The sequence below is a fragment of the Syngnathus scovelli genome, chromosome 10, assembly GCF_024217435.2.
Source record: "Syngnathus scovelli strain Florida chromosome 10, RoL_Ssco_1.2, whole genome shotgun sequence".
Lineage (NCBI taxonomy): Eukaryota > Metazoa > Chordata > Actinopteri > Syngnathiformes > Syngnathidae > Syngnathus > Syngnathus scovelli.
This window is the reverse complement of record NC_090856.1, coordinates 10949908-11019399: the sequence shown is the minus strand read 5'-3', so window position 1 is coordinate 11019399 and position 69492 is coordinate 10949908. Positions and strand designations below refer to the sequence as shown.

Here is a 69492-nt window from a genome sequence, read left to right as displayed (position 1 = left end):
AACGCAAACACTGGCAAGCCTTTGTTGTTTTTCGTGCTTATTTAAATGTTGCTGTATTTTTGGGGAAAAACGAGTTGCGCTGAGGGATGTTGCACTGGCCCTTTTAATAAGGTCTTATTGGTGACATTGTGTAACAGGAAGGCCTCGTGTTCATATTACCACCGACAAACTTTGAAGGATTCTAATTAGAGCCATTCGGGGAGACTGCTGGTTAAAAATGACTGAAGCAGCGGTCCAGGAGGTAAGACGGTGAACTACTTGGCCAATTAAGTTTGCCGCAGGTCAAAGCTTTCAGCTCACTTGGTCATTTTGGATGTTTCGTTTTGAAAGCGGCCAGTGATGAGACTTTTTTGTTTTTTAGTTCAAAGCTGTTGCTGACTTCTTCCGTAAAAAATGTTGAGAAGATTGTTTGGAGAAAATCAGTGGTTTTAATAGGGGGGGGGCACACCATAAACTGTCAATATAAACTTGACAGTAGTACATTTAGTGGACAAAACAATGTCCTGGATATCGCTTCATACCTGTATGGTGAATTTTCAGCGAGTTGGTCCATGCAAGACCACACCGCCCCAGCGTTCTTGTTGACCTCAGTGACCCCGATGTCGCCCACGTGGCTGGGTTCCTTTCTCCTCAACAGGTCGTTCATCTGAAATGATGGAAGGCGCGCTCAGAAGTCAGGCGCGTGGCTTTTGATTGTAGCTTGCGCAAGGCTCACCTTTGCCCCGACGGCCTTGCCCAGATTGATGGCATTTTTCAGCCTCTGCTGGCCTCCGGACGATGGAGAGTCCGAGGCACCGATGGACAGGAGAGAGTTTGGGGATGCCGGGCTTCTTCTGGCGGAAGGCGGGCCTTGCCTGGTGGTCTGCGGACTCTGTTGCTGGGCAACGGAATTCTCAAACATGCTTTGGTCAACTGCAGAAAGAGAGAGGAGGAGGAGGAGTAAGGTAGCGGCAGCGGAGAGCACACGGCACATTGATTGGTGTCAAGCTTGGAGTCATCGCTTCCTCTCGACAACTACCACGTCCTCTTACTCAATTGGAGTGGCGAGGACGTTTGGCACTCTGCGTACTCAGTGAGTTGAAGAGACACCATGATTATCTGAAGCGCTGTTTTGAAAGATGCCCATTCAAGTTGGCACGCCCCAACAAACATTTGGACGATTTACGGTGCCTTCAAGATGGATGATTTCGCAAGATGCCGATGCAACGCGATTAATGAACAAAGACACGTGCAATAAATGAGGAGAAACTACATGCTCATAACCAACAAACACAATGAGGTGGGAATGAATTGACTGGAGCTTTCAAAGCTTACCTCACAGAGAGAAAGGTTTCTCGGAAAGCAGGTCAAAAAAACACAAAGCGACCACATTTGAGAGCTTTTCAACCTTCTGAGAAATCAAGCATGTCTGGGCAATTTTGCTTTTCATCACAGAAATGCCCGAACAGGTGAGGCGAGCGTAATGGCTTTGAGTGCAGTCTGGCATCGCACGCGCACGTCTGAGTGATACATTGTCTTGGCCCGATAAAAGGAGGCAAAACATATTGCCGTTTGCAAAGGGAAGGAGGCGGTCGCAGAATCTGGCAGAGTGGGCCTAACCTTGACGCCGGGCTGCATGCGCAAGCGTTTCACTTACCGTCCCCAGAGATGGACTAAAGTAGCACATTAGCCGGAGGGCCACGGCAGCAAATGTGCGTGAGGCCCGCAGTGCACGACGCCTCATGATACCCATACTTCAAGAAGATGAGCAAAGAAATACGGGAAGATAAATCATTGGTTGCATGCATGCACACTTACTCATAACAGGTTACAAAGAAATGCTTTGTAAACGGTTGTTGGAATGAAAAACTAATATTTGAACGATCACGCTGGTTTCCTTTCAATCTCCCGTTTCATTTTCTTTTCCCCAAAGCGTCCGCGGCTCAAAGATCCCAGCGAATTTGCACCCTCCCAATTAGTGCAGAGCAAACATCTCAAAGATGACACAAATCTTGCGCTGTGGAGAATAGTAGCGAAAGGCAACCATACGAGATAACGTTTCATTTTCCAACGCAAACAAGACACATTGGAAGCTAGTGAGAACCCGGTTTACAAATTTGCTTAAACGCAGCCACAAAGAAACACTTCGAAGATGGCCTGTTACGGGTCGAACGATGACAGAAGCAGAGGCGCTCCCACTTGAGTGGGCAGCTGCTGTGGGTGGTCAGGCTTCATCACTCAAAAATGCTCTCGAAATCTTAGGCAACACTTAAGCAAGCTACAACATGTAAGCAAGTCTCATCCCACGGTGATACTCCATTCTGTCCATTTGAGTCGCTCCGGACCAGCGTCTTAATTGCACGGCGGCCATTACGACTGTGCTTGACTCGTTCTTTGAGGAGCACAAAATGAATGAATGTTTAGTTTGTGTTTGTGTTTTGCTGATGACTTTGAGACGACACTGGCAAATGATGAACCAACACGGCGGGAGCTACATACAAGACCAAGACATAAAACATAATTTGTATTGCTAATCCTGCTGGCTTTCTTCCCAAAAGTCAATTTTAATGCCACTATTAAAGAAAAGCTTCATTTCACACAGTTTTATTATCAACAATAAGTGCGCAATTTAACACGGCACATGAGCTAGCAGAACTGCTGCAGACTAATAAATGGGGGGGGGGTGAGTAATGTCCCATTTCAGTGGGAGAATTTACTGCGGCAACTGCAGCATTTGCTCTCCATTGGTCGATTTGCCACCAACGACTGCGACGTGAAATACACACTTCAATTTACAGCTGAAGGAACTAACACAATATAGAGAACAATCCAAGGAAGGAAACAAAATGGATTTTCAATGAAAAGTAGGTACAAATTATTGACTGCTTGTGAAATAATCGTCAAGCGGGCCATTTGTGTCCCTTTTTATGGCACAGGTAATGCCTCTGATACATCTGGGCTTGAAATGAAGCGTGATTACTTTGGACGCTCACTAATGGTTCATTTTGTGCACGCATCTGCGACGACATTACGCAATTATGATGAAAAATTACACAATTATGCCGAAGGTTTGGAACTGTGACAGGATGAACAGCTTCATTATCTCCACTCAAAGTGGCTCCAATTGATGTTGAGGGTGCCTCAAACGGACCAACCCTGGCCAGACAACTTTGGCTCTTCCCCAAATATCGTTATAAACACGCATGCTAACGCTGGTTGAAAATCCAACATGTTCGGCAGTTTCACATGCTCTAATCAGCAAAAATTGTTTTATCTCCTGAATCAAAGAAGGAAGCGCAAGCTGTGCTCCAAAGCCTCTCCGGGGGGGCTTTCCAAAGCCCAAAGACCGCATTCAAACTTGGCTTACTTAAAGCCCAAATCTGAACACCAACAGAACCCGACCTTAGCTTTGAATCCTCTCAAGACATTAGTAGCGATTGATCTGTTTGATACAGAAATCTTTCAATCCTGACCCAATTAGTTAACCGATCCACCGACCTTCGGGGCGACATCCAGCGCTTGTTTCTTGTGTGAGAAAATGCACCTGACTGTAATTACCTCCAGAGAAAAACATTGTGATTTTACGTTCAAGCTATAATTAAGTCTCGTTGCAAATGCTTCAATAAATTCAAACTTTATTGCCTTGCAATCAACCCGACTGCAGTCCGAGAGCACGGACCTCGATAGCGCCATAACAAGCTACGCTAATTAAAGGCAGCATAACCTCTGATGCCTAATCTCAACTGGGTCCTGCTCTCTGAACCAAAGATAATATTACAGCAACTCTGCTTTCATGTCGGTCCCACAAGTTCATCAATCAGCACCAATGACACAGAAAAGCTCAGGCGAGCGCACCGCACTTCTTCACGCATCTTTTGCAATATTTATATTGCCTACTACCACGGGAGAAACAGTCCCGCGTGTTTGCTCACTAGTGGAGGTCAGGAAAAGTCGTCCCAAGAAAATGAAATGGGATCACAAGGACGGGGATGCAATTTGGCTCCAATTATTGGAGGCGGCCGATCAATAATTTATTCCGTCATTTTATAGTTGACTGTCTGTCAGATCCATCAGATTGCCGGGGAGTGGATGAGCATCTCCAAGGTAGTCAAGAATGCCACGGCCGTTCTTTCTTGGTCGAGTGCTCATTTAATCATTTGGAAGGCAAAGTGACGTTATGAGAGTGACGTTATGAGAGTTCAAATTAGTTCAAGCTCCCAAACAAACGCTTTGCTCTCCAAAAACAATCTGTAGGCTCAAAATTTAGAAATTTGTATGTTGACACCCTCAATAACAACGAGGAAACGATATTCAAGTGGACCTGCTCACAAGTGGTACCCAAATGTTTGAGTCTGTGACGCGTCTTCTCCAGGACGGAAGAAAAACTGTCACGCTGTTGCTTAGCGTGTTACGCGGCTATTTGGTCTCCCAGGTGCTGCTTGCTAAAAACATTCAGCAGCCGCAGGGTCTCCGCCTCTGTTCCCCAAGCAAAGAATTCCATCACCTCCTCCTCTTCCTCCTCTTCATCACTGTCATCGCTGTTGGACTCATACTCCGAGACGATGCCCGACTCTCGAAAACTAGCAAAGTCCAGGCGGCTCGGCTCTAACTCTGCCGTGTCTTCGGGCGTCTCTGTCACCTCGGGCTTGCTGCTTTTGAGCGGAAGGGGAGGCGAGGAGGAGGAGGGAGGTGGCAGAGGCCCTGGGAGAAAACATTCCAATTGGAGAACATCTTGGTCCCTACCTAGCGGGCTTCCCAGATTCCCATTGGAAGATGCAAATGCATTGGCGGCCCCGTCGGCGCTGCAAAGCTGGGGTAGGTTGAGGGCCGACACCTCCGGTTCAGGCGTTGTTGGGTCGCAGATTACCGGGGCCACCATGGACCGGAAAGTGATCTCCAACAAACTGTCCTGGGATCCCGCTGGCAAGTAAACAACAAAGATCAGATGAGAAAAAAAATATATTTTCATGGACGCATGAATTGATTTTTGAAACTGTAGGTGTGTCGCATTTGCTGAAAGATTCCTCAATATTCTGCCAGATTGATTTACTGGAGCCAGGTCCGGTGATCTTGCTCTCCAGTTCCTGCATCTGCTTGACCAGGAGCGAGATGTGCTGCAGCAGGTCTTTATTCTGCAGCAGGAGCTGGTGAACGCGAGCCTGTGCCTCCAGCCGAGCCGTGGCCTCTGCACTCAGCTGGTCTTTCAAGAGGTGGACCTTCGCGGCAAGAAAAAAAGATTTGGATTCTAGCGGGGTGGAGGCCGGCAACAACTGAACGGCCCATTGCTCTCAAGACCTGTCTGCTTTTCTCGCTGCACCAAGAAAATATAGCTGCAGCGGCTCCGCTTTCTCTCTTAGCTCAGGCGCTGTTTTTTTATTCCGACACGCTCTTGTGCAATGTTCTACTTTACCGCAGGAGTTGCAGATGGATTTTTAGCGAGGCACTTTGCGTTCTTGTTATACTTTGGTGTTACCTCATCCATCTGTTTGGTCACTGTGGCATACCCTGCGCTACTTATGTCGACGTCACGGACGATCCCAGCTGTTGCTCTAAATGAGCCACAGATGTTTGGTGCTCTTTTGAGGGACTGCGCTCAGAAGCCAGATTAATGCAGTTAACTAACAAAAATAAATGACAAATTAAAGCAAGAAATATTTACGGCCCATTGATGGATGGTATCACGATGTCCGCGAGCATCAATTCATTCTACCGTCTGCTGTCATTCTACATCCTTAATGAGTGGAAATGAACAATAAATTATTTACTGAGACTATGCAAGAAAAATTTCAGATTTTTGCATAGAGAGTCTCAGATAAAAACAACGGCAAGAATTTTTGGGGGAAGCTTTTTGCTCTTTATCCTGATTTAAAAACAAGCTTTTACAAGTGTCAGCAAAGACAGCAAGCTTAATAATGTTTCCATTTGGGAACTTTGCATTTTTGTTGAGTGATATAGTGATCGCGCCATCCCCAGTGCCCAAAAAGAAGAAAAAAAAAAAAAATCAATGAGGTGATTCGAAAACATCAATATAGGCCAGGCTGGGATTGTGAAAGCAATCACATCATTGCCCAAATGTATCAAAGGCACCTGCGCCACGGCCACTTGCGTCTGCTGCTGTTGCTGCTGAAGCTGCTGCTGGAGAAGTTGGATCTGATGGTGAACAGACAAGGGAGTGCCGGGCGAGAGCACACTGGATACCGGCAGCAGCAACCTGGGGCTGGACATCAGCAAGGAGTCTTCTTCGGAAATCTTTCAACAACAAATTCACGGATTAGCTAAAAACGAGAATTCTCAACCAGCTAAGTGGTCAGGTTATCAAAACAACTTGACTTGCCATGACAGAAGTGTTAGATCGTAGCTGGAGCTCACTTTGGTCGTGTGCACACTGGAATCATTACAAATAATTGATGTGGAGTTTGGAAATGAATTATTAAAACTTACAGCCTTGAGACATATATAACTGGCAGTTTAACACTGCGACCCACTCCGCTCTCATGATCTGCTTCTTGTGGAGAGGCTCGCAATAAATCAGTTAAGCCATAGAGTGGCTAGGAATCAAATTGTGCCTAATTTTAGTAAATGTAAATAAACAAGAACTACCGTGATTTGGTTTTTGGATATCCCCACTGAGGAGACGGCTTAATGATGCCAGATGAGTTTAAAATTCTATTTCAAGGCATCTGGCAAATGATCATTTCATGATGACAGAAATTTCTTATCAAAAGTGTGAGCATCAGAAACCGAGAAAATAGGTCACTGCAGTAGCACTGCAAGGAAGAAGAGAAAATAAAGACGAGCCACAGCAGAGTGCTCGTGCCAACAGCAAACACGACAATAAGCAAAATGGCATCGTTATTCCTTTTTAGGTCTGCTATACGTGAGATCGTCTCTTCATGAGAAAATGTTTTCCATTGAGCCGAGGTCCGATGAATGCTAAGGTATCTGCAGTGTTCATAAATAAGATATTTCCACTGAATAGATATTTCACGCTTGGTTTTACTTTTAATGCCTTCAAAAAAGAAAAGCGCGGTAAGGACGTAAGCTGCAGACAATAGTGAACTGTGACGTGCAGCAGCAGTTTTGCCGTTTCAGGCTAAGCATCCTGACTTGACTAGTGGAACTCCAAAGTAGGACGGATGCCCATTGTAATTGGATGACAGGGCATGCGCGGACAGTTCAACGGGAGGTCAAGTGAGTTTGATGTTCCATGCGAGGAGAAAACCAGGCCAAGTTTGTCACTTGCTCAGGCATCCCAACACTCAGTTGACCACATGAACATTGAGCATTTTTCAAACGGGCTTACTGTGAAATGTCAGGATAAACCTAAGGACCAAGTCCGCAAAAGAAATGTGCAATTCTCCGCTTCTTTTCGTACCTTGTCTGAGTGGTTGAGCTCGGATGTCTTGGCTGTGGCATCCAGATCGGTCACCCCTCGGTTCACATTGAGCTCCTCTGACACCGTCGGCTGGTTGGTCTCGTCGGCATCGATGTCCGTCTCTTCAGCGACCGAAGTCGTCTTCTCCGCCGCGCCTGGGCCGAGTAAAAGACACACACACACGGGTGGATGAGCACGCACTCCTGGACGCATACATGGAGGCATGAGCATGGATGCAGCCACACATGGAGGGACACAAGGCAAAAAATTAAAAAAATCATCCATTAGTATAACACTGATACGCAAACTATTTCCGCGTCTAAGAATGATGGGAAATGTAGTCCGACTATCCCAAAACTTCCGTCAGACCCAAAATGCGTTCCTCACACGATGTGTCTTTGTTTTGTGTTGCTCTTACCTAAGATGGAGGAGTCGTCTGCATTCTTTTCACCGTGGCCGTCGCCCTGGCTATCTTTGCTTAGCTGCGCGTTCTTCAGACTCAGTTTGTGACAGACCTCAAATGCCTGACCGACAGTGCGGACGATGCGCATGGCCTGACTCTGTTGACCGAGGACAGACAGCGATAATAATGGCCCTGGTCATTTTTTTCCAGAAAACGGAATTGAATACCAATGATGTCATAGTGCGGTTCAAAATTTGAAGACCAGTTTCTCACCCACCTTCTTCTTGGACTTGAAAACATTACAGCGGAAGACATTGGTGTGCCCATCTCGGGCAATGTAACTGAAGATCTTTAAATCCTGTGAGTCATGAGACACATAGAAAATTCTGAAAGACAAAAGACAAAAAAAAAAAAAAAAGACAATTCAATTACGCACCGCTTAAAGGAAACGAATTCCACGACCTTCATTTAGAGAAGCAGCCTCCCATTTTGCATATGAAGTCAATGATGGAGAAAAAAGCAAGTCGAGAAACATAATGGGCAAACACAAGATGACGAAGTTCACTTTGAGAAATGTCATCCCTTAATGGACTGTGTGGGAAGTGATTTGACCTGATCAGGGCCATCTTAGCGGATTAAGTAAGGTATCGAGTGGACCACTTCTGGGTCTTTAGAACCCTGGAGAGAACAGTTTTCATGCGCGCTATGATCGCATTCTAATTTGAAAATTTGATCCACAGAGGCAAATTAGAAATAGGACATCAATGAGTGTGTGTGTGTGTGTGTGTTTAGCTTGTTAAGCTGTTGTAACAGTTAACAGAAATTAAATGCTTGGATGCGTGGGAGAGTTCCTTGGCAACCCTCATCGGGCTTTCAGAATCTCAAGCTGAGGCTGTGTACTTCATAAATTAAGGACGGCAGGCAAAATGTGATCATGGAGAACATCAACTGCTTTGCTGAGGTCAACAAAAAAGCGGATTCCAAACATGTCACACCGCTTGCTCACGTCTGATATGGATGGCAGACAGCCAGGCAAGAAAAAAAATGAATCTCCTCAAGTTGGTGTCAATTTGTGCACCTGATTACAGTGCTCGCAAAAGTCAAGTGCTAGCAAAATGTGCTGGGATGGCGGAAAAGATATTTGAGTGTCTTACCTGTAAATGGGGTCCTGCATCACCATCATTTTATTTTCATCCCACATCCACTCCTTTTTCTGTATTAAAAAGAAACTAAGTATTAGGACGGCTGGAATCAAAGTTCACACTTTAGAAACGCAACATTTCAATTTCAATTCAAGTGCATCCAAGAAATAAAAAACAAAACAAAGAACAGCTGAGTTATGATAGTAGCAATTTTACTTTACGCAATCAGGATTTTGGAGCCGATCACGATCACAGATAAATAACTAATTCCATCACATTTATTTAATTATTGCAGGGGTCACCAACACGGTGCCCGCGGGCACCAGGTCGCCCGTGAGGACCGCATGAGTCGCCCGCAGGACTGTTCCAAAATTAGCTCAAATAGCGGCACTTGTCAGTGAGCTGCATCTATTTATTTTCCGAAAGTCCTGCTTCTCGAACAAATCAGAATTCGAACAAAAAATTCGAGATTTTTTTGCTTCGGTTGCCAAACAAAATTCGGAGGTCGAACCTCGCGAGATGAGCCGGGAGGACCCGAGAAAACACGACCGCGCGGCCCGGATGCCGACTGACTCCGTTATTGTATTTTCGTTACTTTGATGATTGTATTAACCCCTAATCATGCCTCCAAAGAAAGCAAGTGGGAGCAGTAAAGCCATCCTAAAACACAAAGACGCTCTTAAAGCAATGCGACAGTGAGCGCCCGGCGTGCTGCGGTTGCGCGATCTGACCAAATTAAGCTCCCTGCGCACTGAGGTCCACTTAAATTTTGGAAAGTACATCAGGACTTAAAAAAAATATTTTCTAAATTTTAGCGACGAGTCTGTCATAATAATGCGACCAGCGCGGTGCAGTTGCGCGGTCGGCGACGCGCTACTGTTGCGCGTTCGGCGGTGCGCTGCGGTTGCGCGATCGGACAAAATTAAGCTCCCTGCGCACTTAGGTCCACTTAAATTTTGGAAAGTACATCAGGACTTTAAAACAATTTTCTAAATTTCAGCGACGGCTCTGTCACAATAATGCGACCAGCGCGGTGCAGTTGCGCGGTGGGCGACGCGCTACGGTTGCGCGGTCGGCGGTGGGCTGCAGTTGAGCGATCGGACAAATATGCGCAAATGAAAAAATGCTTTAAAAAGGCGGGGTTTTTTTTGTCTTGAAACGGATTCATTTTTTTCCCATTATTTGTAATGGGAAAAAATAGATTCAGAATTCGACCGATTCGCTTCTCGAACCGCCTTCTGGAACGGATTGTGGTCAAAAAACAAGGTTTGACAGTATTTTTGCTATTCTTGTTAAAATCACACTTACATGTGAACTGGAAATGACAATGATAACACATAGTGGGAAGCCAAATTGAGCAAATTGGCTATTTCAGAAGTGTGTGTCAAACTGGCAGCCCTTTGCCTTAATCAGTACCCAGGAAGTAGCTCTCGGTTTAAGAAAGGTTGGTGACCCCTGAATTATTGTGTTTAATTCCTGCACAGTCGAGCGGCCCCACCCTTGAATAGCCAAAATTGGAGTATAATTGATAGCCAATGAAATGAGAAAAAAATAATAACACACGTGAGTCGGGTAGCATTTGTTGCCGATGCTCTCAAGTGAAATCATCCCAAATATTGACCTAGCGCGCATCTCCGAGAGGTGCGCCACACACGCGCGCCCACAAACCCGCGCCCACATACCCGCACACTCATTTCCCTTGTCAGTCCGCCCTCTTGGGAGTTTAATGTCACGCTAAAATGTCAACGGAGGAATTATTTATATTGATTCCTATCTCCTTGAAGCTTTGTTGACTCAATATTTCAATCATTGCTATCTTTAGTCCGTCATCGCACTTGGACTTGGAGATGAGATCTTGGAGATGAGCTCGGGACGCCGGCTGACATTTGAGCTGCCGGACGCCGACGGCTCTTCTGTATGACTCGGATATTGCGCCTTGAAAACAATGAAGCGCTTTCACCCGGCTCAACCTTCATGAGACCAATATTCCCGATCAATATGACTCTAACTGGGCAGAATTTGCAGGCATAGCGTGTCTGAGCAGATGACGTAAAAAAAAAAGAACTATTGCGGGTGAAGCCGGAGAGCAACGCTTAACGTGCTTAAGCGGCATACCGAAAATCATGAGAAGTGTCACTTACTTTTTTCTTTTTTCTCAAGGAGACCTTGACGCCTTCCACAGACACTATGATGCTGACCTTTTTCTTTTTGATATTTTTCACCTTGAACTCATACTGCAAAGAGAAGAGACATAGACATGACGATTGCTTCTTTACATCCTCTTGTGCCTTCGCAGAACACGAGAAAAGAATTCAAAACATTTTTTGATCCAACGTATATTGTTACACCGAGTGGCCTGTCTGCACTGCACCGTTCGGTTCTCTGCGCTCTATTCCACTTTAAAAAGCGGGAAGCACACCGCACTCGGCGCATCAGTCAGAACAAGCCACGTTAACAAAGAAAAATGGAAGACTCGTGCGAATTTGAGGGCAGCGAGAAAAGGCATCCTTGAAAAGGGAGCTTAACACCGAAGCGGTTATCAAATCTCTGGGCTGACTATCATCACGTCTCGCCATGTAGAATCGTTGTGGATTTATTGAGAGTGGCAGTCGTGATGCGCTTATTCTCCACGGCTAGCAACTACTTGTGTACAAAGGGCCTCAAAGCCTCCTTCTCGTTTATACATATACATATGTACATAAATACATACTACATAGTATATACGTATGTATACATATACTCGTGTACACGTATACAACCTACACACATATACATGTACACGCGTACACATGTGCACATACACACATACACACGTATACACAGATACACGTTTACATATGCACTTACACATATACAAGTATACATATAAATGTATACATTTATACATTTTTATATACACATATTTATATACACATACATATACACGTATACATATACACATACTACATATATATGTACCTATACACATACATATACAATATAAATTATAATTGGTATTATTATCAATGCTGGCTCGGTGACGCACTGGTTAGCACGTCCGCCTCACAGCTCGGAGGGTGCGGGTTCGATTCCACCTCCGGCCCTCCCTGTGTGGCGTTTGCATCTTCTCCCGGTGCCCGCGTGGGTTTTTTCCGGGCACTCCGGTTTCCTCACACGTCCCAAAAACATGCTTGGTAGGCCAATTGAGCACTCTAAATTGTCCCTAGGTATGAGTGCGAGTGCAAAAGGTTGTTCGTCTCTGTGTGCCCTACGATTGGCTGGCAACCAGTTCAGAGTGTCCCCCGCCTACTGCCTGATGACTGCTGGGATAGGCTCCAGCACGCCCACGACCCCCGTGGGGACAAGCGTGATAGAAAATGCAATGATGGATTATTATCAATGAATCTTGAATGTTTTTTTTTTTTTTGATAGAATAAATGTTGCCTAATTGTTGAGAATTGCAACGTTTCAAGTGTTGACAAGAAATCTCCATGGACACAGTCCTTTCTACTGTCGTTTAGTCATTCACAAGTGACTTGTATAATTGGCTGATTGGCCTGTCTCATCGAGCAAAGTTAAAAAACAAAAACAAAACAGCTGTTAGCAGAAGTTCTGCGCATTGTGCCAGCAACCACCAAAGCACTTTGATTGTAGGTCTTATAAACATTTTAGTATCAGGTTGTAATGTTAAGCACTTACGACACTCTTTAAATTTCTCAACCTATAAAACCACCAGGAGGTGTTCTTTAATTTACTCCAACTGAATTAACCGAGACAGGAAGGAGTAAGTGTTGCAATAAATAGGACTCAAGGAACAATCAAAATAATAGTGAGACATTACCAGTGAAGATGGACAGATATGGAATGAAAATGTGTGTCGACGAGCTTGGAGGGATAGCCAACAGAGGTTAGTCCGAGCCAACTTTTCACGCTATCTGACTTGCCCTATCTACTGAAATTGATTTTGCCAATATTACTGCCAGTAGTAGATCATTACCTCACATCGTCCCCATGCTTTAGCCACTACAGTGCAATTACGCTAACCAAGAGATATTAAATGTGATATTGGAGCCCTCCGGAGAATGTGCTGCGCTGAGGCATCGTGGAGCACGCCGCTCAAGTAATATTGGACTTTGGGACAAAGTAGGCCATTGCTGAACCTTAAAAACAAAGTCTTGAGTCTTTTTACATTTCTGGCAACTTAGATGAGCAAATAATGAAGATTTCAATCCTAATAGCAAGGCAAGACATGGTCATTGAGTGCATTTCACACACAAGCAAAGGCCGTTAATTGTGACGTTCATTGCACATTTGAAATATGTGGAGTGACACGGGCGGAGCAGCCATTTTGTCGGCTTGATCTGAAAGGGGCAGTGGCCGGAAGCTAATCCCTCATCGGGACAAATTATCCAGAGTCCCTGCTGAGATGGCGGATTAGTAGCTCATGGCGCGGCAGACCAGAGGCTCACTTCTGTGAACAGTCGTGTTTCGTGGAACATACGGTATATGTACCGGATGTTGACAGGCAATATTGCACGAGAGGGATTGATGTACTCACCAACCCCCTCATATCTGATCCAGTTACTGGTTCTGTTTTTGTTTTCCAAAGCAAACACAAAAGCTAATCAATTGGCTTTGATGATGATCTACAGGTATCAGATTAATTACTGTGGAGAGACTAAAATCAAACAGTTATTCTTAAAGGGCTAGAGACACCGGTATATGTATAAATCGGTTTTAGTTAGCTTATGGGCTTATAAATATAAATTGACGCTCGAAACAACGAAAAGGAAGCTGTTGCTCTGAAAAATATCATTTAAATTTGCCGCACAGACGAGTTTGACTGCACCGAGCCGCCAGCCGGAAGTGACGTCTCATGACGTCTCAAGTTGTACGCGTTTAGCTTCAGTGAATGTAAACAAAAAGAGAAGAGGGGCCAGCGCGGAGACGTCGGGCCAGGTTTGCGGCCAACCCAGCTCGCCTAGCCGTGCCTTCCATTATCCTGGCGTACGTTCGTTCGCGGGACAACAAGATGGGTTGAGTTCGCCTGATAGGATCCACGAACCGGAAAGTGCGTGCCTGCTGTGTGCTCGTGTTCACAGTGGCCTGGTTGACTGTCATCTTTCCGGACTCTGCTGTGCATCGGGAGCGGCTAGCGTGCTATCACTCTTATTGTTCATCTTCTTGTTTTATTTTTCCTGTGTTGTTTACTTGTATGTGCGTTGTGAACTCTGTCTTATCTTTCCGGACTCTGCTGTGCATCGGGAGCGGCTAGCGGGCTATCACTCTTATTGTTCATCTTCTTGTTTTATTTTTCCTGTGTCGTTTACTTGTATGTGCGTTGTAAACGCTGTCTTGTCACCCTGGGATAGTGAGAAACGTAATTTCGATCTCTTTGTGTGTCTTGACATGCGGAAGAATTGACAATAAAGGAGACTTTGAGACTTTGACTTTGAAAAGTATGTCGAAGCGTGACGGGAGGGGCACAATTCAGAAAACGTGCTCAGCTCGTCGAAAAAATGCGATTTAAGAAATAAAATTAAAAATGCGCCTAAAACCTAAACCAAATGCTGCAGATGTTCATTTCTTCATTTGCAGTGGTCAACTCGGCACTCTACTCTTTTTACTATGCCAACCTAACCACAGTGACGGGAGAGGCACAATTCAGAAAACGTGCTCAGCTCGTCGAGAAAATGCGATTTAAGCAATAAAATTAAAAATGCTTATAAAACCTAAACCAAACGTTGCAGGTGGTCATGTCTTCATGTGCCGAGATCAACTCGGCACTCTAAAGCCCCCAAGAGCACTTTTTACTATGCCAACCTAACCAGAGTGACGGGAGGGGCACAATTCAGAAAATGTGCTCAGCTCAGCCCAAGTGAACTGCTAGATTCATCATATTCTGCGTCAAAAGAGGTTTCTGAATCGGATAAAATGATGCTAATATTGCCGCTAGAAACGGAGCTGTCGCTATCATCTGCCATGTTGTTTGGGTTTGTTGACATCCAGATGTACAACTTGTGACGTCACAGTAATGGCGCCGCCAGTTTGGCTTCGTGCGGGACCCGATCGATAAACTGGCATTTCATTTCAGCTTTATTCTTAGTAATTGGTGTCCATTTTTAATTTCCAATGCGGCAAATGTGTTCACTTTATACATTCTATCAAATTCCGTTCTAATTGAAAAAAAAAGGGATGTCTCTAGCACTTTAAACAATGGCTTACTTAATTAAAATACTTTTTGATTAAGTTGAGAATCGTCTAATCCATTACCTTTAACCCCTTTAAAGTGAAGCATTTGGATTTGACTCAAATTACATGGGCAGCTGTGCATTTACGCAAACATGAACATTTCCACTTGACACAGGTCGGCAGTATTTGCAGATGCAGATGTGTTGCTCTTCCATTTCCCCTCACAAACTCCCTTTCCTGAAATAACACAAACACGCACTACACTGAAGCCGCCCAGTATCTCAACATAGCAAGAAGGGTGAGCGCTAATGTTGACATCATCCACATTTGGCATTCAACCAAAACATGACCTATGCAGGTGGACCTACAACACAAGATTCCAGAATATCTAGTACTACATAGTACTTAAGCATATGCGTGACCTTGGACAGGACGACTGCTCTTGCCTGCTCTTTTACTTTTGAAAACAGCCACCATCTTGGATGAGTCATAAATCACCAGTGTAACTTGGTCCATTCCACAAATTTGAGAACACCATTTGGGGCCTGAAACCGCCCCTGGGGTGTTTGGTGAAAGCAGAGGATGAGCGTCGGGCATCCTGATGCAATTTCATCTTGCTGCTGTGCAAGGCCGGACAAGTTGCAGTATCCGGGAAATATCCAAATTGGACCTTTTTGCAAAAGTGTCTTTGATGTTTTTTTCCATTACTAACATTATTTGACTTTTTTTCAAGACTGTGCCTTGGTGGCCTGCATTTTGTGCATTACGGATTGCGCCACTCCCTTGTATTAGAACCAAAGCTCTAGACAGATGAATAATGCAAAATTTCAAAAATTCCTCTGAATCATCATGGAAAGACGGCAATTCACCAAATGTATTATTCATTCATTGTCATCATCTTTCTTTAAATGACATCTGCCTATTTCCTGGAGCCGTCTTTTGGGGAAGAGGCAGCGTACACGCTGGGACTGGTCGACAGCCAATCGCAGGGCATGAAAACGTCTTCCAATTACAGCTCAAGTAATATCGAGGGAGCAGCATTTGCAGGCGAGCTGGACTCCAAAAGTTTATACACAATGTGGCAGAGCATAAAGCCGGGCCGACAGCAGCCGCGTTCCGCTTAATGAAAGTGTCTGTGAAGAGGAAACGCTATTAAAACCAGAATGGAAAGCAACGTAATTCCATCCCACTCGCTCCCACTTAATAAACACACACACACACACACACACACACACACACACACACACACACACACACACACACACACACACACATACACGCACACACACACACACATACACGCACACACACGCAGGAACACTATCAGCCAGCCGATCATGCAATTTCTTGAGCTCCCTTACATCCGACCTGATCTAGAAGCCTTGGTAACAATTTGTGTTGTGATATTCTCACGGGGTTCTGATGCATATAAAGAAGATGATGACAGCCGGTGTGATCGCTGTTTCAGCCGCAAGAGCGATTCGGCGTTTGGATTTGTAAAGACCACATTGGTGATCTAAGCAATTTCATATTACCCTGGGTGCTGTGAAATAAATATTCATGACAGGAAGTCACATGATTGTCCATCATTAACATAATGATCATGTGCAGCACCTTTTATCACGTCGCAACTGTCCCAAGACGGGAACGACATTAAGGCAACTTCAAGCTAATGTGAAAAAGATTCAGACAGATAAGCCTCTCATTAGTCCCAAGTTCATGTTTACACATACAGTCGTTAATTTGGTCCAAGGCAAGACTTGACTCTCCAGTAGCCAAGTAAGTTAGTCACTTTCCGGGAACTGGAGACAGTCCCTGGAGAAAAAAAAAAGTGGCTGGCAGATTGAACTGAGCTGTCTTCTGGGCCAGTTTCCACAGCATCTATCTTGAAGGTGACTTAGGCTTGACTCGCTTCATTTCCCCAGCACCGTTCAGGATAGCAAAGCAGGTAAACCGACCAAATAGGCTTGGTGAAATCTCCACACGGCTGCCGCTACAGTTTGAAGACCCGCTGCAGGCGGGAAAGTCTCCGAGGTGACAGCTCAGCAATGGTAACCGTGGCTAAGTATAGCCCAAGCAAGCGGGGGAGGGGGCCGGGGGGATTGAGCAACAATTGAAACGGCGGCCGCTGCATTGCCCCATGCAAAGACGGCAAGGCTAAAGATATGAATGGGATGGAAAAATCCAAAGGAGGCGGAGAAACGGGAAGCGGTCCCAGATGAAATGGGGGGGGGTGGGGGGGGGGGGGGGGGGAGAGCGAAGGGGCCAGATGGCAAAGAGGGGGGATTAGGGTGACAGATTGAGGAGGAGGTAGAGGAAAAGCCAAAGATGAGAACGAGGTACTTGAGAACGAGGCACTTGTGAAAGATGCAAATCAGGTGATGCAAGCAAAAAGCTAACAAACAAAGAAAGTAGCTCCTTTGAATCCATTGTAAATTTTACACTCGTTTCTCTTGTCCAAATTGTGTTTTCCAATGAAAGCTTGGACTTCTTCTTTAGTCGGTCCTTGAAGAAGTGATCTTATTTTTTGGAGACCCGCTCTGTGACTCAAGTGCCCGAGAACAACTCCTATCGTGATTTGGCAGCGGACTGTCAAAGTCAAATTGAATCAATGTGTCGGCAGGCGTACAAGTCTCGCTGAAAGTTAGAGAAATAAACTGACTGATATTCTGTCCTCAAAAGAATGTACAACCTTTGAAACAGTCAAGAGTTACTATAAATTATTTCATTTGAAATGTTTTTATCTTTCAGTTTGAAGTTAATTGAGTGCCCCCTTTCTTTAATCAACGCCGCATTTTGTTAGTTTAAGACATCAAGCAGGAAAGAATGAAATTGCTCGAGGGATGTTTGAGGAAAAGGAGTAAAGAGGAAGTGATGCAAAATCAAGATTGGAGTGCAGTTATGTGTGCTGACAGTTGGGCTTGTCGTTGCGTGTGTACTTAAAGTTGAACGGTGCCGAGTGTCATCTCAATAATCTTGTCACCATGGAAGCAGCACGAGGGCGGAGCTTCGTCATTTGGGCTTGGACTCAACTGAAGCTCCTAGGACCAAAGTAACTTTAGGGGGAAAATCAAACGACGTTGGCGTCTCCATTAATTTAAGCCGGCCGACGAGGCCTCCTGTGGGTTCTCGGAAGGAGAGCGGTGAATCAGTCGAGGTTTAATTCAGCCACTGATGAAAAGCAGGAGAATTGGACAGGTTGAAGAAATTGTAGTACGTCGCCAGGCAAAGTGGCTGCAAGTGAAAAGGATGAAAAGGAGGAGAAAGAATGGAACAGAATGGAAACGGAGGTTGAGATCAGGTGAGAGATTCATTGCTGACTGCTGATTGATATTCTTCAACTTCACAAGCCAAACTGGACAAGACGTGCATGGTTTTTAAATGCGGTGATGAAAAAATTCATTAGTTATGTTGATGTCACAGGTGCTCAACAACAAAACAAAATGTAATTACTAGAATAGTCTCTATGCTGCTCAGTGTCGGTACTTTCTTGCTCCATCTACGAAATATTTCCACAACAAGGGACTATCTGACAACAATGTATATCACTGAAACTTACAAACAATGAAGCTAGTTAGGCATTAACAGCTTTTGAAATTGACAAATACAGTACTAACTCGTTTATCGCGTATAACTGGTTCCAAAAATCACCCGCGATAAGTGAAATCCGCAAAGTATGGTCACCAACAAGAAGTACTGGGCAGGCTAACGAGTTAGCGGAAAGATGATAATTCGCGTGCTAACACGCAAAAACGGACTTCTAAAGGAATGTAAACGAACATTGGGACCAATAATACATTATCCTAAAGGTTAGACACAAGGTTCCTCAATTTAGAAGTTTTATTTTGACTTTTAAATGTTTTTCTAATTTGGAAAAAAAATCTGCGATGTAGTGAAGCCGCGATAAACGAAACGCGAAGTAGCAAGGGATCGCTGTACGTCATTTACAGCCTTCCCCATCTGCTGGTTTCACTTTAAGAGACAACTGAGGAAGTGCCGCCTGAAAACATAAAATCATGAATGGCGACGCATAATAGATAGATAGATAGAGCTGAAACCGTCATTATTGATAGTGTCGCATTGGTGGCTCATTTTATCACCTTTCAACTTTAACCTTTGGACCTTTAAATAGACAAGACTAGAGAGAGCTGTATAATGCCAAATGAAACACTTTTGTACACTTTGTACATATCTATTATTTTGTCAATTTTGATTTCACTTTTGCGGAACTCTAAGCGTTTGTGCCAGATAACAGCACAGAGGAACAAATATCCGCCATTAAGGATTAATATACAGGAGTATACAACACAGCAAATGTCCAGAATTTTCCACTGGGATGGAATCCCTAGTGTTTTCCCGCACAGCTGATAAACCATTTCTTCTGTAAACAAGCATCAATCAATCTTAAAAAAAAAAATCTCCCATGCGACCAAGTTTGCATGTGTAGCTGATGAAACGGCACTTGGATACGAAAGGGCCAAACACGCCACACAGCTTGGGAGTTATTTCCTGCTTTGCGATGGCATTGCTTTGCTATCAGCAGCCTGCTCACAGGTGACTCATGCATGCAGTGAACAATGACAGCACACATGGAAAGGTTGCCAGGTTACCAGAACTGACGGGGCACAAATATTCTGGAGGTCAGATAAAAATCTTACAGAGGATGCATGACACCAATGTCTTCCACACTGTCCACTGTTTGTTTTTTGTTAATGTATCTTCCTTCCCAAGTTAGATTCCCGTGGTTTCCCTCCATTGTGTTGTCAGGCCAGCGTCAGAGCGTTTTCACACTGGACGAGCCAAACCAAAGCTCCCTTTCCTGCCCACGGCAGCTGCCATGGCAGCGCACTGGGAGGTCCACCTTCAGAGGTGCTGGCCACGATTCGCAAAAGGGAAAAAGAACATTTGGAGTCTTTTGCCCCGCTGTACAGTCACGCATGTGTTCCGGCGTGGCTACTGTGCTGGAATGCACTCAGGCAGACAATAACATAACGCCACCACACATATGGACAATGACAAGGCCATTTTCATTAGATTGGAATTGGAAGCTACAAACAGCCTTTGGGTGGTTCTGAAAACTCTAAAACAAAAAGTGATGAGCCGAAATGAGGAAAATGTTTGTGAGCATGAGTATGGGTGTGTTTTCTGCTTCTCATCAAAAGGAGCGTCTAATGGCCCCAAGTGCACCGGCAACCAATCCTGTTAAACGATGCAAAGTCAAACGTTGCCAAGTTGGCACTCATTAAGTGTAGTTTGGGGAAAAAGGCATCAATCTTGCGTTTGCACAGCTGGGGGTCAGGAGAGATCGCACCTTACTGCACTGCACCATCAAAAAGAGTAAGCAATTCTCAACACTTTACATTAGTCAATGAGTGACAAAGTTACACCCACTCACGCGTCTGGACTGACTTTTAAAAAAATGTGAAATTCACCCATCTTATGAGGTTTTTATACAGAGTAACATTTTCAAATGCAGAGCCTTGTTTGCAGAGGAAAGTAGAGCAGAGGCAATTTGGCGGCGTCTGACCGAGTCTGCTTACCCTTATTCGTCTCATTGCAGCCACGATCTCCACTCGACTGCTCGGTCGTGTCACATCCAGGCTGCCGATGTACTGGTGGCAGCAACACAAACGGAGCACATGAATCATCCAATTTGTCACCATAATTGATTATTTTCTAAGACAACATTTACCCAAATCACTTCAATGGACCTCGATGCTTGTGTAAACAGAAAGTTTGTTCTTAAACAGACTCGCTGGCGTTCATCGTTTCTTTTTAAATACCAGAACAGAGTACAGTTCTGCTACGTAAAAAAAACATACGCACAAACACAAAAGTAAGCCACTTTTGCGGTGTTCGGGGAGGTGCTATTACACTTCAGTAAAACGAGTACGACTTTTTGTTGCACTTGAAAACATAGTACCTTCGCCTCGAAGTTGATTCCATGCTGGAAGGCTTCCTCGTTGTGTAGCGGGATCCTCAAATCATGGCCATCATCCACCAGGTTGTATTTGCTCTTCACTGGCATTTTTAAACTCCGCAGTCAGTGGGAAACGAGACTAATCAAGGCGTCGGTGCGGACAGGAACCAACTCCAAATCCGGTCAGCGCATGTCTCTCCTCGCCTTCGTCCGTGCCAGCATTGCAGCGGCGCCACACCGCCCTCGACAGCCAGCGCTTCCCCGCAAACGTCTTGTAGCGGCACCCGGCGAACTGGCGCGCTCCAAAGACTCCAACAAGTCAGCTCAAGGTTCGCAAATACAACAAGGCACAGCAGGCATCCGGATGTATTGGGCCGAGTTGTTACTTGGAGTGTGCAACTCAAAGGCGAGTCCTGCCTCCCGTGCGAGTGGCTGCCGAGCTCCCCCCACCCGTGTTGGGAGGGAGCGATCGAGTCGTCGGTTCCGTCCTGCCATTCCAGCGGTTTCCATTCGCGCAAACCCACCGCTGATCTCTGGAGGAGGGGCCCCACTTGTGATACCTGCCCCTTTCCTCCTGCGCGCACGCAACAACGTGCACGAGGAGAACCGGAATTTCCCCCTCCAGCAGAAGAAGGAGTGGCTTCTTGCCGCTCCGGGCTAAACTTTGCTTCTTCGTGGCCAAAGGTAATCCACTATTAAGCACAGTATTACCTGAGGATTGTCTGAAGTAGGGCTGCAGATCGCGATAATGGCACATCCAATTTATGTATAGCAAAGATAATCCAATAATTTTCATATGGGTTGAAGTGGGAACTATACGCGCCACAAATGCTGTGTTTAAGTGCGTCTATGAGCTGGAATCGTTTGATAATGCAGCAGTTATCTGCTTGTATAAGGCAGAGCCCATCTGTGTTACCCAGTTGCAGAATTCCCCTCAAGGTGCTCCCAGGCACAAAAGAAAGGGGAAGTGGAGCAGCAATAGTTTATTTTCACACCACAGCTTTAGAATTTGTTTAAGCACCGCACTGAATGTCGTGTTGAAGATTTGACATGGTGAAGAAGCTTACATTCTTCACAGGATCTTCTTGGTTTTAAACTGTTTAGTAGGCCTATCTAGTGGTGGGAAGTATCAAAGGAACGACTTTTCTGTGCTTGGAGTATTTTCATGAGGACTTTTTGGTTTTATTTGCAATGTTTACTCCTTATTTTGCCAAAATGGGCATGTCGCTATTTTAAACCTGCCGGGAATGAAATCCCAACAAATAAGGAAAACGCAATTAAATGCTAGCCAACGTTAGTCTGACATCTTGTGTACAGATTTTGAACTACAGAGGAAATTATGTTTGCGCTGTGCCTTTTTCCCCCCTACTTGAACAATGCCAAGGTTGAGGATTTACTGCATATTGAGGCACAATTTCTAACACAAAAAGATAAATGCCAGATTTGTTATGTTACAATATTTAAAATCCAAAATGTACCCAGTCTGTATTTTCATGTTGCGTATCTGCAAATCTGCATCATTGTAGAAGCGAATATAGTTTTTTTTTTAATTCATTATGAGCTTTCAGCCTCACTGTGTGAAAAGTGAGATGAACAATGCAAACTAGCACAAGCTAAATGTATATGCAGTACAGTAATCCCACGGTTCGATTATCGCGGCTTCAGTACATCGCGGATACCCCCCAAAATTCATCCATCCATCCATCCATCCATCCATCCATCCATCCATCCATCCATCCATCCATCCATCCATCCATCCATCCATCCATCCATCCATCCATCTTCTTCCGCTTATCCGGGGTCGGGTCGCGGGGGCAGCAGCTTTAGGAGGGACTCCCAGACTTCCCTCTCCCCAGCCACTTCATCCAGCTCATCCCGGGGGATCCCAAGGCGTTCCCAGGCCAGCTGAGAGACATAGTCTCTCCAGCGCATCCTGGGTCGTCCCCGGGGTCTCCTACCGGTGGGACATGCCCGGAACACCTCCCCAGGGAGGCGTCCAGGAGGCATCCTGATAAGATGCCCGAGCCACCTCATCTGGCTCCTCTCAACGTGGAGGAGTAGCGACTCTACTCCAAGTCTCTCCCGGATGACCGAGCTTCTCACCCTATCTCTAAGGGAGAGCCCGGACATCCTGCGGAGAAAACTCATTTCGGCCGCTTGTATCCGGGATCTCGTTCTTTCGGTCACGACCCATATAGCTCGTGACCATAGGTGAGGGTAGGAGCGTAAATCGACCGGTAAATTGAGAGCTTTGCCTTTTGGCTCAGCTCTCTCTTCACCGCAACGGACCGGTACAGGGTCCGCATTACTGCCGACGCTGCACCGATCCGCCTGTCGATCTCGCGCTCCATCCTCCCCTCACTCATGAACAAGACTCCAAGATACTTGAACTCCTCCACTTGGGGCAGGATCTCATCCCCGATCCGGAGAGGGCATTCCACCCTTTTCCGATCGAGGACCATGGACTCGGATTTGGAGGTGCTGACCCTCATCCCGACCGCTTCACACTCGGCTGCGAACCGTTCCAGCGAGAGCTGGAGATCACGGCCTGAAGAAGCCAACAGCAGCACGTCATCTGCAAAAAGCAGAGACGCGATGCTGAGGTCCCCAAACCGGACCCCCTCAACGCCTTGGCTGCGCCTAGAAATTCTGTCCATAAAAATTATGAACAGAATCAGTGACAAAGGGCAGCCTTGGCGGAGTCCAACCCTCACTGGGAACGAATCCGACTTACTGCCGGAAATGCGGACCAGACTCTGGCATCGGTGATACAGGGACCGAACCGCCCTTATCAGTTGGCTCGGCACCCCGTACTCCCGAAGCACCCTCCACAGAACCTCCCGAGGGACACGGTCGAACGCCTTCTCCAAATACACAAAACACATGTGGACGGGTTGGGCGAACTCCCATGCACCCTCGAGGATCCTGCCGAGGGTGTAGAGCTGGTCCACTGTTCCACGGCCAGGACGAAAGCCACACTGCTCCTCCTGAATCCGAGGTTCGACCTCCCGACGGACCCTCCTCTCCAGCACCACTGAATAGACCTTACCAGGGAGGCTGAGGAGTGTGATTCCCCCCCCCCCCCCAAAAAAAAAAATTCACAAATTCAAAATAAACCTTTTAAATTGAGGAATTATGGCATGAAAGTTGCCCACACGTCAGCAGAAGGCTGGGAGTGTCCACACAATTGCAGTACGTACACTTGTACCAATTCATAAAAAAGTTGTTATAATAATAAGAGTTCTAAAAATATATTTACAGTATTGTACCTTGTTATAAAAAGTTGTTATAATAATAAAAGTTCTAAAAGCATATTTACAGTATGTACACATGTACCTTGTTATAAAAAAAGTTATTATAATAAAACGGTTCTAAAAACATATTTTTACATGTTTGAAACTATTATTTAATGTTCTAATCATAACATATGCACTTATATGGTTTAATATACACTTATAGATACACAAACAATGTACTATGTATGTTAAAAAAATCCACGATAAACGAGGGATTACTATATTCAGTTTTAATTTTCAATATGCCCTCGGCCGGTAAAAAACAAAAACTGAAAAGTGGTGGTCACTGAAAAGAACATTAGTTAATGTTAGTTTCAAGCAACAGCTGCGTATTTCTGTTATTCTTTATTGATATTGTGCAACCAAGAGGAGGCGAAGTATCCAAGAACGCCACTTGCTTCCGACGCGCCATCTAGGCGGCAGCCTTGAACATGGGGTCTTCTGCAAAGAGTTCCCCAACCAGCGTTGCGCGTACGAGTGGTGCCGCACACTGAGATGAAACCGAAGCGGGGAAGGACCGAATGCTCGGTTGCATCACACCGGGGATCTGCGGATCGGGCACCAGAGGCAGCACGACCACCTCTTCGCCTACAGGTACATTGGGCGAGGAAGGCGCGCTCGTGGCTTGGCCTAAGGCCGGAAGCACCCTGACGACGCCCTCTGGATTGTCGTGGAACGTTGTCTCGTGCTCGTGCGTGTGATGATGATGATGATGCTCGTGCTCATGCAAGTGAGCGTGCTTGTGCTCGTGGTCGAGGGCAAGTTCGTGGTCGTGCTCGTGCGTGTGCACCCCTTCTTCATGCTTGTAGTTATGGTGTTGGTTGGGCGAGTCGGCGCTATGATCGTGCGCCTTGGCGTGGTGCATGTGCACGTGATCATGCCCGTGCCCGTGGTCGTGGGAGTGGTCGTGTGCGTGCCTGTGGGCGCTTCCCCCCTGATGGTCATGGGTGTGGTGGTGGTCGCTGTCCTTGGCGTGATCGCTATTGTGGTGAGCGTGGCTCTTAGTGTGGTCGTGGATGTGGTCATGCGTGTGCGCAGAGTCTGCGGCGTGCGCTTGGTCGTGGCCGTCGCTGTGCGTGTCGTTGTGAACGTGATCGATCTCTGCGCCAAAGTGGACTTTCTTCTCTCGCTCAGCAGCCTGGGGGGGGGGGGGGGGGGGGGGGTCACCGTTCAAATGGCAATTCGACAAACACTAAAGTACACATGCAAGCAAAATCAATCCATAATGGATGACATATTTGTTCAGACATATTTGTTCAAACATTCTGGCAGGGAGGCTCAGTCACCATTATTCAATATTATGAGGTGATAACCTTTGCCACTTTTACCATGCAAGCCCATTTTACAAAGTCAAAACTCATGCTCTTTATTTAGAAATGGTTTGATGCAAATAAAATGTTATTTGATTAATCAATAAAATAATTGATTCTAAAAATATTCAATAGTGACAGCCCTAAGAAGCTAAACTGGTGTTTTATGCCCTTACCTCGGGCTCATAGATCTCACACTCTACGCTGACCTCACCATCACCAGCAGGACTGTGGAAGTGCGAGGCCTTGCAGAAACCTTTGTGCTAAAGGGAGAAAGAAAAACACAAAAGTCACGAGAAAATTAAAAAACAACCTCATACAAAAAAATAGCGCAGTGTTGTGAAATAATCGACGAGCTTGTCTTGACTCACAGAAAACTCGCACTGCATGAGTGGGCAGTTGTCCGTCTTTGTTTCTTTGTTGTTGGGGCAGGTCGTCTCCTGGATGCTGTACTCTACATGGTAATACATTTCCATGGCCATCTGGACAAAATAGCAACCAAAAAAAGTCACTTGAATGAGTGGCCAGCACAGAGAAGGTCGCTTTTTCAAATGATCTGATACTCAAATGATCAACCGTCTATAGTTGTAAAACAGATAAACTGATTTGTGTGAGGTCCTGGCAAGTGGAGGTCGTACCCCTGATGTGGCTCGGCTGATATTCAGCAGAGCAAATTGATTGGCCAATCCGCTCTTGTTGTTGAACTTCTTCAGGGATTCCGAGACGGTCTTCTGAACCTCGGCGTTATCGAAATCCACATAAGTTGAACAGTCTGGGCATAATCGGTTCACTCTCTCTGCGGGCACTGAAAAAAAAAAATAGTGTCTTTGTTGGCATTTTTTGTCTGATTCCAGAAAGAAAACTGAAGTGTAAAAATGAAAGTTAACAACTGACCTGGTCTGATGATGCAATTGTACTTGTAGAGCCGCACCACCCTGTGCACCCTGTTCATGTAGATGGCTGCGTTGCACTGCCCGTACACCTGAACCACAACAAGATTGACATCGAAACCAAGTCTGGGTGGCTGTTATCGGGCCAAAACCGTGTGTGTTGCCACTAACAGGTGTTTGTTCCGTGGGGCGAGCCTCGCAGTCCTTCCAGTCCTTTCTGCTGAGCACACTGCAGTTGGTCTCGACAACATCCAAGGTCAGATAGAAGACGATGCCCGTCTCTCCCTGCAACCTCCGGCAGATGATGATGGATTCAACTCTTTTTCTCCCTGAATTACAGACATTAAAACAACTTTCTCTAACTAGTCACAGGCAAGTCTCACGTGTTTGGTGGAGTGTGCGTTGGATAAGCGAAGGAGGCTCAGGATGTAGCCCTCCTGCCGCTCTTGGTTAATCTTGCTAAGAGCTTCCTTGGCAGCGCCCAGGGCCACAGCATCTTCACAAGACTCCATGGCCATGGCGTCCTGGTCCACCGGTGCACCTTGGATGGGCACGCAGCCCAAAGCCAGCAGGAATGACAACAGGCAAGACTTCATCATGGTGCAGGCGTCTCCCTCGAGTCAGAGAGATGTGCAGAGAAGTAGATGAGCGTCTTTTATATTTTGCAGCCCCCCAGAGCCCCTCCAACACACACTCGTGGGCTGCTCCTTTCGGTAAATATAACCATTGAGCCTTTAACCCCTCTCACAAGACACTGTCCAATCAGGCTTGATCTGCTGATTGATCCACGTTTGCTGATCAAATAACATACAGACTTGCATAAAAGAGCTTATCTGTTCTCTGGCGTGACGAGCAACAGCAACAAATGACTTGATCTACTCACGGAATTCAATCAAGACCCCAAACCGGTTATTAGGTGCGTGATCGCCTTTGAAATAAAAATTCTAAATTGTTTTTATTTTGTTACACAATCAGAGTCGCACGTCGCATTGCATACTGTGTGTAAAATAAAAAGGAGAGATAGCATTTTGGGCTTCAGAGTTCATGGTACATGTGTGCATATGCATGTCCACTTGATAACCTAACTGACATCTGCACAAACAAGGCTGAAGATCGGCCCTATGCACTTTGAAATAAAATGAAATAAGACAATGGAAAGACAGCAAGATAAAACAGATAAGGTAGCAAGAAAAAACAAAAACAACAAAAGTTTTCATGCATTTTCCCACGACTCCCAGAAACGAGTATGAAACTCATTAGACCAGTGTTTCCCAACCACTGTGCCGCCGTGACAGATATTCAACTGTGCTGTGGGAAATTCTTCAATATTAATTGTGGAGCGCATTGTAAATAGGATCACCAGACCACTGGTCAGTTAGCGCAAGGCTTGGTCAGCCACTTGCTAATCGCGCATGCATGGCTAATTGAAGAATCTTGAGATTTCATGCTGCGTCCATCTGATTGTGCTGTATCGGCACATATTCAGTTTACGTGTGTGCTGTTGTGAGCTTTAATTTTTTTTCTTTGAGGATCCTCAATGCAGGTTTAAATTGACCTTTCGACGGATTACTAGCCTGTTTTATTGCCGTGAATCAACGCTAAAACTGCTTCTTAGTCAATTTATCCTACCAGTCACACACTCAATCACACAAGTTATCCCTGCCTACGCGAAGTCCTCCTTTTTAAAAAAAAAGGAGCTGCTTCATCCAGTGAGGGGACTCTACAACACCCCCCACCTTCCCTGGGAACTAAAAACAAAAGTCCTTGTCCCCAGCCCTGCCAACGCGAGGTTGTACTCCTTAGAACAGTGGTCGTCAAATAATGATTCACGGAGGTACTGAGATTTTAAAACAGTTTGAGAACCACTGCTCCAAAAGAGACACCTCATCCAGAGGGGGACTCTACAACACCCCCTCCTTCCACAAAACTTATTCCTGTGCACTTCTTCCTTTTTACGCGTTTCACAAACAACAACACAATCACACAACTTCAGGCCTTTAACTTACTTGTCCCCTGGTTCGTTGCACTGCCGGGTCCCGTCAATCCACCTCTGTCAGACGAAAGCAGACCCAAGATGCTGGCCCAGCGAAGAATTCTCTTCCCAGGACTTTCTCCTCCAGGTCCTCTTAATGGACGCTGGCTTGTCGACAATGCAGCACGTCCTCCTTCGTCAGCCAGATAGCGGGTATGAGGGATCCGGGTCACGGCACCAAAATGTTAGAGATTTGCTCACTCCAACTTATTTTGCAAGAACCACACGGGAGACAAGTAAGTCCTTTTAGACACCTGCAGGTGGAGAGTCCATTCGTCGCTGTGCGTGCAGCGATGTTCGAATAGAGCTCTGGACTCTCCTTCCTGCAAGAGGATATTTATTAAGAGAAACAGAGTGGGGGTTGAGAGTTGACAGGTTTGGTGAACCCCCGGCCTCTGGTAAGATCAGAGCAGGGGGTGTTTTACGATATTGTGGGAAACAGAACAACTTTGATTGCTTCCTCTGCAGCTGGTCAATCAAGCAGAGGAAGCAACCACTTTATTTTACTGCGTTGTGAGAGCAAGACAAGATTGGTTAATCATTATAGTCTACATTCCAACATAATCCTATGATAAAGATAACCTGGAAAACCCTAACAGTGCACTCTGACAGCCCTGGTGCATTTGCAGAAATCCCAGCATGTACTAGGTCAACTAGAGAACCTGGATTGTTCATTTTTACCAACATAAAATACGCAGTCAAGCCGTGACACCTTGACTGCGGTCACCACTCAGCTGCTGCAAGAACAACAAAACTTTCAACGTGACTTTGTTCTTATCGTCGCAATATTTATAGACTTTTTCTAAAACATTAAACAAAGTCATGTTGATTCTTTTGGATTTTAATCACAATAATTTTCAATAGTTTATTTCGTACACTGTCACTTTCATCACTTTTATTAAAATGAAGAAAAATATATACAGTACCTCACAAAAGTGAGTACACCCCTCTCATTTCTGCAATGTTTTAATTATATCTTGTCATGGGACAACACTGAAGAAATGACACTTTGATCCAATGTTAAGTAGTAGTCACTGTAGAGCTTGGATAGCAAAGTAAATTTATTGTTACTTCAAAGTAACTCAAAATACAACAATGAATGTGTAAAATGCTGGCAACAAAAGTGAGTACACCCCAACTGAAAATCTCAAAATTAAGCCAAAATTGGGACCAATTAGGCATTTTTCCTCCCTGTGTAATGCGACTAGTTAGTGTAACAAGGTGTCAGGAAGTCACAGGAAGTTCAACATGGCACCTCATGGCAAAGAACTCTGAGGATCGAAAAAAAAGAATTATTGCTCTACATCAGGGGTCACCAACCTTTCTTAAACCGAGAGCTACTTCCTGGGTACTGATTAAGGCAAAGGGCTGCCAGTTTGACACACACTTCTGAAATAGCCAATTTGCTCAATTTGGCTTCCCACTATGTGTTATTATTGTCATTTCCAGTTCACATGTAAGTGTGATTTTAACAAGAATAGCAAAAATACTGTCAAACCTTGGTTTTTGACCACAATCCGTTCCAGAAGGCGGTTCGAGAAGCGAATCGGTCGAATTCTGAATCTATTTTTTCCCATTACAAATAATGGGAAAAAAATGAATCCGTTTCAAGACAAAAAAAACCCCCGCCTTTTTAAAGCATTTTTTCATTTGCGCATATTTGTCCGATCGCTCAACTGCAGCCCACCGCCGACCGCGCAACCGTAGCGCGTCGCCCACCGCGCAACTGCACCGCGCTGGTCGCATTATTGTGACAGAGCCGTCGCTGAAATTTAGAAAATTGTTTTAAAGTCCTGATGTACTTTCCAAAATTTAAGTGGACCTAAGTGCGCAGGGAGCTTAATTTTGTCCGATCGCGCAACCGCAGCGCACCGCCGAACGCGCAACAGTAGCGCGTCGCCGACCGCGCAACTGCACCGCGCTGGTCGCATTATAGACTCGTCGCTAAAATTTAGAAAATATTTTTTTTAAGTCCTGATGTACTTTCCAAAATTTAAGTGGACCTCAGTGCGCAGGGAGCTTAATTTGGTCAGATCGCGCAACCGCAGCGCGCCGGGCGCTCACTGTCGCATTGCTTTAAGAGCGTCTTTGTGTTTTAGGATGGCTTTACTGCTCCCACTTGCTTTCTTTGGAGGCATGATTAGGGGTTAATACAATCATCAAAGTAACGAAAATACAATAACGGAGTCAGTCGGCATCCGGGCCGCGCGGTCGGGTTTTCTCGGGTCCTCCCGGCTCATCTCGCGAGGTTTGACCTCCAAATTTTGTTTGGCAACCGAAGCAAAGAAATCTCGAATTTTTTGTTCGAATTCTGATTTGTTCGAGAAGCAGGACGTTCGGAAAATAAATAGATGCAGCTCACTGACAAGTGCCGCTATTTGAGCTAATTTTGGAACAGTCCTGCGGGCGACTCATGCGGTCCTCACGGGCGACCTGGTGCCTGCGGGCACCGTGTTGGTGACCCCTGCTCTACATAAAGATGGCCTAGGCTATAAGAAGATTGCCAACACCCTGAAACTGAGCTGTCGCACGGTGGCTAAGACCATACAGAGGTTTAAGAGGACAAGTTCCATTCAAAACAGGCCTCGCCATGATCGACCAAAGAAGTTGAGTGCGCGCGCTCAGCATCATATTCAGAGGTTGGGTTTGGAAAACAGGCGTATGAGTGCTGCCAGCATTGCTGTAGAGGTTGAAGAGGTGGGCGGTCAGTCTGTCAGTGCTCAGACCATACTGAAACAAACAATTTTGCGAGTTCGTTCTGTCAAAGAGAAGTAGTAGATCAATCAGACCAAATTTACCAATTGTTTATTCCTGACAAAGCGCACTAATACAGGCCTGGGTCCCGGGTCCCTCACACTAAAACTCGTGCGTTTTTGTGACCACCAAAAGACGACACATTCTTCCGGGTTGCCCAGTTTTGAAGAAACACAATATCTCCTCCCCGTCTAGGTGTTATTGCTGAGGTCAGGCGGTTGGGTTTTCCCCGCGAACCCCGACCACCTGGACGTGATGTTGTTCTCGTTTCTCACCGACCTTGAGGTGTTCTCGTCCGGTACTCCCTGTCTGGGCCTATTCCACAACACTTCGAAGAAAACAAGTTCATGCAGTTTGCCTCCACATTCTTCGCCACCCACCAATCCACACGAGCACTCCAATACTAGATATTATAATAATGTGATTATATTTGGTATTTTGAGTTACTTTGAAGTTACAATAAATTTACTTTGCTATCCAAGCTCTACAGTAACTACTTAACATTGGATCAAAGTGTCATTTCTTCAGTGTTGTCCCATGACAAGATATAATTAAAACATTGCAGAAATGAGAGGGGTGTACTCACTTTTGTGAGATAGATAGATAGATAGATAGATAGATAGATAGATAGATAGATAGATAGATAGATAGATAGATAGATAGATAGATAGATAGATAGATAGATAGATAGATAGATAGATAGATAGATAGATAGATAGATAGATAGATAGATAGATAGATAGATAGACAGATAGATAGATAAAGGGCACTAAAACTGAATGCCAATGTGCACAATGACAGCAGAAAGAATAGAAAAAAAGTCATACATTAACATTTATTCAGTTTATGAGTTGAGTAACATTCCCTTTTTGTTTTGTTTTTAGAAGGCAATGTCGCTGTTGTTTTGACATGGTTTCTCCTTCATAACTGAAAGGCTAGACAGTTTGGGAGCTTTGTAAACAGCCTGTGAAACAGGGGTCAACAAGTCCGGTACTCAAGGGCGTCAATCCAGCCTGTTTTAGATGACCTGGTTCAAATCATCACAATGGCTTAATAGATCTTGCTGATGAGCTGATAATTTCAATCAGGGCTGCACCTAAAACAGGCCGGATTGGCGCCCTTGAGGACCGGAGCTGGTGACCCCTGCTGTGAAAGGAAGCTGTCTTGCAAATGGTGTCAAGAGCTCTTTTGTGACGCTAGGTGGCGCCACTGCACTAAGTGCATCACACTGGGTGCCAGGACAGTGGTGTTTTGTCTTGCCGCAAACGCTACAACTGACGTGCATCTGCGCCCCTGAGTGAAAAGTGAAAAGCTCATTCACATGTCGATGAGCAACTTGCGGTGTGATGAGTTGAGTAAATTCGGAAATTATTTTTATTATTATAAATTATTATAACCCTAACCCTAACCCTAACCCTAACCCTAACCCCCCCCTCCCTACACAGTGCTGATGCACCTTCATTTGCCTCTTGGACACAATTGTGACGTGCTGCTCGTTATGTCTTCACTCTCAAAGTGCATCTTGCCTTCAAATAGTCCATTGGCTACTTTTTAAATGTGGTGCCAGTGCCTCACCAGATTGCTAAAAAAAAGAAAACAAAATGAAAAACAAATCACTTCTCTTTTTTCTCCTTGGTTAGATAAATTGGAAGGATAATCGAATCCCGAGCATCATTTTTAAATGCCCCATCTGTGTTTGATATGAACACAGAGATAAAAGGTGTCCTGGACAACCCTTCAGCACAGCACAGCAGAGCAGAGCTCCTGGTGCACCTTGTCCCATCCATCATTTGTGGAGGCGGGTCACATCAAAGCAGCGGAGGCCGCCTCGAAGCGAAGCTGCTTTCAATCACCATGTGAACCTGCAGCACGCATGCATGAAGTTCCCCACGTAGGCGCGTCACAACTCATTATTGTTCCGTGACGGATCGGGCCTCGTCTTCCGTCAGTTGTGCTTTATGGGTCATTAGGTTAAAGCTGCAAACAAATGAATGAAAGTCGCCTCAACCGTAAGCCTTCCTGGAAACTTCAAAACGTCTTACTGTTAGCAGCTGTGGAATTGAAAAGAGTGACTAAAAAAGGTTTGTGGTTCCGTTTTGAAGGAATGGCCATGATTGACTTGTTTTGTCAGGAGAAAACATTGACTTCTGCAGCACAGAACAAATCATTTGCCTCCAAATGACGTCACGCTTTTGAACAGAGAGGAAATTCCTCATCAATTTATTGATCACATACAACTAATTTGGCTAAGGGGGTTGCAGATGGAACTTAGCTCTGAATAATTTACCAAAGGGTTAATTGAGTCCAATAGTGTGCTGATAGCTCTACTAACAATATTCTCACTTTTTTTTTTTTTTTTTACATTTACTCACTGTGTTCGACTCTGCTTTTGAGTGGAGAAGATAATAATTCTGCTAACAGCCAAACAACTATGAAGCGTTTTTTGTTTGCATTCCTGCTTTAAATCAGAACCTCTGGCAGCACTGCCTGTGCTAAATGCTCGCATGTGTTTCCAACAAACACTGAGCTCAGAAATCAGAGATGCTTCCAGACGGCATCTAAGAGGACAAAAATGTTGAAGATGGAAGATAGGTGCTCTTGTGCCTCCTTTTCTTGCTTCCGTTCACATGGTGTAAAATTTTTATTGACGACAAAACTGCTTAAGAAAAGGGACTCATTAGGCCAGGGGTTGCCAATCCGGCCCCCGAGGACCCCATTTTTAGCCCCCAGTGTGTGCCAGAGCAGTTGGCATTTTATTGCTTTTTTAAACATTTGCATATCATGAAGCATCTTCTTCAAAACCAAACCATAGGCGGTTCCCGCCAATTCTCATCTTACCAAATATCCAACCGGTAAGAATAAACAACACTGATGACCAAAAGAGAGCATCTCTCCCAGGTCCTCCCTCAGCTTGCGTTGCCCCCACCCCCAAGCGTCCACTGGGATGATTACAAATTTGAGTCAATGTGCGCTCCTGAGGGGTGGAGACAGCTTCAGCCCGCTGCCTTAAACAACCCATCGGTGCCATAACCACAGCCTCCAGCCACCGAACGAGTTTGCGCTTCTGTGGTCAAAAGAAAACAAACGGTGAAGCTTTGGGATCTTAACATTGTACCATGTGTAAAGGACTTGCAACACTTCCTGCAACATGCCTGAAAAGGTAAGCAACAGAAAATAATGTTTTTTTGTCAATCAAACAACCAAAAATGATATTTATTTTGTCCTCTTTTGCACAGTGCCAAAGACATCAAACACAAAATAAGCTTCTTGCTCCATAAGCAAGAGTCTCAAGAAGTGGACCAAAAGCAGACAAAAGAAAAGAATGAAGAAGCTGCAGTAAGGTTGGTTGGAAGAACTTTAACTCATCCACTTTTTCAAATGAGCCAAAGATATTCAAGGTGCACAGTGAGGTTACAAATAATGATGACGTCATCACGGTCAGGTCCAATTTGAACAACTTATTGTGTTTACATGGAGCGACGCAATCATTTTGTTATTGAATCCCGACTCAGCAGAAACACACACAGCAAACGTCATTTTCTGGATGGGACTTTAGTCGCATGCTTTGTGATGAGGAGGGCAAAAAAAAAAGTGTAAATAAATAAATAATACCCTGATGCATGGCTATGTTTATGAGCCAAATTTGAGATGATCAGAAACACTTGAAGACCATCTCTTTAAAGATGGCAAATCTATAAATGGATTGCCTCAGTTAATTTGCTTAGCTGAGTAAGGTACAAAAATCATTGATTGCCAGGTCGATGCAAGCTTATCGATCATCTGCACTGATCTTCCAGTCAAAGCTCCTCAGCAAACAAGAGACAATATTTGTTCTATTCTGTACTAAATTGTATTCCAAACCGACAAAAATGTTGTTTTGTCCTGGCCATATGTTTATTAATGAAAAATAAATATTGGTTTTAGGGTGCCAACTGCTGCCGAGGTGGACAAATGGAAGGAATCATTCAACAATGTGATGAACTCTGAATGTGAGTTGGGAAAAAAATGCTCCACATAAATGACACTTTTCTTCTTCTTCTGTTTTTGTACACAAAGTACTTGAGGACATCAACTGGTTTCAACATGCTATTGTTTCCGGTGGTCCAAAAAACAAAACCTAAAGACGGGAGCAGTGCATATGTTCTCATGCTCCGCTTCTCTGCTACGTGTCGCCACGCACTACTGGACGCTCCCTCGGGGCTTTATCACCAGTGTAGCAGCTAGTGTGTGTGTGTGTGTGTGTGTGTGTGTGTGTGTGTGTGTGTGTGCGTGTGTGTGTGTGTGTGTGTGTGTGTGTGTGTGTGTGTGTGTGTGTGTGTGTGTGTGCGTGTGTGAACGCGTGCGTGCACGTGGGAGTGTGCGTTTGTGTGTGTAAGAGCAATGGCCTTACAGCAAACCAGCTCAGATGTGACCTGCTTCTTCCTTGGCCACAATCACTTCATTTGAATGTCCTGACATGTTTTCCAAATCTTTCAAGGCCATGATATGGAATTCATTCTAGAATTTCTGTTGGATACTCTTGATCATGTTAAATACACATGTATTGTTTAAGAAAAAAAAATCAGGCTTTGGCACAGCTAAATGATTTCATTTGTCATTTGGATTCTGCAGGTCAAAGGTCATGGTGCAAAAATGTGTTGCAAACAATTTAGCAATTTAGCCTGGTCTGATTTCTTTTAATCTCAATAAAAATAAAGATGTGTGTAGACTTTTTCCACACATTATCTTATGTATTTGATCTCTTTGTTAGTGGGTCGTGCAGTGTTTATGAGCTTCCTGAGGTCAGAGTTCAGCCAAGAGAACATGCAGTTCTGGCTTGCTTGTGAAGACTTCAAGATCACTCCAGCGTGCCAGTTGAAGAAGAAAGCAAAGTCCATCTACAGGCAGTATGTGGCCCAAGACTCTCCAAACGAGGTAACCGCATGGCTGAGAAGAGAATCGTCACTGCCTATTGTTGCAGCCACACTTTTGACACGATCGTCTCGTCATGTCTGTTGCAGGTGAACCTGGAAGGTGTGACCAGAGAGGAAACACGTCAGAACGTCATGAGCGCCTCTCCCCGATGTTTTGATGAGGCTCAGAGGAGGATCTACCTCTTGATGGAGAAAGACTCCTACAGACGTTTCCTGCACTCCAAATGGATCCTCGATTTGAGTCAGGCCAATGCTTCTGTTGTGCGGAAGAAACCAAAAAGTGACTGCACCGCGGTGGCGACCGGGCAGGAACTGGCGGGCTGTGCCTAGACAGGAAGGAAGACGGGAAGAACGTTTCAACAACTTGCATGCAAGAAGTCGGTCATGCTGTTAGCAAGGTTTCAAGAGCACATTTTGATGTTCAGAGAAAAAAGAAATCCTCAAGTGCAGCTTGCCTAGAGTCAGCATTTCATTATTGCCAGCAAAACATTTGTTGTTATTGCTGGAAAGCCCTCATGCTTTTCTTTTGGTGTGCTTTTGTGTTATTGGAAGCACCTTTCAATTTAGTGAAACTACAACTAATGCCTTGGATGATTTTGCATGCTGGATTACTAATTTCAAGAGGCCTTTTGTAAATCAAAATATAACGTAAATTGATTTGAATATAACCTTGCATGATTATTTAACAATAAAAAATACATTTGCTAATGTAATTATTTATTAATAGCTGCTCTTGTCTTTGTGTATGTGTGCGTGCGTGCGTGTGTGTGCGTGTGCGTGTGTGTGTGTGTGTGTGTGTGTGTGTGTGTGTGTGTGTATACAAATGAAATAAACAAAAGTCATGCATTGATGACATTGGGGTATTTTTTTATGTAGTCGCAAATCATGTCTTTAATTCCCATTGGGGATGGAAAAAAAATTGAAGCTTGGACTCATCTAAACAATTGTTATGCAACTTGGAACTTGGTGCAAATTAATTTATCAAGGTGACGAAAAACAATTAGTTCAAGTGGTCTGAAATGAAAATAGTTGACTTTATAATTTGAAGTGAATGATTCTTGCAGTTTTTTCTTTGCTACACTTCTTGACAGTATAGTGGTACACATAACACCCGGTCTCAATATTGCGACGGACCTGCATTCAACATAAATGAAGAAGACACAGAACAGAAAGCACACCGCGACGCCACCATGTGCTTCTTGTTTCTTGTTTGCCGGCAGCTCTATTAGATAATGCTTGATCGGCCACAGAGCGGCAGAGCTCGATCCAACATTAACTGGCTTATCACTGGATGTTCTCTTTTGCCTCCCCAGCATCAAGCCGCTAATGAAATCCTGACAGGATCTGGTCCGTTAATGTAATCATTCGTGCAAGGCAGCACGTACGCTCGGGGGCCACACGCGCTGCCACCTGTGTGCTCCACACGTGTCCAGCGTGACCAACCTGGGACAGACACATCCAAATTACGTGCAGCTGGTGTGTCCAAAGCTCTTTTGTGTCTCTCGTTTTGCTTTGATGGCAAACACTGCGGGACAGAGGTGCCACAATTTGCAATAACTAAATATCACCAACCATTGACTGTTTCATGTTATCAGATAATTCGTTCTCCTGCTCACCGGCCAGCCGGCATAGCAGCTGACGGGAACAGAAGGCAATTTAATCCGCATCATTGCGTCCATCCGTCTGTCTCGAAAAACCTCTCTCAACTGATGCAAATGACAAACAGAAATGATCATGAAATTATTTGCCTCCTGCACAATAACGGATGACGTCTTTGCTAAAAGGCGGCTGCTGCTGCAAAGCTCGGAGGCCTCTGCAACAATGTGCTGAGGCTGACGTCATTGCTATCTTCAACGAGCCACAGGCAATATTCGGACTTTGATCATCTCAAAAACATTTGACTAAAAGGCAAAGCTGGATTACGTCATCCCTTTTACATTTAATTAAATCTATTTAATCGTGCTAAATGTACACGATATGTAAAACAAACAAGTTGTTCGAGATGTCGTTAACCCCCCTGTGACACCCGGAGGAATCTCAGATTTTCCAACGTCTTCTTGGAAAAGACGAAGGATGTGAGCAGGCAAGCCTCCGACGATGTTTGTGTTGGCAGACTCTCTCTGTCACATCTGTTTCCGTTCTGTTATTCACTCATCAAATGGAGTATGAAAAAAATGACAACTGGGACATATTCTCATGAAGCAAGTGTAATGGATTAGGTCGTAATTTTTCCATCAAAAATAAGATGAAGATCGAGTGGAACATCATGTCACTTAAGTGCGTCAGCATCGTTAACTTCTCCAATTAGTTCAATATTATTTGCTGGCATCACGTTAAGGCTGATGCCATTTTAGGAGAAAAGGGAAGCCGAGCTTTTAGCAAGCTGCTTTTAATTATGCTCAGTCTGTGCTTGAAACATAACAAACATGTCTTCAACATGACATCATGCAAATGCTATGTTGCAATTAGGAAAAAAAACCCAAAAACAATTCAATGTAATTCGCAAGATGTCAAATTCAAGTTGAACAGCAATTTTAGAGGCGGATAAAGCACACATGTAGGCCCAATCGATTACCATTCAAAAAAATCAAGTTGTGCATATCTGTGCTCATGTTTAATTTGCTCTGCCTTTATATTGATACAAAATAAACACAAAACGACAAGTGGAATGTTTCCTCTTTTTTTTTTTTTTTTTAAATGTATAAAGAAAAGCCCCGTCAATTCTCCATTGAAAGAATCACGGAGCCGTCATTTTGTATTCCTGAATAAGTTAGCCACAACAAATCCATATTTACACATCAAATGAATCCATCTTCACAAGTAGTATGCAGATTAATATTTATGTGCTCATCTCCAAGACGTACATGCACCATTTGCTGACATCATCATTCATCATTCTCAACGGCCCATATTCGGGCCGATATTCTGGCCCGTTATCGATGGCAACAGACTGGCTAATCCGCGCCATCGGATCACAACAAAAAGGACTTGGCAAATGGTGAATATGGTGAATATGCAAATCATAATATTGTGTTGAGTACAGCGTTACTTCTTTGGTAATACAAAAAAAAAAATAAGATTACATACATGTGTATCATCACACACTTTATATGACTCCGTAAATCAACTTATAGGGAATAAATAGTTTTAAAGCGCAAAGAGTATATGGTAGTTATGTTTTTATATTATCATCAAGATTTAGTTTTACTTTTTGCTCTGGACAATGTTATCAAAAGCATCGGTAGGGATGACGGCATCCGAATCGGAAATCTGTTTGCGGGTGTGGTGAGTAAGGGCACAGAAACGGATTGGGTACAATGTAAATAAAAGCGTGTGGGAAACAAACACCACTCCGGGTCGCTAATATCTTTGTGTATACTTTAGAAAACCATCTGGCCACACGGTTGCCTTCTTCCAAGATGCCCTCCTACGGCTTTTCCCAGCCAAGCAACTTGCAGTTTGGTGGCAGCCGAGGAGCTGGACCACTGAGCCAACTTGCTAGCACTCTTCTCAAGGAAGGCTCTCGCAGGAGCCCAAATAGGAGCTTGGTGGACAGAAACGTGTCTGTGTGTGTGCATGTGTGTGAGAAAATGGAAAGTGGAAAAGACTAATGCTAAACAGTAGGTTCACTACTATGTAAGATACCTTGGGATTTTTTTAAATGTATGCTGAAGTTGTTTTTAAAGAATTACAAAACGGGGTTTTGTCATCCACATCTAGTTTGGATGCTTATTTCGAAATCTCTTCTTCATGAGAGTAGATTGGCGTCAACTTTGTCTAAATATTGATTTTGATGAAAGGTTCTGTTCCATGAGGAATACAATTTGGGGGTCGGGGCAGTTTGATTTGATTTGAGCTGCTCTCTTGTTTATGACTTCAATATCAGTATCGTCGCTTTTTGTTTACACCCAAATTGTTCATTCGACTTTTCTCTCATTTTGTACCAATTTGAAATATTTTTTTTCTTGAATTTTAGCACTTAAAAAACTTCATCGGATTATTCTTAATTTCCATTTTTGTTAATTGATGATTTTTAGAGCGAATTGAAATCCATTCTCCACCTCCCCACCCGGCTGCTCAGTCTCGGCCTGGCCTTTAGTTGACCAAAAGCTCCTGGAACTGCTCAGACCTCAGGAAACGACCGAAGGAGTCTTTCTCCATCAAGGCGTAGATTCTCTTTTGGGCCAGGTCAAAGGTTTCAGGAGAAAGATTAACCAAATTCCTCAGAGTCACATCCTTGGTGAAATGGTCAATGTTGACCTGTGGCAGGAGACCAAAGAGTCAAACTCAGCAAGTTGTTTAGTGACTCGAGATCTGAAGGGAAGCCCGACTGACCTCTTTGGGGCCTTCCGACTGAATGTAGTCTTCGTAGATCATTTTTGCCTTGGCAGCCATCTTCTCCGGATTCTTGGTCTTCTTGAAATCCTCACAGGCCATCCAGAACTCGATATTCTCATCACTGAACTCAGACTGCAGGAAGGCACGGAAAGTAGCCAGACCATCTAACAGATAGAGGCAGGAAAATATTTAACATGCATAGTAGCGATAATCAATACCTGGCCCCTTTCGACTTTGACCATTTAGTGACCTTTCTTCGAAATGGCAATTTTCTTCATATCATCTCAATCTTTGTGGGAAACGGAATTTGTTTGACACGACAAAAACTTATCCTGGATCTCAAATGATTTGCTTACTTGTTGGAGTGAGAGCACTAGATGACTTTTGTTTGGAAAAGACCCAACCGAGTGTTGGTCCCTGCAAAACGTGAACACTATCGAGTTAAAACAATGTTTCAAGCAAATTTAGTCATGATAAGCTTTGAATGTTTGACACTCACGAAAGCAAACAAGTTGATTTGGAAAGAAATACACGCTGTTTATTTCCCCAACGTCGTCCAGAAGCAACACAAACTCAGTTCATTATACGGCATTGTCATTGGGCACAATGCCCTTAAAAGGTTCCATTGTCTGATCAAGGCTGCGCTGGGCATGATATGCCTTCTGCTCGCCCCTCCGCCTTTTATCTGTCATCGCGACCACCGTAATGGCTGGCTCGCTTTTAAATAGCAATCAAGCTGCCGCCGAAATGCACGCATGCCTGTTGACAAGCTGCTCATAGAAGCAAACAAAAAAACAAGTTCACACTTGTAACCTCTACAAGGCTCAACAATGTGTTGAGGTAGCTGATTGTGAAAATGGTTGATGCCATTTGCTGCGGAGCGAACGTCTGCTGACCCTCGGCCGCGGAGGGGGCCGAGGACCGCAGAGAAGATCGCGGGCTGCTCGCCGCTGACTCGGCCGTCACCTCTCGGACCCGCTGACCTCTGGCAGGCGCTCCAAGACATGACAGGCCAGAACAAATCTACTTTAAGTCAACTTCTCCCCAACTCAAACTTGCACTGAAGCAATCAAATTCAACCTTCACACGCACCAAAAAAATCCGACTGCCATATGTGAATACATTATTTTTCTTTCTCGATTCTTTATCTGGCTATTTATTGTTGTTTCCGCATGTTGGAGCTACTATTCAGTTGAAATGAACTTGGCGGACTATTCCAATTCTGAATTTATAAGCGTAGCACACGCAGCCGCCACGGAGCAATCCATATAAATCAAGAGCGTGCGTCTCCACAAAATGGATTTCTCTGCTGCTATCGGTGCAAGAGAAATATTTTGAAAGGTCTTCTGCTGAGTTGAAGCGCCTTGGCTATTTGCATTTCGCAACCTCTCATATCATACAAACACATTGAATTAAACAGTTGTTTGTAAAACTTTTTCAAAAGAACAAAGAGGATTTGTGTCTGGTCAATTCAAATCATTCACATGATAGTGTCTTTACTTAAAATTAAAATAAATTTGGCAGGCTGTTTATGGCCTAATGGACTCCAAATTCATTCATTCATCTCGTCATTGTAAACAGTCTCACGGACAGACAGACAGCAGACCTCAACAAGGCATTGTTTCCTGCTGGGCAATGGCCAAGATCAGATGTTGTATAATCTTTGAGCAACTTTTGAAACAGTCAAGAGTCTTCACGTCTGGTTCAACGAACGAGTTGAGCTCCTGTGAAGCTGATAAGGGAGGGTGCGCACTTACAGTTGTTGTTCAGGACTCGCTCCAGACTCTCACGCCACTGGGAGGCCTCCTCGCACGAAGGTCTGCGCACACAAAAAGTGCAGGATTTGTAAAAAAAAAAAAAAAAAGCATTTGTTAACACATTCTGAAATGGGCCGTACAAATTAAACAAAACCAAAAGACAAAATGCTGCTGCTGCTCTTTTCTTGTTGCAACCTTTGAGAGACGTGACCATTCAAGCGTTTGTTCTGGAAGGGTTTGTGTGGAAACAGCTGCTGAAAATTGAGCTCACAAGGTCCATTCTGACACCGTTCGGAAAATTTGGTGTTCCACCTTTAGCAGGACGATATTCAGATTTTGTAATGAGCAAATGGAAAACAGCTCTGCTTTTTACAAAATAATTTTCACTGAGTGACAATGCAGGTGCTACATTGAAAGCGCAGAAGAAATATTTACCAAAAACACAAACACTTAAAAAAAATAGTGCCTTTTGACTATTGGGTTTGGGTTCGGTCTTGCGACTTCGCCAAACGCAATCAAACCACAGCGGGACTTGATCTTGTCTGCTACACAAAGGTGAGGAGGAGAAAACGCTTACTTGTGAAGCTTCTCCGGCTTCTTCTCGCTTTTCTCCGGGTAGGGAACGATGAGGTCGATTGCATTTTCCGGCTTTTGAAGCAAAACTCCCAATTTGGACTTGATCTCCTTGGCCCTGTAAAACATGAAGGAGAGGCGCAGGTTAACAGCTTGTGCAGATGCTTTTTGTTTGTGTGTGTTTATTAGACTTAATATTATCATTACACAAGGTGAAATCCAATTTAGACTTTTTATGTTGTTGCACAGTACACACAGAACCAGATTGTGCACGTGCCGGGAGCGATATTGGCGTGGAAAGGACACGTAAACAGTGCTGATCGTCTTGAGATTACTCAAGAGCACCTCGGCAGTAGGAAGCAGAAACGGACCTCTCCAACAAATAGTTGCTGTTTTAAAATTCTGATAACTTCAGCGCTCACTGTGCTGTACAAATCTATGATAAAAAAAACATTTCATGGAATAAACAACACAAAGAAATTACTCAAAATAACAAATATGTGGAATATGAAGCATAGTTAGGTAATTTTTCTTTCTGGGAAAAACAACGACCTTTTTCCTCCCAGCAGGAACACCGACATTTAGGTGCCAAGATGCGTCTTTGGATTATTCTCATTTTAGCGCTAAATCAAAGAAAGCAGATGAAGCTCTAATGATGTGAAACTTGCGGGTGGGTCGGTCTTACCTTTCAAGGCAAGTTTGGGGCAAGGCAGCTAATCCTTTACACATTTTGCAGAAGCGTCAAAAAAGTTGCTTTAATCTTCACTGCTTTTGTCCAAAGTGAGCAGGAGAGTTCTTCTTGCGTTCTGGCCTAGGCTTTGAACATGCAGGGGGCTTTATGCAGCACCCCACACCCAACCCCTCCACCCTCCTTCCCCTCTCCGGGCTGCGGGCCAAAAGTGAAGCCAATCAGAATGGAATGTGTGCAGCCCTGGTGGCGGCAGAGTCTGGACAAAGCGGGACAGAGGAGGACAGAGGAGGACAGGTGTTTACGTGCAAACACCTTGGCAGGACTTCACATTCAGCATCCCCAATCACAGCCACACACGTCCAGCTCTGGCAGACCTTCACCACTGAGGAACTCTTCCTAAAAAGTCTGAAATCATGATGTGATAGTTTGTTCTAATATGACTGATTTATCAACTGACTGAATGCTTGACTATTTTCTCGTGTGCTCGGGCCACAGAGGCTCTCAGCAGGCAGCAGGCTGAGGCTGACCTTTCCCCAGCGCTCACTCTGGGAAACTCCTCGACTGAGAAAGAAGTTGTTTCCCGACATTTTATATACAAATACGCGTTTTCAGTCGATAAGAAGCGACAACTTCAAATTTAATCAAAAGTAGAAAGACATTGAATGAGGCCTGCTGAGATGTGAAATGTGCAATCATAAATATTATTCAAACAATTTAGTGTCACTTCCAATTAACAGCCGCCAACTATATTTGCCACGTATGTAGAAGACAACGTTGCTTCTGTCGTCCTGTATTTATGTTGCTTGTATTGTTCAAAATGTCGCGAACCTCGTTGACCATTGACTTGAGCAAACACAGCAGTCGTACTGTTGAGCACACGTTTGCTTCGTGCTGGTGCTTTCCTGGAATGCACATCACTTTTCCAGTATGTCTTTCCATTCATCCATCCTTGAATAATGAGGATTCCCCCATTTGCCCATGAAGATAAACATGCCCCCCGAGTCCCCCCTCACCAGACTCACTGTGCTCCGTGACAAAGTTTGAGTCAGATTACCTCCAGGCGATTTTATGGCACCGTCATATTCAAGAAACTCAGTGAAGGCGGTTTTGTGATGCTTTACGTCCAGGAATTAGTCGTGTATTCCCATCTCAAATTGTCTTTGGTCAAGATGGCTTTGTTGAATTGCTGACACAAGGTCGGCTGACTAATAAGTGTCCGGATTCTCACGGCTTGCAGCCCACACCGACGCAAGAGGAAATTAAACGTCTCTTCCCACAGCACCATCAATTGTTTTCATGAAGATGTTTATTTGAAAGAGCTTTTTGGATCAAACTTCTTACACAACGGAAGGGAAAAATCTACAACTACTGTTTAGCTCAGATATACGACAGCTTTTGCCATTGCAAATTCAAGACGGTAGAGAAAACAATTAGTAGTTATCTGGTCTTAGAAATTCCTTTATTCCTTTAAGAAAAAATGCCACCAGAGGTCAATTTGATATACAATTTTGTGGCCACTGTTACGTAAGCGGAATACAGCAACCGCAATCATTTTTTGCATTTAAAATTAGACACGCCGAGTCTGGAGCTTAAACATTTGTTCATCTTGGCATTTGTTCATGTGGAATGTTCACACTGGAGTCACAGGATACTTCGTAACAGGAACAAAGTATTTGTACTTGATTAGTTGCAAGCGCTGCAGCAGACATGATGAATCGCGTAGGAGGTTGAGTCTGAGCGGAGACATTCAATAAACAAAACCCTCTGTGGAGTTGAAAAAAATAAATACAAGTACATGCTCATGGCCACAAGTGTAATCCTCAGCCTGCTGGGGAAACGGAATTACGCTACAAGATCATAATGCAGGCACATCTTGATAATTTGTCAGACTTTAATTACACAACTTCTTATATTTTGATGAATAAATTAATTCAAGCAAGTGCCAAGAGAAAGGACAGAAGGTAGCCGCAAATTCTTATGAGCGGGGTATATGAGAGTGTCTGGAGGAGGGAATGACAACAGCACGACACTCCAAGCATGGGAAAGTTCCAAATGCGGGTCCCAAGTGGAAAGCCAATATTGAAATATGGAGAAAGCCAAAGTTCCTCTGAGGTCACATCCTCCGCCTTCTCATCATCATCATCATTATGTAAGATTCAATTGGGTTAATTATAATTAGTAATGTGATTGAATATATTTTTGCAGACCTGGAAAAAAAGTAACAATGAAATTTCCATGTTTCACAATAGGGCCTGTATTCTTTTTTTTTCATGTTTGGAGTCTTTGAACAGAAAGCTGATGTAGCAGTTTTGTCTTGTCCACCCGTCCACAGGACATTCTCTACTTGTTGACATTTTGACAGGCCAGCTGACAGCTTAAAGATTTGAAGGTACTTTTTAGACAACAGCCCTTGGTTGTCCCAAAGGTCAATTTGTTTTTTACAGGCCAACCATCATTTTTTGTCCTGCCATGTTTTATATATTTTTAAATATGACTCGATTTACTGAGGTTTTGATGTCTTTTCATCTCTTTGCACTTTGGCCTTGACATCTCATCAACGTCACGCTTCATGCTCTCTTGGTAAATCATGAGGCAAGCCGCTTGAGGAATGTCTCATCCGACGTCATCATTTGCGAGAAGCATCCACCACACAAAGCATTCGCAGCATTCTAGAAAGATTTCTTGAGGACAGTGCTCATAAACCTTCCACCCCCTCATAGGCAAAACTCCTCTTTGGGCTTTGAGACAAATACAGAAAAGGAAAAGCAAATGTTTTCCACCTCCAAGTGAAATCAAACGTGAGAATCAAAATTCCTGCATTGAAAACAATGAATGAAAAATGAAAATGCATCACAAGAAATGAACACAACAGAGCAGACCGACGTCCCTCATCCTAAATACCCAGGTAATGATCATGCCCCGCAGGTGTGCTGCAGGAGGCTCCGCCCACTATCAAGCACGCACAAAATTGTGGGATAAAATGCACGCACACGTAGGGCACAATTTGATAGTTTTGTGTGCCTCGACATTGACAAATAAGAAAGTAATTGTACTAAGTTCATCTTGTTTTTCCTTTTTTTAATCACTTCACTGGTTTCTTTTATATCAAACAAATTGTTTTAGGTTCATTACCTGACATGTTTCGGCGGTTTCTTCCGCCTTCAAACCAGTGAAGTAAATAAGAAAGTAGTAATGCTGATGTGCACAGTCCTGTCAACGGTGATGCGTTAACTAGAACCCATGAAAGGGCAGTGCAATATCAGATGTTCACCACAGGAAGGTGCAAGAACAAAACAAATAAAAATCGCCTTCAGCTCAGCCTGCGTGTCCAAGATAAATCCAGAAGACTGACATTATTTTTATCTCCACACAATATTTTTTATTTATAAAAAAAATCACGAAAATGACACAAGAGGTTTTAACGAGAACATTGATGTTAAACAAAAGTCCTTTTCACGGTGTCTGAGATGCTGCTCTGTGTTTTTGAGCAGGGGACTCGTGATAAACTCATTATTCGGCTGAATTGTGTTTTTAGCTGAATTGTGTTTATTGTACTGAATTTACCAGCCCACCCCACGGCTCCATCCCCAGTTAGGTAAATATCGAATCAAAGGATACAGTGACGATTCCACTCACACAGATCTTGATTGTCGTGGTGATTTACTGCTTCAAAGCGCCCTCTGGTGTTTCTATCGAACACAGGAGGATCTTGAAGTATTTATGAAAAAAACAAAACAGACATCAGAATCGGATTTGTGTCCAGAAGCTAACCCAAATGTCCCACCGTCAGTCAGTTGAACAGATGTTTATGCAGCTGTTACTTTGATGGGCGCTTAATTGGTCAAATTTCCAAAATGTAAACAATTGCATGGCGCTTTCATTATTATATCGAACCTAATTATCTTGCATGGATATGCATTCGAGAAATATGTGCCTAAAAATGGCCACTAAACAACTCGTGTGTTTGATTATGCCACAGGCGTGCGAGCCAGCTGTTCCCATGCCCGTCAACGACATCTGAAAACACAGAGACGACATTCAGCCCCAGTGCGGCCAAACGAATCTAAACCTGGTCAAAGGCAACAGGAAATTAGATACCCTAAACTAATCGATGCTTTCAAGGTTTTTCCAGTGCCTTTGAGTTTTCACGGTTGTTGGCTTCCATTTTTTTTTCCAATTTATTACCTTAGTTGATGGCAAGTGCAAACAGTCACTATGCTTATCATCAACCTTTATAACCTCTGTTACGTCCATGCTGTCACTTTTGTCTCTGTGCTTCCTGTTTGGCAAAGTATTTCCCATTCGCACCGTTCCCTGGGCACCACAACTCAACAAAACACAAGCTGAGCGCCATGGAAAGACAAAATACAATAATTGCTATTATTAGTGTTACACTTGAAAGACCTCAACCACTTTCATACTTTGCCGTGTCTCATTTATTGACCAATCTCTTTTCCCTTAACAGTCGTGGAGAAATATAAAATGATGTTGTGAGGGAAGCCATTATATTAGGAACACCTGCTCACCTGTGATTGTGTTAAAATATTTGTTTAACCGAGTGTGACGCGGGTACCATATAATATTGTGTATAGAATTTTTAATGCAACGTTCATCCATTTGCATGCACATCCTTATCAGGGTTGTGGGTGGGACTTATCCCAGCTGACTTGGGGGCAAGAGGCAGACTCCATCATGGAATGGTCAAATGCAGGGAAGGATCCCCTCAGGAAGGGAGATTTGATTTCCAAACACGACATTCGGGTCTCCATCCAATTGTAATGTGTGAATATAACAACAGATGAGAAGAAAATGGAACACATTCTTGTTCAGTTTGTCAGGTTTATTTTCTGTTATGTAAAAATACAACCTTTATATAAATAGCAATATATTAGTGAGGAGTGCCCACGATTTTTTTTAAATGGACAAAATATGCATCAATAAATACAAAATCATATCCCATCATATCCCATTTTTTGTGTCAAAAACAGTGCTTACAAACAGACTCCCCCCCAAAAGAGCTTTTGCATTCCTCCCATATCATCTATCTTGATTATTTTGTGCAAAGCAGCTGCCTTGACCCCCGCAGCACTATCCAGGGACATTCCAGTTGCGGAAACGGAATCCTGTGCTCTCTATCCAGCGGGTCATTGAAGGGGAGACTTTTCTTGTCAGTGCGGCCGGACGGGCTTCATTGGCGCCAGCTCAGGGCTTTCTCCCCAGCTGGGACAGTTTGCTGGGCTTGGCGCCTTGCTTGGCTTGACCCAGCAGATCCCCGAAAGCCGGCGAGCGCAGGAAACGTGGATAGCAGTCTTTTGCCATGAGCATGTAGATCTTGTGCTGCGCCTGGTCGAAGCAGTGTGGTGACGGCGAGCTCATGTTGGCTCTGGTGATGTCACGTGTTTCGTGGTCAATGTTAATCTGGAAACCAAGACGGTGAGACAGAATTAAACACCGAGTCAAATAAGGCCTCCGCACGTGCTCGTCAAATATAAGATTTGATTTGACTCACCTCCCGGGGAGCCTCGCTGCCGATGAATTCGTCGTAGATTTTGTGGGCTTTCGCAGGCAGTTCGTCGAGACATTTGGTACTTCTGTAATCTTCACATGCAAAGTAGAACGCAATGTTCTCTTCGCTGAATTCGGATAGTAAGAAGGCAGTGAAAGCGCATAGTCCATCTGGGCCAAAAGAGGAAAAAACCCAGTTACAAATTGAATCAGCTCAAAATGTCAAAACTGCTATCACGTGTGCAAAGACATCCTTACATTTGCTTGACAGGAGTTGTTCAAATGATCCTTTCCACCTCATGCACTCCTCCAGGGTTGGCCTAGAACAAACAGTGCCTTGTCGTTAGACTTGACCAGATTGAAACACAGACTTGTTGACGGCTGGGGCTGGGAGAATTGCTCTTACTTGTTCTTTCCCATTTTACAGCTGAACAGACTCCTCTCGGATTTGTGCAAAAGGCTTCCCAGCCTGGCTTTCAGCTCTTTGGCCCTGCGGAGAAAATATCGAGAAGGTTACATTCACATTTGGATGTGACCTTGAGTGCAGCAAGCTGAATACATTTGTCATCAATGCCGCTCAAGTGAAACCTAAAAGCGATTTTATCTCCTCAGAGAGAATCAACTGTGATGGCTGGCTGATGATGCCTCCATTTTGCCTACCTTTCCAAGCAGCAGATGGGCATGGATGCGAGTGCTTTACACATAACAGCAGACTGTAGACGGTGCGGCTTGGCGTCTCTCCTGTGTGGGGCGGTGCTCAAATATCCGTGGGATCCGCATCTGCGTGCCTGAAAGCAGCCGAGAGAGCAGCTTTTATAGCAGGCGCCCGCGCCTCCCGTGTGTCATCAGACCTCGCAGCCAATCCCAGCGCGCCCATGGGTGAGAGTCACCGTCAAGTCAACACAAGGACATGGATGGAGGGGGCTTGTAAATTGCTATCAAATGATTGAAAACAGTAAACAATAAAGCCACTCTAATAAGCATGTCCTTGAATACTCCTTCTCTTACAAAACACTTTTAACACACGGGATAATAGTGAGATCAAACCAGAAATTTACTATACAAGAGAGAGGGGTCATTACAGGATATGCGGAAACTTAATATTTGGCAATATGAAGCACTTTGCTCTCTTAAGACCTGTAGTTGGGGGTTCCAAGCTGATATTGAACTGGACCAGACCAGACCGGAACCGCGGCGTCGTCAAAATAGTGCAGACAGTTTGTCAACAACAATGCACAGCACTATATGTATTACCGAGAAGCTTACATAAAGCTAGCGCTGAAGGCGTTTCAAAGAAATCGGAGAACAGTGGTGTGTGATGATACACTCAGCTTCTTTCGTCCACGCAAAGTGTTTACTATCACTATCCACGGTTTGGTTCCCTCATGAGTGTATTAGTATATGCAAGGTGGCCAATTGATTCTATTCAAATAGTTCCAGGAAGTCCTCCATGGTTTATAAGGTGGTTTCGAGGTGTCAAGCAACACGCAATGAATTTGTTTACCCCCCCAAGGGGCCTCGCCATCAAGGAGTTTTTTTGTTAACCACCCGGGTGACTTCAAATCCAGAGATAGGACCCCATCTCAGATAAATCCCCAGTTTCTGCTTCCTCGTGCCTCTGGAACCGAGGGGCTCTCCTAGGTATCAAAATTTGTATTGCGTTTAAAAGCTAATGCTCAGTGTCACATCACTGCGAGTAAAACAGATCCCAGAACCTTGTGCACAAAAACATTTGGCCAACATTTGGTGTCCCAAGACCACGTGTGCATCACTAGATATGTTGCCTGAACTAATATGGAGTGGATGGCCCCTGCTAGAACAGCCCGTCACACATTGGACAATCTTTGTCCAGGTAAAGGTTTAATAGCACCATTTGTTGCCAGGAAATGAAAAAAGAGTTGCTCGGGGAAGCCGGCCTCTTACTCATGAACTCGTTTAGTGATGTCAGCTCACCTTTTGTGCCCGCCACAATGGCAACCGGAAGAGAGAGAAAGGAAGGAGGAAATAAAGAATAAAATAATTTCTTCCAACATTACCGAGCTTCCCTTTGTGCTGTCCTTGAAGTTGGCTGATGCAGCCGATGTAGCTGATGCGCACAAGATTTGCTCACGCTCCACAATAAACTCCAGTGTATTTTTCAGATTATAAAGTGCACTTCAATTCCTTTACATTTCTCAGAAATCGACAGTTTGTCTCATGTATGCTACCCGAATTGATTAAATTTGGCCTCATTTTGCTGTACTGGCTTGATCCCCTTCAGTGTTAAGAAGAATATACATGTAAAAACTATGATTTGTGTTGACTTATTGGGAGCTTCAGCTTGAGGCCATTTCAGACCATCCAAACTGACGCTTTACTCAAGCCCGATACCGTGACTTGTAACAAAAGCTGTGACTTACCCTTACGTCACCTAAGAAGGCATTTTGTTTGTTCACCCACTGATGTCCATAGCCGTGGAAAGACGTTATTATCTCATCTGAAGCTCAGCATGGGTTTTGTTTATAATCCCTTTCCAAGCCAAGAAATGAAGGCTGCCCCAAAATGTTGCCAGAGAGGATAATCAAATGAATTTGAGGATACGGCTACACTGGCAAATTGAAAGCTCCAGAACAAAAGGCCAGCTCCGAGAGCTACTGGGAACATCTTTTTGAAAGAAATTAAAAGGACCTAGAATGAACCTCTTTGCATCTTACTGAGAGGCTTTCACCTAGAAAAGTAGGTCAGGAAACATACAACGCTTCTGTAAGGACAAATTAGAAGTGGACTAGCTGCATGATGACAAAAAAAGCAGAAAGACAATAGCTGCATCGTGCGTGGTGGATATGATTGCAAGAGTAATAAAGAAGCATGATGATTGTCCTGGCTGTTGGGCACAAAAGCATCACAAATGTGTCCTCATGACCCGCGGCTATGTGAAGCGGGACACTCGGTTGATTACCTAATAAAGAATTTAAAAACAGGACGTAATGTCAACAAAAAACAAAACGTACACCGCATGTTACTACCAACAGTTCCTTTCATCTCATTGTGACATTTATTTCAGGCGTCTGACAACATAAATAACACCTAAAAATAAGTAATTTCATTAAAAAATGATTGAAAATATTTTCATCTTTGAAGAACTGGGATATTTCCCATTTCCAAGCAAAACTCTTCCACAATCAAAGAGAAGAAAACATTTCGTTGTCATTTCACAAATCACATCCGGCAAACAGCGAGCGTCCGCCCTAATAATTTCCTCGGAAAGCGTTTCCTTTATGGCAAAACTCTCGCATGCAGCTGAGCTACTGATGCAAATGTCATAAATGAAGAGAAACGGTGGAGCACTTGCTCATGTGTGTTGCACTTGCTCACGTGTGTTGCTTGGGTGTCACTTTACGTGTGAGAAAACTAAGCCAGACAATCGTCTTATGGGAAGCGTTCGTCTCTTGTTTGTTTTGGAAGCGTGGGCCAAAAGAAAACAACGTTGCGGTCAAAGGTCAATGCCAGCAGAAGAAGCTATAATGTTTCCCGAGATATCACTGTTTTTGTTTTGATCTGAAGGCCTCGCTATGCTGTGATGCAGAGACGGCTTGCGATTGGTTGAGACAAATCTGGTCGTATGTGTTTCACCGTTCGTCGAGGCCTGAGACATCCATGCAGCACGTCAAATCGTAGTTTATATTTTTGATTTGGAATTTGTTCTCGGCCACTGTGTGTGTGGTCTCTGCGGGGTTGTGTTTGGCAGCATGCACGCTGCAACTTGTTTTGTTTTTTTGTCCAATGGCACTCTGGGGAGCTGATGAAGAGCCTCCAGCAGGACGAGCCAGATGGTCGCAAAGATTGTTAAATAATAGCCACTTGAGAGCGTTATTTCATTGAACTGTAACTCTCTCGGATGTATTAAGACAATGTTTTGCAAACCTGAAAATATGAAGAAGAAAAAAAAGTCTTCTGCCTTCCTTGCCATCTCGTGCCCACACAGTCACAATAAGAGCTTATAGTAAGAATCATGTGCTACGCAAATATTCTGTTTTATTCAGCTCACAGTTTGGTTTACTTGAGTCATGCATGAGAGAATATGTAATGGACAGCAAAATCATATCTACCACTTTTAAAATTCAGAGACCTAAAATGTGTTCAAACTGACGGACAACATTGAGAAGTTTGCTATTCTTCAAAACAAACTAAAGTGGGGGATAGAAAAATAAAACCAACATAGATGAAGAAAAGGTCACCAAATTATTTTGGCCAGGCAAGATCCAGTAGCTCAAAATCGCTTTGAACTTGTCATTCACCGAACGACTTTGTAGGCGGGCCTAACATTAGCATCTGTCCACGTTTCCGTTTCGCAAAGGACTCGCATGCACGGAGGGACGGACCTGCTGGAGACGACACTCAAGCACGTCATTTTGTCTCTTCACAAGTGGTTGACATTTAAAAGGTTGGAGGCGTTGCAGTTTCGATGGTTGTCCCTTTGTTGGATCAGAGCGATCGGCGTTGGCCGCGGCCGTGTGTCCTTTTGACAATGTCCTGGTACAGCTTGCTTTTGAGGAATCGCGGGTACGAATCCTTCTCCATCAGACTGTAGATGAGAGCTTGAGCTTCATTCAGGCTGCCAGGGTGGGGCTCCTCCAGGCTCTGTCTGGTCTTCTCCCTGGTCTGGTGGTCCATGTTGACCTGGCGCAAGAATGACATCAGTGGTGCATTTGGAGAAAAAAAAGTTTCCTTAAAATGCAATTACATCCAATCAGCTTTGACACTTTTACACACTTTGCTATTTCTGCCTGGCAACAGCACTTCTCACTAAATTGTTTTTTTCGTATTCCCATTGCAGGAGCACCACTGACCTCTCTTGGTGCCTCAACATCAATGAATTCCTTGAAGATTTTATTTGCTTTGGACAAAAGTTTGGTTGAACTCTTGATTTTTTTGTAGTCCTCGCAGGCCATCCAAAACTCGATGTTTTCATCGCTAAACTCACTTTTGAGAAATGTTCGGAAGGCGGCCAGGCCATCTGGACAAAAGACGGAAACAGAGTTAAACGTAATGACTATTGCAAGGCAGCATATTCTTCACGCGCTTTTATCAGGTGATGCACAGCTTAGAGTCTTGTTCCCAGAAACGGGCTTTGTTTGTTAGAACACAAACAAATCAACAACCCCCTCCCCCCCTTCAATCTTTCTTCATTAGTGAAGATAAATGATCAATTTATGTGCAAGCGCAGATCAAGGGCATGTTTTTCTCCAAGCACCGTGTCACGTTGACCCGTTGCTTCCATCCTTCTCGTCTCGCTTGTTTACAGAGCGCTCAGCACAGCTCGGCCGGCTTGTCTGTAAATATGCAACGTTCTTGGTGCGAGCTTCACAACACGCTGTTTTGTGTAAGGCCGTATCCTTTTGTTCGGTTAGATTGACATCAATACTCATAACGACGACACCAGGAATCACCAAATATCTTTAGCTGTGTGCTGAATTCAAGAATCCTTCCTCTGTTCTTCTTACATGCGAAATGTTGTTTTTTTTTTTTTCCGTCTGAATCATCGTGCCTGGAAGTTGAGCAATATCTACCAGATTTGACCCATTTGGACACTTGCAATATTTGGGTGAGCTAAATTCACCAATTTTAATTTGATTTGTCATTTTAACAAGGTTTTATGTTATCATGGCACAATGCATGTGAATGGCAAGCCCCCCAAACAGAAAGCTGTTTACTTACATTTGTGGGACAGAACGTGATCAAATGATTCAGACCATCCAACAACCTCGTCTGTTGACAATCTGACGGAGAGAGAAAAAAAAAAACGCCACAGCAAGAATGGCTGTCATGCATTTTAATGGTTTATGTAATAGCGAAAGGCAGCATGATTAAATGCATCATGTAGCTCAATCCAGAGTGGTTGCAACTAAATTATGTTTGCTGGGTACGAATGACGGCCAATACTGGTCAGAAAATGGATGGATGGATGGATGGATGGATGGATGGATGGATGGATGGATGGATGGATGGATGGATGGATGGATGGATGGATGGATGGATGGATGGATGGATGGGTGAATGGATGGATGGGTGAATGGATGGGTCGAATGGATTGATGGATGGGTGAATGGCTGGATGGATGGATAGATGGGTGATTGGATGGATGGATGGATGGATGGATGGATGGATGGATGGATGGATGGATGGATGGATGGATGGATGGACGGACGGACGGACGGCCAGACAAATGGACGAACTCACTTCAAATACCTGGCAGTCGTTTCATGGGCTGGAGGCAGAAACTCTGACAAATCACTGTAGGAGTCAGATTTGTGAGATAAACATCCTAATCTGGTCTTCATGGTGCTAATCCTGTCGAATGAAGATAAGAAAGTTTACTTGGCATCAGAAAAATATTGTTTTGCCAATTGTTTGTTTCTTTGCTCTTTTCTGGGTTTGCCCACTTATGAAAACGTCAGACAAAACATTTTAGGTTCATTTTATAATGTTAAAAGATGCCTTGCTATATGAGCTGTCACAATTATTTGTGAGTTAATAATGTGTTGTGAAGCGAGTGGAGGGTGTTCTTAGGTGATTGGGGCCAAGTTATGCTGTCTGGGCTGTGAGGAGGTGCGCCACAAAAAAAAAAAATAAATAAAATAAAAATAAAAAAAAAAGGTTCTTGGGCTGGACACTACCGGCAATTCACTCCAAACTTTGTGGATTTGACTAGTCCCTGATTGACCCAATCCGGGAGGACACAGAAATACTTGGGCAGTTTTGTTTGGATCAATGAGCTGCTGGACTGAAGGCTATTTTGGGGTCTTTTTAATCACTTTTGGAATGTGTGTCAAAAGTGCTGCTCTAGAAACACGCCTGTTACATAGCAGAAAGCACACGCACTGGACTGAAAACGCAGATGTGCCTGTCATCTGTATGTGAGTCATAATCTCAAAATGAATTTCATTTACTAATTGAACTACGAGTGGATTTTCAGCAAGGATTGGAGAAATCAAAGGTTGCCTTTTATGTCACCGCTTGCTAAAAATAACAAAGCGCTACATTGAGGATCCGCTTCCTCGCCAAATTCCGTCCAAGCACTATTTCTGCACGTAGAGATGGTGTCTTTTTTGTGTCTGCGCGTCTTGACCCACTTAAGTCAGTATCTTATAAAAGCAACCACACATATTGTAGGCGCAACTGAAATGTCTTCTGTATACATGTGACGGATTTCAAAAACTCGTGCGTTCCCAGATGATGGTATGTTAAATGAGGACACAACACTGACCAATCGGCGGATTCAAAGTCATTTTCATGCATAGAGGTAACAAATGGCCCCGCTTTGTGTTTTCCAAAGCAGCTTCCTCTCTGCTCTCTTGTGATGAATCTGTCTCGAGTTGCGGTCGGGTGCGGACACGTGCTTCAGTTGAACTATTTATAAGAATATCCTGACAAATGTGTGTTGTCAGGAGGAAACAGAGCATGTTCTATTCAGCCATGCAGCAAAGGCTGGCTGGCTGGCTCCCGGAGGGAAGCAGCTAAAAATAGCAACCGCTGACACACCTCTCCAGTTGGAGAGAACAAGCTACGTTTGCTTGTTCTCCTTCAAAGATGCCCGTTCATGTCGACTAACATAGTGCAATTCAGTTGTCCTCATTTTGGATGTGCATAAAACAGCTTTGCTTAACAAGCAGTTGCAGCAAACAGTTCTGAGGTTGGGGGTTCTAATCCCGTCTCAAAGACAGAGTTTTAGCTCCACTAATAATCCGGTACCCGTCGAATGCTACAACTGAGCCCTCAAAAATTTTGTTTCATTATGTTGGTGCCGGAGCACGTCTAGTTTACCATGTTTGTGGATTTACCATCCAGTTTATCAAACTTGGAAATGGCTGATGGAAGGTAGGAGAGTCTGCTGTCGTCTGACGAGTCCATGTTGGTTTTGGAGATCAGAAAATACAAACAAGGCAACTTTATTGATATAATAATATAATAATATATGATTGATTTCACAGCATTCCAAGTGCTTCAGCAATTAGTGTCCATGGTTGCCAAATGCTTCTTGAGTGTCGCTAAATGCAAAGGTGAGTCATAAAAACACCCTCCGTGTCCCAACTTTTTGGGAATGTGTTGCAGGCGCTAAATTCAAAATGGGTCCATATTGGCAAACACAGTACAATTTATCAGTTGGAACACTAAAACATTGAACGTTGTTGTGTTTTCCATTGAAAAGGATTTGCAGATGACTGTTATTAAATGGATTTCATTTACATTCAAATTTCACTGGAATTGGGGTTTGTATCGGCAATCACTTAATTTGAGCTATCAACCAAAGCGACTCTCCGTCATCATTGTTTTTTTTTTTTTCCTAATTCGACTGAAAGCTGCAGATAATAATCAGGCTGCAAGCCGTCAACAATTCATTTAATACATTGAGCTGCACGTTCAGACAAGGCCGGCTTACATAACAGAAAATGGATATTAATCCTTTACCTGGATTCTGTTGGGTCTGTGCAGGGCAGATGATGTACTTTGTCTCCCTTTTTTTTTAATTGCAGGCTGTCCGGAAGGCGTCTTCTCGTAAGGTGCTCGCTGATTCCGCTGTTGTGCGTGCATGAATGTGCCTAGCTCAGAAGCGATGATGGAATCTTTGTCAAATTGCCGTCTGTGAGCAAGCGGCGGTGGCAGCAGTAGCAGCAGCGGCAGCAGCATGCTCAGCGGTGCGAAATGAGGGAGAGAAGCGAGAGACAGAGGGGGCGGTTGCCAAGTGCCTTATGGGCATTATGCTAGCTCCAGGAGATGGAATTCTGCAAAGTAAGATGGGAAAAATGCAATATAGTAGATGACACTACATTGTAACTTTGCAGTTGAATACGTTTGTTGTAGCAGCTCCCTTATATGGTTGATGCCTAAATGAAGCGCAACAAACACAACTACGCGCTGATGTCAATTGGACCATGTCAAAGCAATTTCACGTGCACACGGAAATTTTTGTGGAATTTAAACTCTTCAGAAATAAGTGCCACCTTCATCTGGTGCAATATTGGCACCACTTCGTGGCAGATTTTTCTCATTGCAAGAAAACTTAGCATATTTGTTGACTGTCCCAGAGGTCAATCTGTTTCGAGTGTGACTGACTGGCGGAGCCTTACCAAAGTGAACTGAGGTGTTATGTAACGCTTTGGCGTGCACGTTGCTTCTGTCTCTCTCTTTGCCCACGATATCCTCCATCACGCAGACTGATGATTATGGGCTGATCCTGGGCTCGTAGATCGGACGCATACCCTCTGATTAGCCTCGCACAAATACCCAACTCGCCAACAGCTTCTTTCTCCAGGCTGTTAGGACCCTGAACTCGCTACCCCCTTCTGCGTAGCGTGCGGCACTGTTGCGCTTTTTCTGGAATGTCTGCTGTACGCGCACTTGCTCCTTTTTTTGCTCCTCTTATTTATTTATTTATTTATTTATTTATTTATTTATTTATTTATTTATTTATTTATTGTGTTATTTATTCATTATTTATTCAGCACGCTGTTGTTATACTTGTTTACTTGTTGTCTGTTGTGGGCCATGTCTTGTCACCGTGGGATAGGGGGGAACGAAATTTCGGTTTCTTTGTGTGTCTTTGGCATGTGGAGAAATTGACACTAAAGCTGACTTTGACTTTGACTTTGAAAAATCTGTCATTTGCGATGCCTCCTGTTTTGCCGTTTGGTGATGCTGCTCTCTAGTGGTCATAAGGAGATAGCACACATTCAGGGATGTTTTCCAGCTGACTACAGTTGTTTTTATGGCGTTTGTTAGATAAAATCGAGATGAGAAAAAAGTGAAGATTGGGGATATTTTGCTAGCTGGGACATCTCTTAGTATGACTGCTATTGTTTCAGACAATTGGTCAAAGGGCCTCTACCATCCATCCATCCATCCATCCATCCATCCATCCATCCATCCATCCATCCATCCATCCATCCATCCATCCATCCATCCATCCATCCATCCATCCATCCATCCATCCATCCATCCATCCATCCATCCATCCATCCATCCATCCATCCATCCATCCATCTTCTTCCGCTTGTCCGGGGTCAGGTCGCGGGGGCAGCAGCTTTAGGAGGGACTCCCAGACTTCCCTCTCCCCAGCCACTTCATCCAGCTCATCCCGGGGGATCCCAAGGCGTTCCCAGGTCAGCTGAGAGACATAGTCTCTCCAGCGCGTCCTGGGTCGTCCCCGGGGTCTCCTACCGGTGGGACATGCCCGGAACACCTCCCCAGGGAGGCGTCCAGGAGGCATCCTGATAAGATGCCCGAGCCACCTCATCTGGCTCCTCTCAACGTGGAGGAGTAGTGACTCTACTCCGAGTCTCTCCCGGATGACCGAGCTTCTCACCCAAGTAATTTGCATGCATACAAAAACAAAAAAGCAAATAGGAAATGACGTCAAACAATTCAAAACGGTGTAGAACAAACTTGTCGCTTGCTGTGTACAAGAGTATCAAAGTCAATGACGTCATTAATCCTTGACGTTTTTTTGTCCACGCCTACAGAATGATGTTCTCATTTCAGCCAGAAGATGGCACAGCACAACAATGTCAGTGACGTCATAACACTTATTTTGGAGACAAGTCGCTGAACGAGTGCATTTGGGATCAGTTCTATTGTTTGGGGCATGGCGACCAGTCCTTTCATTTCTGATGACCTTATCAAGATTGAAATCACCGTGATTTTGAAATCTTATAACTGACTAAATTCTGGGCCCATCCACCCGGGACACATTCAAAAATAAAATTATGATTTTGAAATGATACAAGCCTTTGGGGAAAGACGAGGCTTTAGCGTGACTGCATGTAACGTGCTGCTGTTTACAAGTGAGTTGCATGCAGTTTACACAAAGTAATTGCCTTTGGCTGCAAGCGGGGGAATACACAAATATATGGGCGTGCACTACAATCAATAAAAGTGCACGGGCTGGATGGCAGCAGCTGCTCTCTACCCAGTTGAAGATTAAGCAATTAAATAGCCAAACTAATGTTGTTGCTATGTCTTCTATGCTCCAGGGGCTGTGAAATATGGACTATGGAAAAAAAATGTCCACAGTCATTTTTCTTGTTTGTGTATGTGTGAAATGTGCATTAAACAAGTGTCAACAGCATTGCGGGATTTGCATTTTTTTTCTCCCCTTGGGTTTGCTATTCAAATCTTTCGAAAGTGGTCGAGGCGCAAATTATTCAAGATTTTACTAATGGGGATTTGATTTCTATCATTGGTCAAAGTGTCACTTTTTGATGCACTGTTGTGGGGCTGCTGTTGGAAGGTGCGTCGTTCAATTATTTCAACATGGCTCACCGCTATCACAACACTTCTGTTGTTTGTAATGAAATCATGAATGTCAACGTCGTGAAAGAAATAATCATGCATCATTTTACGATTTTTCAGTGCAGCGCAGAGGAAGAGGAACAAATCAATCCGGTTTGAAATAACTGTGCTGCTCCCTTAATTGCACCACGCGGCTGAGGGAGGGGGGAGGCTGGTGTCGGTCCTCTAAAGTCATCACTTTTCAGGGGTACCACAGCAGTGTATCTAAAAATAGATATACAGTACATTGATTCCTACTCTGATATCGGTATTTTTATTTCCTGTTCCATCATCAGGAAAGTAATGTGATGGAGCAAAGACCATGTCTAAGTAGATTGTTGTTCCAATATTGCAGAAAGGCTATGATTAGCAATGTTAGCAAGTGAGCTCATTTCCTTTGCAGTGCAGCCGGTCAAAGCATTTTTCAGCATTTATTGGGCAATTCCAATTTTTAGTTTCTCGATGTATTTTCAGTACATGCTGCCTCACAAAGTTTCTGTGAGCCAATTAGAAAAAGCTTCAGCACAGGCAGAAAGGCAAAACGGCACAATGGGACCCACCCAACAAGCAACGGCAGCGTCTGTATGATGGCCCAGTCAGTCAAGCAGGCTGCTTCGCTCCCTGAACAGCGCTAATCTATTGTTCCCCTCCTGTTTTTTTCACCCAGCAAGAATTTATTATAATCCAGGCGGTTTGATCTACTGAGATACGGGAGCCTTCGATACAGTGGGGCTGGGCTGAACAGCATTTGGCATGCTTTGCCATTGTTATCTCTCAGCTGTGAAGTTTTCCAGGCCTGAAGCTGTGGGGGATTTTACCCCAAGATGAAAAATGAGGTAGCAAGTTGGCTGAGTTCAAGTCGCTCTTAATGAATACTGTCCCCGCAATGTCTTTACACAAAACACCCTCCTTCCTGTGCACATTGTGTTCAGTCCAACACAGGGAGATGAATGAGCACCGATGGGGGATCCCGTATACATGGCGCTGAATCCCAACAGTCCATCAAGCAAACACTTCACCTCCAAAGTTTAATCTTCTCTTCCCCGCTGGACCGGTAAATCCTGTGATTGGGCCCCAGTCATGAGGCCAGCTCTGAAAGCAGCAGGGAAAGCATGCCAGTAAAGATGGGAAGGTTTGTGAGGCTCAGATTAGCCTGTGAGTGAGTAGCGAGAAGTCCAACTGCCCAACACAACACAGACCGCCCCCCCAACTGTATCCAGCTGATAAGATGGGGAGGCTTGATATTTGCACGCCTTCTCCCTTGATCCAGACTTGCTGTGTGCTCTGTGTGCCATGTCAAGTCAAGTCAAGTCAAGTCAAGTTTATTTGTATAGCCCTAAATCACAAGCAGGGCTTCACATAGACAAAAACTGACAATTATTCTCAAACCATCCCTGATCTTAAGCTCCCAAAAGGGCAAGGAAAAACTCAAAAAAAAAAAAAAACTACCAGGGGAAAATGAGAAACCTTGAGAAGGGACCACAGATGGAAGGATTCACCTTTCAGGATCACCAGGTTGCAATGGATGCAGAGAGGGCACAAATAATACATAATATGAAAATCAATGAAAAAGTGGATGTCCAAGTCAAAGCGAAGAGCTGCCGGAGGTGCCCTCGATTGTCCTGGCAGTGTCTTCGAGGAGGTCAAGCTGCAGTTCCCTCATCCTGAATTGGTCCACGAGAATCCAGATAGCCACTGTCAGCTTGGGGGCCATCACAATACAATGGCCCCATAGCCGCAACTATGTCTGAAATTTAACCGAATGAATCATTTGTCAATTAACCATTTCACTATGTTAAGTGTTACCTTTTAATAGAATTAAATAAGAACCAAACAGACAAGATGTTATGGAGTAGATGGAGCTTGGCAACCAAGTGCAGTTTGGACCAGGGTTTATTGAAGCAAATTCAAAAGACTCGGCAAACAGATATGACTTAACAAAACAACAAACCGATGTGATGACATTAAGCCAACAGGAACCAAAAACACATCAAGACAACAATGATCCGACGGGGCGTGAGGGGCAGACAGGACTTATATACACGACAGGTAACAAGAGGCAGGTGAGAATAACCAAACTAATCATTGGCACATAGGAGGGGAGGGGCGAGCACACAAACAGAAACCAAGACAACAGAGACATAGTAACACGGCTGGGGACGAGACGTTACACAAGATAAATTAACACATTGTCAATGAAAGTGTGTAATGGATTAAAGCTGGGAAAGTCAACATTGCATCAGCTAAATTGTTTTGGCCCTAAGGCAAGACAAGCAGTTTCAAAAATTTGCAACAATTCATCTGAGGGTTGAAAAAAACCCTCAAATAATCAAACGCTAGAGGGAGCTGATGCCTCGTCATCATTTCTGTGATACAGCGTGCTCGTGACATTTTTATTCCGCTACGATTTCATCGTGAGAGCAAGAGCACCTTGGGAAGAGCAGAAGATGATTGACACGCTGATGGCTGAAGCGCACTCTCGAAACTCGCCGTCCTCGCCATCTGTCACATTTGGACTAATTGGCTGATAAGTGCTTTATTTGCAACGGGGGCTGCTGATTCTATTTCCTTACAACATGCTCGCAACTGTCTATAGATTCTCAAGTGCTTTCCCCATTACACCGATAATTACGTAAACAAATCGTTAGTTTTGTATCTCTGTGTTTATATATTGACAAGGCTTATGAAAGAATAACTCAAGCGAGAGCACCACACATGAAATACAACTTTGCTGGCTTTACAGCAAAGCCTGAGAGATTTTCTCCAGCCAGCCTTGAGGTGACTCACATCTGACACCACGAAATATTGTTACTTTCACAGATTTTACAGAATATACATTCACCTTGAGAAGTGTACAAAAAAAAAAAAAGGTTCTCTTCTCAGAATTCAGAATCCATAACATGATGGATACACTTGGATGCTTCAACACTTATGCTCTCATCAATCCTGGCTAAGAAATGAATCTCGAACCCATTTGTCAAAGAGATGAATTCCCTTTTTAACTCTTCTTTTCCATCAGATTAAAAACTAGCCTATCCCAGCAGTCATCGCGCAGTAGGCGGGGGACACCCTGAACTGGTTGCCAGCCATTCGCAGGGCACAGACGAACAACCATTCACACTTGCACTCACACCTACGGGCAATTTAGAATGCTCAATCAGCCTACCATGCATGTTTTTGGGATGTGGGAGGAAACTGGAGTGCCCAGAGAAAACCCACGCGGGCACGGGGAGAACATGCAAACTCCACACAGGGAGGGTCCGAGGTGGAATTGAACCGGCACCCTCCTAACTGTGAGGAGGACGTGCTAACCAGTGCGCCACAGAGTGAAATGATAATAAAAAAAAAAAATTAAAACATTTTAAAAAATTAAAAATGAATGAATGAATGAATGAATGAATGAATGAATGAATGAATGAATGAATGAATGAATGAATGAATGAATGACTTCATCTGCATAGATGAGTTCTCATGTTCCAGCCGACAGTTTCAGAACTAAGCTGATTAGTTTGAACGTCTTTGCCTGGCACTGACAGAGACGGACGATGATGAGGAAAGAAATCAAAGCCGGCAAAGCCGATACGTCCCCTCGTGCTTTTTCGTTGACTTCACCCTTATTTCACTGACACGTTTGTCATCTGAGTGCAGAGACTCGACTGATCTTGTATCATGATGTGATTGTATCTCGTTACTTTGTGTACGGTCTGTTGAGAGTCAATCTTTTCAATTTCATGTAAAATGGAGTTTGTGGATGCAATCGAATACGGCAAAGCAAACCAAGGAGAAAGTCAATTTCACTTTTTTTCCCAGAGCACCTAAACGCCTGGGCAGGATTCCATTTTTGTGCAGATGGCATGATGACACGTTTGACGTTGTCTTTATAATCATCCATCCTGCAATTTGCAGTTGTCCAAATTTGCCCATCAAATTTTATTGCTGACATGAGACCAAACATTGTGTTGAGTTATTCTAATGAAAGCAGTTTAAGGTCGACGCAAGCTTCGGGCAGAGACGTCGGCCGCCGCGGCGCTTCATGTTAATGAATGCGCTCGCACCGCCCAGCCAGTGCTGGTGCCAAATGCTGCTTTCTAATGACCTTGCCATTCAAGGGAATCTCTTGTTGCTGCTGGCTTTTAATGAGATTGCCTCATTATAAATTAGGACTTTATTAGTGCTCATGAAAAATAGACAACAGTCCATTAATTCCAAAGGATCATGCTCAGATGAGGCGGGGATACATTTTGAAAAATGACTTTCAGAAGCATTCCGTTCATACAAGCCACATCCAGGTTTACCTTAAAAATGTAAAAATGATATAAGTTGCATCATGTTTAAATAATTGAATGTTTTTAATGACTTTTCCATTGTAAAGAATTCCAAAATATCCACCCGTCTTGCTAATCCTTCAACTGGGGTACGACTGAAGGTAGGCACGCTGCTGCTATTTATTAATTTATTGACAGCTTATTGGTACATCCATCCATTTCCTTTATGGCTCACAAAATGTATCGTTTCAAAGTTGAGTGAGACAGAGACGATTTGACGTTGTTTAGGTCTTGTCGTTATGCAACACTGCTCCGTGACATGTTTATCTTGCTTGAATTAATTGGAGAATTTCCTGTTACCGTGATTGATGTCAGAGCCTTGTGGATTTATCAGAGGGAATCGTCTCATATATATAATATAAACAGATTCTTTTGTTCAGACAATAAATACAACAATAAACAATAAAAATAAATCCAATAAATAAATCTATTGTATGAACAAAATAATCTGTTCATAGTATTACGAAGACATGATGAATCTCATTGAAATAAGGGAATCATCGCGCTCAACCAAAATGAACATGCAGTCTCTTGTTTCGTTACATTCAGACATCAACTCTTCATGAAATGTCAACTGCTTGACATAAACATTCTTTCCGCTTTTAGTTTAGTTTAGTTTATTGTTTAGCACAAATAACAGTGCAAGGAGGGAGACGAAGCCTAGGGCTTGTAAGAAGCTCCACTCCTGTTATATATACAAACAAAGTGCAGAAACAAACAAAGTGCTGTGCAGTCAATTGTCATTCAAATGTTTAAGAAAAGAAAAAAAAAATATATATATATAAGTAAATAAACAAAAGCATAACAAGCTAAATATTATTTTTTTCATATTTATATATGCATATATACGAGTGTGTATGTATACATACATAAACAGATACACGATACAAAAATAAGAAACAAGCGAAACAAAATAGACACTTATCGATGTTGAAGCAATTAAAGAGACAACAGATAGGAATAGCTAAAAGGGAACAGAAGAACTGTAAACAGAAAATAACAAAACAAAACAAGGAAGAGTCTGAGTTAAAATTGTGGATTAAGTTGATGATCATAGTATGGATCAGCTGAGAGCGGTGGAGTAATTATGGACTAGTAGGATCATGAGTGGAGAAGGTGGTGTTTCAGATGCTTTGTAAAAGCTTTCATCACTCCAGAGTTATTTTGGAAAATGTCTGGCTGAACTTTTGCCCTGCTTTGTCTTGAGCAGAGCTAAAGGCACACAAGTGCAATCCACAACCATTCCTTGCGCTTTTACTGAGTCACCTTTTCGATCGGAGCTAATTCATTCTGTGTGAAGTTTCATATCTACCCAGACCAGACACTTTGGTTTCCATTAAGGGTGGAAAGTTGTCCTGGAGTTATTCATAAACACACGTGTGTGTGTGCGTGTGTGTGTGTGAGACGAATCAGACTGTGGAATCTTGGTCCCTCTTAAAGTTGCCTCCTTAGTGGCTCTCACTTGGCATCCTGACGCTTGGAAGCTGCATTGGTGCAGCGTGGCGTGCGGTTTCATCTGCCAAGCAGTCTGCCCCAGCGACGACAAACATCATAATGTTCGCGCCAAAAAAATAAAAGCCATCTCTAATTTGGGAGGTTTTATTTCTAGCTGGTGTCCTTATCTGGCCAAGTCCACTCCACTAAACTATGAATGCGTCCTATTCCAAATTATGCGGAGTTGACACTATATTTATTTTTCCTCATTTCGATTCTGTTCAAGCTTTCTGCCTATTCACGAGCCACAACAAGCTCTTTGTTTGAGAATTGATGTCAGCGGTCGGGCCAAGCGTCTAGCCCCGGCCACGACAAATACAAAAGGACAGAACAAGCCATTCTCTCTCTCCTCCCCTCTGGTTAAAGTCCCTATTTCCACAAGAGTCACCCCGGAATTGCTCTGTCTGTCTCTATGACGGCACAGTGTGAAGCAAAGGCAACTCCAGAGACTGGAACTCAAGGGGAGATAGCAACGGGGAGGCTTCAGTGAGCAAATTAAATGGGAGGTTACAGAGATTTCAAGAAAAAAAAAAGCTGGTTTTTGGCGGTGACTGAAATGCTGATTGTGCAGAAACATGGGACGCATAGCATGAAAAAAAGTGTAACGTTTTTATGGTCGGCTTCATATTGAATAGAAATTTCCTCGACACCATGTTCTCGATGAGGGAGATATTCATGGAGAAATAAAACATTTGCTTTGCTTTCACATGGCATAAACGTGGTTCTCTCCAAACTCAAACACAAGTAAGAAAAACGAACAACCAAATCAAATATTTACTTTGGCTCCTTCCCTAATGCATGCTTCCATTTGTTTCTCCCTTGTATCAAATTAACATTTAAAATAAGTATCTAATTCGTGTGCCAAAAGTAGCACACTTGGCCGCCGCGCAACCATAGTATCGCTTTGCTGAGAGTCGGAGCAGAAAAACAAACCAAAAAAAAAGAAACTGTGCTCCAGGGCCATTTCAAAAACGCAATTACTTCCAAATAAATATGGATGTAAATGTAGTGATTATTCAGTAAATTCTGTTTTTATGGTCAGCGACTTGGCACTGTACCAAAGCCCAAATGAAAATATATTTCTGCACTGATGAGAAAATGTGCTTTAATCATCAGGACGCGGCCAGGCGCTAAATATAGTATGAACATGGAATTCATCGGTTTGACCTTACCGCTTCAAAATTTGAAACATTGCTGTGTAAATGTGGATTAAGAGCTGAGCTGAGCCAAAGAGGTTATCGGAGGGATCGCATCAGACGGCTCGCTGATGGATCCAACAATTATTTGTTTTTCACTCCTGTGCTGAGTTGATTGATTTTCTTGTGCGCTACATTTTGATTGCTCCCACATCCACTTTTTTCACCTTTAAAAAGAAAGGTGTGTTCTTGTCCTGATTTTAGGAAGCAATTGTTTTAGGAAGCAATTGTTGTTATGTACTTTGTTTTTGAACTGTTTTGACTTCTTTGTCACTTGTTCAAGTGTTGAACATGCTGCGTAAATAAAGCTGCCTTGCCTTGCCTTGGCTGGCCGGGACTGGCCTTGCCTTGATGAGAAATGTTTGTGCAGAACACGGCTTTTAAAATTGCAGCCAAAAAGTTCAAACACGGTTTCTTTGGACCACAATCCATTTTCGTTTTTGTTTGGGAGAATTTGTTATGGTGTTATGAAACCAAGGCTGTAAAAGTGACATCAGAGGCACTTCAAATGGCAACCTTGGTGAGCAGACTCATTTAACAAGACTTTGAATGTGAATGGACTCATGAGGGTGTGGATACTTTCGCGCCTACGTTATTTTCCTTTTTTTTATTTTTAACTTTCCCCATTGAAAACTTTTAAAATTTAGTTTCATGGTGGCATGATTTGAAATGATTTATTGGTCTCATTTTTTTTACATCATAAAATTTTAAGATGGGATTGAAGACTTACTAATGGCGGTATGCTACTCTAACAAGAATGACATATTTATTTCATAGCCAAAAAAGAAATAAGAACTCTCAATGACATTGCTTCCATGAGTCTCGCTCTTGTGAAGGATACCCAACATTTGCAGAAATCCTATAACGCTGCACAAAATGTCCTTGTATTGGACTAAATCGACTGTACAAAAATATCCCGGGTCTTGTCAATTAGGAATGGCCCATGAGCATTTTCCCCTGCTTTTGCGGTGTGCGTGTGTGTGTGTGTCTGTGTGTGTGGGACAGACACCAGTGTGAATATACTGTACACAATGAATAATTGATTTGTGGTTCCTGGGTAATGGAAGGAAAAGGTTGCTAGGACAACCAGTAAAACGATGTTTTCTTATCCTGCAACACATGCACTTACACAGTGTGGTGTGATAAGGCCACGTCATTTGGTCCTGCATTAGTCCCTTGACAACTCCTCGACATGGACAGCCATTAATTGCTCATCTGCTTCCATCCCACCATAGAAAACAAACACGTGAAATGGAGCGCACGGCCATTCGTATATTTTTTTCCATAATGAGGAGCTCGCCACAATCTCAATTTTCAGGTTATATGTGTGCTTTATGTGTGCTGTATATTCACCTTAAGTGGCTTTCATGTGAAAGGGATGAACAGCACGTAATAGCAATACAGATCATGTGGTGTCTTTTCTGAAAATCCGTTCATTCGGAACATTAGCAACACACGTTGAGTCAATTTACATTCTGCAAAATAAATAATTGAAAATAATGCTGCTCATTTGACATAAAAGCCGAATCTACCAGTCTTCTGTGTAATGGTAGCCAATTATTTCTTAACCCGTAGGGAGTGAAGGACTATTTGCTATATCTTTTAACACTTACTATATAATGGCTTTGGAAGCTTTTTACTTCACATAAATGGTCCATCCATAGGCACCAATACTCTGAATGGCTCCTTGTCATGTCACGAAGTCATATGGTTGGAGAAGCACTTCTGGAAAGTTGACGGACAAGCTAACAAACTTCACAAGTTGAGTTTATTCATCTGCGGTGTCTCTGTCTTGCTCCTCCGCGTTTGTCAAAACTTTATTAAACAATAGCGGCTTCCAGCACTGCCCGAAACCCGCTAATACAATTGTGACACGAAGACGGAGTGTTTAGCCTACAGAGCCTCGACCTCTGCGCTGCATTCTGAATCCCAATGTAGGCGTTGCTTGTAAAGTTTAACGATAGTGATTTAGAAAAGAAAAAAAATACACGACATTTTGTTCACGGTCATGAAGCGATGGTACCAGAGAAAGTAAATCCTTCTGATGAGGTTGCAATATCCATTGCAGATACTTTGGAATGTAATGATGGCTGCTTAACACGGATGATTTGAAGGATCTTT

General features: G+C 43.8%; 6 protein-coding genes across 9 annotated transcripts in view; 1 reads left to right on the top strand and 5 right to left on the bottom strand.

The window, feature by feature from the left end:
• nos1apa (nitric oxide synthase 1 (neuronal) adaptor protein a) overlaps positions 1–21582 on the bottom strand; it is a 24948-nt gene extending 3366 nt beyond the window's left edge. Inside the window, exons 1-12 of one of the 2 annotated variants that reach the window (XM_049722051.2) lie at positions 20994–21582; positions 20611–20682; positions 11041–11133; positions 8912–8970; positions 8035–8143; positions 7773–7914; positions 7355–7557; positions 6067–6228; positions 5030–5195; positions 4723–4899; positions 716–912; positions 522–646 (exon numbers count right to left, since the gene is read on the bottom strand). In XM_049722051.2, coding sequence (XP_049578008.1) covers positions 522–646; positions 716–912; positions 4723–4899; positions 5030–5195; positions 6067–6228; positions 7355–7557; positions 7773–7914; positions 8035–8143; positions 8912–8970; positions 11041–11133; positions 20611–20682; positions 20994–21098 — 1610 coding nt within the window. In that variant the 5' untranslated portion in view covers positions 21099–21582. The remainder of the gene's footprint in view (positions 1–521; positions 647–715; positions 913–4722; positions 4900–5029; positions 5196–6066; positions 6229–7354; positions 7558–7772; positions 7915–8034; positions 8144–8911; positions 8971–11040; positions 11134–20610; positions 20683–20993) is intronic. The other variant, XM_049722058.2, reaches the window with a different exon arrangement.
• Positions 21583–24501: 2919 nt separating this feature from the next.
• fetub (fetuin B) lies at positions 24502–28517 on the bottom strand. Its single transcript, XM_049722131.2, has 8 exons — positions 28493–28517; positions 26870–27100; positions 26658–26771; positions 26491–26578; positions 26235–26401; positions 25968–26078; positions 25773–25859; positions 24502–25424 (listed from the first exon to the last, which is right to left on the bottom strand). The coding sequence occupies exons 2-8, from the start codon at positions 27083–27085 to the stop codon at positions 24699–24701; spliced, it is 1509 nt and encodes a 502-aa protein (XP_049578088.1). The 5' UTR covers positions 27086–27100; positions 28493–28517; the 3' UTR covers positions 24502–24698.
• A 5712-nt stretch (positions 28518–34229) lies between these two features.
• LOC125970231 (regulator of G-protein signaling 4) lies at positions 34230–36898 on the top strand. The gene is made up of 5 exons (XM_049722293.2): positions 34230–34432; positions 34509–34613; positions 35197–35261; positions 36023–36186; positions 36273–36898. Exons 1-5 carry the CDS (start codon positions 34389–34391, stop codon positions 36513–36515), a joined length of 621 nt encoding a protein of 206 aa, XP_049578250.1. The 5' UTR covers positions 34230–34388; the 3' UTR covers positions 36516–36898.
• Positions 36899–39006: 2108 nt separating this feature from the next.
• LOC125970238 (regulator of G-protein signaling 5) lies at positions 39007–43703 on the bottom strand. Its single transcript, XM_049722307.1, has 5 exons — positions 43539–43703; positions 42858–42971; positions 42281–42342; positions 40521–40687; positions 39007–40445 (listed from the first exon to the last, which is right to left on the bottom strand). Exons 1-5 carry the CDS (start codon positions 43580–43582, stop codon positions 40281–40283), a joined length of 552 nt encoding a protein of 183 aa, XP_049578264.1. The 5' UTR covers positions 43583–43703; the 3' UTR covers positions 39007–40280.
• Positions 43704–48363: 4660 nt separating this feature from the next.
• LOC125972462 (regulator of G-protein signaling 5) lies at positions 48364–51899 on the bottom strand. The gene is made up of 6 exons (XM_049726160.1): positions 51449–51899; positions 49710–49837; positions 49456–49539; positions 49308–49369; positions 49054–49220; positions 48364–48962 (listed from the first exon to the last, which is right to left on the bottom strand). Exons 2-6 carry the CDS (start codon positions 49751–49753, stop codon positions 48747–48749), a joined length of 573 nt encoding a protein of 190 aa, XP_049582117.1. The 5' UTR covers positions 49754–49837; positions 51449–51899; the 3' UTR covers positions 48364–48746.
• Positions 51900–53038: 1139 nt separating this feature from the next.
• LOC125971994 (regulator of G-protein signaling 8) lies at positions 53039–57716 on the bottom strand. 3 transcript variants are annotated; one of them, XM_049725217.2, is made up of 6 exons: positions 57498–57716; positions 56853–56926; positions 55269–55379; positions 54747–54808; positions 53879–54045; positions 53039–53708 (listed from the first exon to the last, which is right to left on the bottom strand). In XM_049725217.2, exons 1-6 carry the CDS (start codon positions 57714–57716, stop codon positions 53514–53516), a joined length of 828 nt encoding a protein of 275 aa, XP_049581174.1. In that variant the 3' UTR covers positions 53039–53513. The 3 variants fall into 3 exon arrangements, with proteins under 3 accessions (XP_049581174.1, XP_049581185.1, XP_049581194.1); XM_049725228.2 differs by having other exon boundaries at positions 55278–55379; XM_049725237.1 differs by lacking the exon at positions 56853–56926 and having other exon boundaries at positions 57498–57645.
• Positions 57717–69492: the final 11776 nt, after the last annotated feature.

Excerpts from the sequence above, each read along its gene's own strand:
- LOC125971994 (XM_049725217.2), bottom strand. The coding sequence starts at position 57,716 with ATGCTGCTGCCGCTGCTGCTACTGCTGCCACCGCCGCTTGCTCACAGA. Across the intron at positions 56,927-57,497 it reads ACAGACCCAACAGAATCCAG|ACGACAGCAGACTCTCCTAC; the intron begins GTAAAGGATTAA and ends TGGACTCGTCAG. Across the intron at positions 54,809-55,268 it reads ACGACTGCCAGGTATTTGAA|ATTGTCAACAGACGAGGTTG; the intron begins GTGAGTTCGTCC and ends TCTCTCCGTCAG.
- LOC125972462 (XM_049726160.1), bottom strand. The coding sequence starts at position 49,753 with ATGTGTAAAGCACTCGCATCCATGCCCATCTGCTGCTTGGAAAG. Across the intron at positions 49,540-49,709 it reads CCCATCTGCTGCTTGGAAAG|GGCCAAAGAGCTGAAAGCCA; the intron begins GTAGGCAAAATG and ends TTTTCTCCGCAG. Across the intron at positions 48,963-49,053 it reads GCAGCGAGGCTCCCCGGGAG|ATTAACATTGACCACGAAAC; the intron begins GTGAGTCAAATC and ends CTTGGTTTCCAG.
- LOC125970238 (XM_049722307.1), bottom strand. The coding sequence starts at position 43,582 with ATGTGTAAAGGATTAGCTGCCTTGCCCCAAACTTGCCTTGAAAG. Across the intron at positions 40,688-42,280 it reads GCGAGTCCTGAACAACAACT|ATGGTCTGGCTACTTTCCGT; the intron begins GTAAGTGCGCAC and ends TCTATCTGTTAG. Across the intron at positions 40,446-40,520 it reads AGTCGGAAGGCCCCAAAGAG|GTCAACATTGACCATTTCAC; the intron begins GTCAGTCGGGCT and ends CTCCTGCCACAG.
- LOC125970231 (XM_049722293.2), top strand. The coding sequence starts at position 34,389 with ATGTGTAAAGGACTTGCAACACTTCCTGCAACATGCCTGAAAAG. Across the intron at positions 35,262-36,022 it reads CAATGTGATGAACTCTGAAT|TGGGTCGTGCAGTGTTTATG; the intron begins GTGAGTTGGGAA and ends TCTCTTTGTTAG. Across the intron at positions 36,187-36,272 it reads CCCAAGACTCTCCAAACGAG|GTGAACCTGGAAGGTGTGAC; the intron begins GTAACCGCATGG and ends TGTCTGTTGCAG.
- fetub (XM_049722131.2), bottom strand. The coding sequence starts at position 27,085 with ATGATGAAGTCTTGCCTGTTGTCATTCCTGCTGGCTTTGGGCTGCGTG. Across the intron at positions 26,772-26,869 it reads ACGCACACTCCACCAAACAC|GGAGAGACGGGCATCGTCTT; the intron begins GTGAGACTTGCC and ends CGGAGGTTGCAG. Across the intron at positions 26,079-26,234 it reads TCAGCCGAGCCACATCAGGG|ATGGCCATGGAAATGTATTA; the intron begins GTACGACCTCCA and ends TATTTTGTCCAG.